The sequence below is a fragment of the Thamnophis elegans genome, chromosome 10 (assembly GCF_009769535.1).
Source record: "Thamnophis elegans isolate rThaEle1 chromosome 10, rThaEle1.pri, whole genome shotgun sequence".
NCBI classification, from domain to species: Eukaryota; Metazoa; Chordata; class Lepidosauria; order Squamata; family Colubridae; genus Thamnophis; species Thamnophis elegans.
The window spans coordinates 45,748,330-45,820,418 of NC_045550.1; the positions used below are offsets into that span (position 1 = coordinate 45,748,330).

Consider the following 72,089-nt stretch of genomic DNA (forward strand, 5'->3'; position numbering starts at 1 on the left):
CATCAAAGTTCAGGAGAACTCCTGTGCCTACATGGATACAACCCGACAGTCTTCTTTATAACAATTTTACATTATGGACTGATGAAGAAGCTCTAGCCCATAGTTGTGTCATGAGCTTAAAGAAAGATACAGAAAAATGTAAGAAAATGACCCTTATCTCTGCGATGCTGGGGCATCTATTCTAAGATTCATGACACAATCTATCAAAACATCTCAAAACCTCCAGTCTGATTTGGCCTTGTTTCTTGAGCAAGATGAAATTAAACTACGGCATTTTGGGGCCTAAAGTTATTCAAAGACTCCTTACCATACATATTCTTTAAGGATACTACCCTTGATATAAATCATGCTATTGTTTCTCAATAAATCTGGCTGAAATATTTTAAAAAAGCAGTGTTGTACCTGTTTAATACTTCAGCAAATCTACACGGGAAGTGCCAAGGATTTCAAAAGGTAACAACAACAAAAAATAATCTCAGAAGAAAACAATGGTAATCATTCCATAGTGAAGCTAAAAAGTGCATGGACTAGTCCATGTAATAACCTGGAGTTATTAAATTAAGGTAGACTTTATCTTTATCTTTTACCTTCTTATCTTTACAAGAGAGAAGGCACCTACAAGCAGATTAGCAGTACTTACTTATATTGAAAGGATGGAAGGCAGAATCAACTGTAAATCATAAACTTATACTGGTATTTTTCAAGGCACAATCTGCACTTGAAAAGAAAATGTAAGGATTTTTTAAATTCAATTAAGTCAATACATTTGTAAGGCATGGACTACTCGGTTGCAAATCACATTAGCACTTTTAAAACATGCTCTTGATGCTCAGAAGTACCCTTGGTATCATTTATTTACCATATTCACAAAAGAAGAGGGCTGAATGAGATAGGAGAGAATGTAGATCTTTGATTACTGGTATCAATGTTTCATTATGTTGTCCTTGAGGTTTTATGCTCTCCTCTGGGAAGAGGTTTAGAAGTATCTATAGCAGGGCTACTAGATTCTGTAACAGCTTTATTCCTTATGTCATCTGTTTTGTAAACTCGCAGGATTCTCTTTTTCTGCCATGTATATGCATACATTCAAACTAGACTGTGATGTTTCTCTCTGTCATATATGTGTATGTGTGTGATATATGCATAATAGTTATCTTCTGAGAGCTGAATGCAATGAAATTTCATTTTAATGCATCTGATTAGTGTACATTTAAAGTTACAATAAAATTTATTGCTAATCCATTAGTTATATTTTTCAGTGATAAAAATATCACAACTGCCAAGGTTGTCTTTTAATTTAAGAAGACAGGGCAAGATAAGCAAGCCAGTTGTTAATCTTCGCTTAGTAACATCCCATCCCACCAATACAAGTAATGAAGGTTTATCTAACATTACACATGTCCCATTTTCTTGTCATTAAATTTACAATCTGTGGAAGAATCAATGTGGTTATATTTGATTAGATGGAATGATGCAGTCTAAGACATCACAATTAAGACTTCTACTTACTTCCATTTTTATACTTGCTAACAAGAAATGAATGGTGGTATTCTTGTTTATAGGTTCCATTTAAGAACACTAACAAACCATTTAAAGTTTAACTCCAGTAGTTATTTTGTGATTTAATTCACTAACAGTAATGGGAGATCTGAATATTTCTTCCAGTTATATACTAGAGCAGACAAGAACTGAAAATCAGTTTTAGTTGGTTGAGTCCAAAAAAACCCTCAAGCATAGAAAGAACTATTTCACTCAGTAACAAGGAGTGACAGTGATACCTTGCGGGCAAGGCCCTTTTAAATTCAGAATTCTAGATAACTCCTAGCTATTTTTTTTTAAAAAAAATCTTGGTTGAAAGGGTCATTCCAGAAAAAACAGTACTTTGAAGAAAGAAATGAAGCAACCAAACAACCAAGAAATTGTTCTTCACTATCTTTATAATCCCAAAGAGCGAAAACCCTGTCCAACATCATAGATTCAAATCTATGATATCATTTTCTGTTTTTAAGCTTAGTGTGTTATAACTAACCATTGTGGCATGCAAATTATGGATTATGGCTTAGTGAGATAATGAATCATGTCATTTTGGCTGGTTTGGCTTACTGTAATCTAGCTCCAAATATTTATTCAGCCACTAAATAAGTGAATGAATGGAAGGAGAAGAAGAGAGTCAGGAAAAGACAGAATAATTCAATATATATGGAATAAGAATGAATTTCAGATGGAAAAATGAGAAAATGGAGAAATGATGAAGGGGGAGAAAAGGCTGGATGTGAAAGCATGAAAGGACAATGAGAAAATGCAAATAATGGAATAATGGTGGAAATATTTGACCACAAGACATCTTCACTAGGCTCCTGTCATGGGTCCCAGTTTGGTGTAGTGAGGAAAGCTAACCAGAAGACCATGAGTTCTACTTCTGTCTTAGGCACAAGGACAAATGCTGGATTATCTAGGGCCATTCAGTCTCTCTAAGCCCTAGGAAGAAAGCAATGGTGGAAATGTAGCCAAGAGAATTGCAAGGAATTGTCCATGCAGTCATCAGGACTCAACATTGGTTCAAAAGCACACACCAACACCCAAAATATCCTCCCACAAAACTATTAATTGTCACTAGAGCATAGTAATTCAAAGTAATACCACTCCAAAAATCTGCCTAATTCTGTTATTTCCAATCCATCAAATGTTGCCACTATGACAAGAACTTGCAGGTGATATACTTTCCCAATTATTGTTCTGTCAGAAGCAACTGACTTTGCAACTGACTGATATTGTGAGTTACAATACAATACAATAGCAGAGTTGGAAGGGACCTTGGAGTTCTTCTAATCTAACCCCCTGCCTAGGCAGGAAACCCTGTACCATTTCAGACAAATGGCTATCCAACATCTTCTTAAAGACTTCCAGTGTTGGGGCATTCACAACTTCTGGAGGCAAGCTGTTCCACTAATTAATTGTTCTAACTGTCAGGAAATTTCTCCTCAATTCTAAGTTGCTTCTCTCCTTGATTAGTTTTCATCCATTGCTTCTTGTTCTACCCTCAGGTGCCTTGGAAAATAGTTTGACTCCCTCTACTTTGTGGCAACCCCTGAGATATTGGAACACTGCTATGATGTCTCCCCTAATCCTTCTTTTCATTGAACTAGACATACCCAGTTCCTGAAACCGTTCTTCATATATTTTAGTCTCCAGTCCCCTAATCATCTTTGTTGTTCTTCTCTGCACTCTTTCTAGAGTCTCCACATCTTTTCTACATCGTGGCAACCAAAACTGAATGCAGTATTCCAAGTGTGGCCTTACCAAGGCATTATAAAGTGGCATTAACACTTCACACGATTTTGATTCTATCCCTCTGTTTATGCAGCCTAGAACTGTGTTGGCTTTTTTGGCAGCTGCTGCACAGTGCTGGCTCATATTTAAAAGGTTGTTCACTAGGACTCCAAGATCTCTTTCACAGTTACTACTGTTGAGCAAGGTACCACCTATACTGTACCTGTGCATTTAGTTTTTGTTGCCTAAATATAGAACCTTACTCTTTTCGCATTGAATTTTATTAGATAGTGCCCAATGTTCAAGTTTGTCAAGATCCTTCTGTATCTTGAGCCTATTTTCTGGAGTGTTGGCTATTCCTGCCAGCTTGGTGTCATCTGCAAATTTGATGAGTTCCCCATTTATTCCCTCATCCAAATCATTGATGAAGATGTTGAAGAGTACTGGGCCCAAAACAGAGCCTTGGGGTAGTCCACTACATACTTCCCTTCATGAAGATGCAGTTCCATTGAGGACTACATGTTGAGTGCAGTTGGTCAGCCAGTTACAAATCCATCTGGTGGTGATGCTGTCCAGTATTCTTCTACTTTATCTAGTAGTAGATGATGGTCTACCTTATCAAATGCCTTACTGAAGTCCAAGTAAATTATTGTATCTGGTCTTGATTGTGGACTATAACTACCATATCAAACATCCACTGGGAGCTTCATTCTTTATATCCTTCTGTCTTTCTTCACAGCTATTACTATAGTTTTCTGTACAAATCTCTACAAAATGTAGAGATTTTAAATCTTTCATGTAGTTCTATGTAAAAGGTAGCATTTGCCAATATTCATCAGATTTCATTGCTCTGATTGTACTGCAAACAAGTTTCCAACCTAGTTTTTCGACATTATTCATTCATTTATTAATATATGGTCCCTTTCCCCATTTAAATTGTCCGTCTAACCTGTCGACCACCACTGTTTCCATTCTCAATTCCCCAAAAGTAGTATGAAATTTATTCACTACAATCTACATAATCACTAAAGGTGAAAGACTTTAATTGTTATGGGCAAGAAAGGAAAATTTCCACCTATAAGATCTGAGGCATGCTAAGATGTATACTCTCAACAGTTTAAAAGGGATTGAACTAAAGCTTGATACACCATTCTAACAACACCAACCCTTTTACATTTATATATCTGCTTCCTAAAGATATATAAAATATGGAATTCAACTTTTTCCATAGTGCTATATGCTGGGTTGATATTTTGTTGAGTTCAGTTCTGTCAAGATTTCTTTTCTAATCTTCTACAGCCACCCCCTGCATAAGCTTTTGTTGGTAGAAGACAATCTGTCTTAGGAGAAGAAATATTCTGTGATTTTTTAAAAATATATTTCTACTGCATCAATTTCAGAACATTCTGCCCCAACCTGAACCTGTTCATACTGTGTTCTGCTACAGCTATTGCTGTCTGTTGATTGTTTTTTATTCTTCAGAGATAAATCAAAGCACTGCTGCTTCTGTTCAACAAGAACATTCCAGTTTACTGAATTATTTTTAAATGTAGTATAACATCACAAAGAGGAAATGAGCAAGCATATTTGTACTTCTTTCTTTTTCTCATTGCATCATTGGTGCATTAGCCTGTGTGCCTGTATACAAAACATGGCCACAAGATTTAGTACAGTACAAATGCTATTAAATATTATTGCACCTCTATCTTGTCTATGTATAACATCTTGAAATGATATTAATGAAACTACTATTAATTCAATTAATAGAAGAATTGCAAATTAGAAAAAGACATGACAATATAATGTGCTGTCAGAAGCTACTTGGTAGAATGTCTATACTATCATTTTTAGGAAGTGAGTGGGTCTGAGGCTAACAAACATGCTTTTTCAACATGTTGCCTTTGCTTGGAACAGCTAGTAGTCTGCCTCCCTTGTGGCAATATCCTTCCAGAAAATAATAAAGGCTGGTTTCTTCCCAAGTCTTCTGAGACGTGGTTGCTTGTCATCATTATTATGGTTTCATCTTATTATATTTGGTATTTTATTACTGTTATGGTGGTTTTGATTTTTAAGTTTTTTGGTTTGTGCTTTTATTAGGGTTATGGGTTAAATTTATTTCACAATCATTAGTTCAGTCAACCAATCAACCAATCTGAATAGAGCTGGAAGAGACCATGGAGATCTTCTAGTCCAATGCCCTGCTCAAGCAGGAGACCCTATACCATTTCAGACAAGTGGCTGTCCAGTCTCTTCTTAAAAGCCTCCAGTAATGAAGTACCCACAATTTCTGAACTCAAACTGTCCCCTGGTTAATTGTCCTCATGGTTAGGAAGTTTCTCTTTAATTCCAGGTTGCTTCTCTCCTTGATTAGGAATACCTAGATGGGTTCAGCCCATCTCCAACTTGAACAATCTTTTTTCCAATTGTCCCTTAGAATTGTCTTCTGATCTCAGCAGTTCTGAAAGCGAGCAAGGAATGGATATCATAAACAAAGATGATAATGACAAAGAGAATGAAAGGGTGAGATACTCAGGGAGGCACATCACCAAAAGCAACACTGAAAATGAACTAAATCACCTGAAATAACAACTGGAATGCAGGAACATATAAATGAAATGGCTTCATCTTGGAGCTAATGTTTTGCAGAGTAAATTTAGATATACAAAGAAATGCAGAGTAGACTCCAAGTAGATGGTAGTATCTTCATGATGATGCTTGATATGATAGTATCATTCAATGCATTTTCCCCATCTCTCTTCTTTTAATGCCATCATCAAAAATAAAGATTATAAGACCAGGGCATAGGAAATAGGAAATTCATTAGAACACAGTAATATTGTGTTCCAATGAACAGATTTTTGTCATGCTTGCAACCGTTCCAATGTTTTCTAGGAAAATCCAACATATTTGAAATATATCAAGGCTGGAAAAGCAGTACTAAATTTCACCAGAATGTAGGAAGAGATAAATATAGAACCATAAATTTGAAAGAAGTCATTTAGGCCATTAAATACAAATCTCCAGACAGTGCAGAAGGGAGAATTAGAGCATCACAATTGATAGCTGTCCAGACTCTATTTAAAGACATCCAATAAAAATCAGATATAATTATTTAAAATTACCTTGTTCACAATGTGTGTATGACAGAAATTCTAATAAACAATAGAAGCAATGGGGACTTTGGAAAAGTCGAGAAAAGACTTTGGAGGAGCTGAGGTGGCACAGTGGTTAGGGTGCAGTACTGCAGGCCACTTCAGCTGACTGTTATCTGCAGTTCAGCGGTTCAAATCTCACCGGCTCAAGGTTGACTCAGCCTTCCATCCTTCCGAGGTGGGTGAAATGAGGACCCAGACTGTGGGGGCAATTTGCTGACTCAATTTGCTAAAAAAATTTGTAAACCGCTTAGAGAGGGCTGAAAGCTCTATGAAGTGGTATATAAGTCTAATTAATAAAATAAATAAATAAATAAAGTGAGTATGTAATACTGATAGCTTTGATATTTAGGGAGTCGAAAGCTGAGTGTATTCAAACACTGATCCAGGATGCAAGAAAGCAAATGTTAATAAACTCAGAAGAAAGGTAATTAAGTTACCATTGTAGGAAAAATCAGTGGAAAATGGAGTCTAGAATTATGACAGTGACAGTGTTCAGTTTCTTCACCGCTTAGCACTACCACTTAGACTTATATACCACTTCATAATGCTTTACAGCCCTCTCTAAGTGGTTTACAGAGTCACTCTATTGACCCCAACAATCTGGGACCTCATTTTACCAACCTTAGAAGGATGGATGCTTAGTCATCCAGTGAGCAGAGTTAGCTTGCAATACTGCATTATAACCACAGCACCACCATGGCTCTTCTTACTTTGCTAAGAACTTTTCCTCAGGTGGGAAACTGTTCAAATTAACCTAAGAAGAACAATCAATGAAAGGAAGAACCATCTCATATGAAGTGATTAGAGTCTGTCATGAAGAAATTTAAGTCTACAAGATCAGACCAATAACATCCAAGAGTCCTGAAGAAACTTGCAATTCCTTTCTATGATTTTTGATAATAAATCATGGAGAAAACATAGTGCCAAAGGTTTGAGAAGGAGCAAATGTTGTTTCTCTTCTAAAAGTATGGGGGGAAGGGGAGGGAGAGAGAGGGGAAGGGAGGGAAACAGATATCATACTTGATGTTAGTGCCAAGTAAAACTCTGAAACAAAGTGTTGAAAAAAATGCATTGCATGGTAGGATCCATTATGGATTTATCAATTATAAACCATGCTAAACCAACCAAGAATATTCTATCAAAGAATAAGTCATGCCAAACCAAACTATTTCCTTATTTTGACAGAGTGACTCATTTTGGGGACCATGGGAATGCAATAGATGTAATGGACCTTGACATCATCAAGCATTTAACATAAGTAACTCTGGAATATAGTACTGTGATAAGATTCAAAATGACTTTAATTAGTAAGAGAGTAAAATTTAATAGAGATAATGCAAAATTCTTCACTTAAGAAAACTAATGTCTAGGAATCAGAGGGAGGGAACATCTGTGAAAAATATTTAGATCACAAGCCAAAAGATTAATTGGCTAAATATCTAATGCAATTTTGGGGCTTCTTTAGTTTAAATATAGGAAAGTAATATTACTGTAACTTCAAATATTCTCTTTAGTTCTGGGAATTACACATTAGAGATTCTGAGAAAGTAGAACATGAAAGTATTTTAGAAAGCAATGGGACTACTCAAGATACTAGAAGCAAAATATGTGAAGAGTGAAGAGAAAGAGGGTTGTGGATATTTAGTCTTGGGCATGTGATATGTGTATACTAAAATAGCACTTTTCAAATGCATGACAGGATATTGCATAGACATTTAAGATTCTTATATAGAAGTTTAAGATATCAACTCAGATTAAACAGAATAACCAAGCAGATAAATTCAGTGTTTGAACTTCAAAAGAGTCCTTCTCCCAAGAGTTCTTCATTACTTTATGCCTAGTATCCAACTAATGTCTGATAGTTAAGAGATGAATAATGTAAGATTGTTCTTTGTTGCTCAATGGACTGCAAATAGAGTATCCAATAGCTACGTATCCATAGATTACTCATATTTCCTGTAGGCTTGTGAAAAGGTTATGCTTGATCTTACACAGAAGAAATCATATCATTTCATTGCCAAGTACAAAAACCATAAATATTGTAGGAAAAGGACCAATATACTGCCTTCTAAAATTATGTGCATGAAATTATATTAATAAATTATACAGAATGTAAACAAGGGGAAAAATTAAGAAAAAGGGGAAAAATAATTTTGCTTTTGCCCTTCCCCATTAGTCAGATCAAACTTATTTCATAATTGTTGCTTCTGTAGAGGATTACTTTAAGGCACTACCTGAAAAAAAAGTTAGTATTCTTTAACAATCTATTATTATGGGCCATGTGAGAAAAATTACATGGGTAGAATGATTTTATGCAAATTTATCGGGATCCTCAATCTTTAAAAAAAAGTCTTCATTTATCAAAAGATTAAAACAATATACCAATCTGAATCCAGAAATGAAGAAATAAAATACTTTAGAAAAAAAAATTAAGCAAGGGCTGTCTGGGTAGGGAAATGTCTGCACACTTATTCTTCATTCTGATAAAAATGGATCTAACCCAGGGGTGAAATTTAGTAGATTCTAACAGATTCTGGAGAATTGGTAGCAGAAATTTTGAGTAGTTCAGAGAACTGGCAAATACCACTTCTGGCTGACTCCAGAAGTGGGGTGAGAAGGGAGATTTTGCAGTATCCTTCCACTGTCACACCTACCAAGCCACGCCCACAGAACCAGTAGTAAAAAAAATATGAATTTCACCACTGATCTAAATCCCTACTTCATTTGTTTTCATTTAAGTGCATGGCTATATTACTAGACAAAATGTGGGTTGTTGTTTTTCGCTCACTCAGAATTGAAACTATACCTAACAACTAAGAAGGGATAATGTTGTAGTTGGGGATAAGAGTTTGTCAAACGGAAGTTGTTAAAAATCTGTTTATATATATAGTCCTACAGATCAAATAAAGTGTACAGTCATCATGGCTCTTGCTGCTTAACTGTTTTAACTATAACAGGAAGCTCTCCTCCCAATAAAAATACCTAGAGTATATATCATAGATTATAACTAGCAAACTAATAAACACTGCCATATACTTGCTGAACACTCTTGTAGTTGTTGCACATAATACAGTCCAACAAAATGTATCCTAACAGGAGTATTCAAAGAAAAGGAAAAACCAAGTGAATTTCAAATTGCATCCTATCATTGCCTTCTGCAATTCATTTTGGAATAACATAAAAGCAGAATACCATTCCAATAGGAATTTACATGGAAAAGAGTTTGTGTATGTGTGTGTGTGTGGTGGGGGGATGCTATGTTAGATGTCCAGATTGTCAAAATGTGACAATGCAGGATCCAATCTGGGTCAATCACTGGGACCAGAGGTTTAGCCTTTCAGATTTTCGGACTCATGTTGGAGCCCATCATCAGGAAACTTCTCTCTTAGCAGAATCCAATTTAAAGTCTGCTGAGCTGGTTACTGTGTTAGAGCCATAGAATTTCTCAAATATTCTGGTGAGCTAAGAAATAAAAACAAATGCATACTGTATAGAACAGTGATGGCGAACCTTTTGTGGCTCGCGTGCCCAAAACAGGGTGAGCACAGGGGGGGGGGTCATGCGCAGGTGTGCCACACCCATAATGCTATGTGAACGACCCCAGCGTGCATGTGTGCATGACCAGTGCTCCCCCCTCCATTTTGCATGTTTTTTCACCCTCCCTAGGCTCCAAAGGCTTTATAGGAGCCTGGGGAGGGCGAAAACAGTCTTCCTCACTCCCCCAGAGGCCCTCTGGAGGCTTCAGGAGCTTCACTGAAGCCTCTGGAGTGCTAAAAACTGGCCCTTTGAGCAAACCGGAAGTATATTCTTGAACTTCCAGTTTGCCCAGAGGGCTGGTTTTTCACACTCCAGAGGCTTCAAGGAAGCTTCCAGAGGTTGAAAATGGCTTCAAAAGAAGGCCAAAGTCAGCGCACTGACAAATGGCTCCACATGCCACCTGTAGCACGTGCGCTATAGGTTTGCCATCATGGGTATAGCACTTTAATATATCATTTTAAAGGACAACACAGATATGATAATCAGCAAGGTCTAAATCTAAAATATACAGTGGTGGGATTCAATTTTTTTTAACTACTGATTCTATGGGCGTGGCTTGGTGAGTGTGGCATGGCTTGGTGGGCGTGGCAGGGGAAGGATACTGTAAAATCTCCATTCATTCCCCACTCCAGGTGAAGGTTACTGAAAAATCCTCATTCGCTCTCGATCAGCTGGGACTCTGGAGACAGAGAATAGATGGGAGCAGGGCCAGTCAGAGGTGATATTTACCAGTTCTCCAAGCTACTCAAAATTTCCACTACTGGTTCTCCAGAACTGGTCAGAACTTGCTGAATACCACCTCTGGTATTATAATATAATTGTTGCTGTCTTCTTCAGGAAAGAAAACAAACATGGCATATGTTTTGGAAGTCAAGGGAGTTCTTTTCATCATAATTTTTCTCTGATTAAAAACATATAACAGCAACCAAAGTGCTTTTCTCGGATTCTCATTCAGCGTTCACTTGTTCAGCAACCATTTGAAGAGACTGAATGAAGAAACTTAAAACCGGTCCTTGTAGTTATGGCCATAGCAACAATCCTACAGTTACATGGTTGTGATTCAGGCATTTGGCATGTTGTATGCCATAACAACATCACAGTATCCTGCGGTTGTGTGATCACCATTTACAATCTTCAATGCTAGCTTCCAACCAATGAAGTCAATGTGGAAGTTGGCAGGTTACAAATGGCAAAGGGATGATGCTACACCTAACCACCACATGGGATTTACCTAATTACAGCTGGAACTGCCAGAACTGGCACTGCAAGTTGAATTGATCGCATGCCATTGTACTTTATGACTGTATTGCTTAGTGACAGAGTTCCTAGTGACATATTACCATTATTACCATGAGGACTACTTGTATTCCATTTATCTGTCAGCAGTACTCAGGGGTGGTCAGAAGCAGCATACAGTTAGCAGTGCTTCTCCTTTCCTAGCTCTTTCTCCATCTTTTCTTCTCCAATCTGCCTCTTCCTTCTTCTCACTTCAATTCCCTGACAAACTTATTTTTGTTCTTCCTGTTGAATCTCTTATTCTGTTTTTGTTTTAATCTGAAGAAAATACCACCTCACAAATTTTTAAAAGATGGGGTTATTTTCTTTACCTTCATAACACCCAGAGGTGCTCAGGTCACCCCATGCCATCATGATGAACATAATAAGCAGCATTCTTCAAGTAATGTTAACATCAATGCATGGGATTTATAAACTTAAAAATTAGGATTGAAGACTACAGTGTAGAATAGAATAGAACAGAACAGAACAGGACAGGACAGGACAAGATGGGATAGGATATGACAGGACAGACAGGACAGGACAGGACAGAATAGAATAGAATAGTAACTTCATTGTCACTTTGAATGTACACTAATTGGCATACATTAAAATGAAATTTCATTGCATACACATTATATGACACAGATAAACAAAACAGTCTAGTTTGGATGTTTATATGTACATGGTAAGAAAAACAAATCTTGTGAGTTTACAGAACCTGGTAGTCCTGCTAGAAATACTTCAAAACCTCCTCTCAGAAGGGAGCAACCTCCTCTCAGAAGGGAGCAACACAAACAGACCTTGAAGTGTGTATGTGGGGTCTCTAACAATGCTTTGAGCTCTAAGCAAATAGCGTTTATAAGTAGTATCCTGAATAACAGGAAGCGAGCTTCCTATAATATCTGTTGGTCATACCACTCTATGGACTTTCTATTCTGCTGCCTCAGAAACAGTTTTATTCCAGGGGTTTATGATCATTACAATCAAAGGGCTTCCTGCAATGAAACACTCATTGGTTTATTTTTAGTATTCTTTGGCTTTCTCAATTATCCAGCATGCACTAGAAATAATATATCTTTGGCAGTCCTTTATCACATCCATTCTTAATGACTTCTTCAATTCATTTCACCATTCCTCTAGTTGTCTGTCAGTGAGGCTCAAAAGTTCCAAGCAATCCCCAATGTTCTCCTTGAATCTCTGTTATAAGGACTTTCAAAGTTTTCAGTATGTTTGTGGCCCACTGAGTCATGGACCAATTTCTTTCTGAAATTGAAGCATTCCATGTAAGCGTATGAATGCTTCTGAGAGTGAGACCTAAACTGAATAAGGATTAGTGAAGCAAGCTTAGTGAAGAAAGTTTATAAGTGAAAAGACTTGCAAACTGATATGCAAGAAGCAGGCTGAAAATAAAGAGGGAGTACCAAGAACATGCAATCCTCGACTTACCACAGTTCATTTAGTGATATTTCAGTGACAACGACATTGAAAAAAAGTGACTTATGATTCTTTACATACTTACAATTGTTGCAGCACCACCATGGTCACATCCAGACACTTGGCAACTGACTCATATTTATGACTGTTGCGGTTTCTCAAAGTCATGTGACCACTTAAAACCCTGTCTTACCTAGCAATAAAAATTTTGGACTCATTTGTGGCCATAAGTCAAAACTCCTAGTAAGTGCTTTACTCTATTTATACCCTAGTGCCCTTTGGGGGCCAGTAGATCTTGAGGTGCTGAAGGACAAGTATCACTAGACATCCTTGAGATACCTGAGAAGGAAAAGAAGGAGAATGAATCCACAACAGGAGGCAGCTGATCAGTGGTGGGTTCCGGATCCCAGTGCAACCGGTACGGTGCAACAGGGCTTGGTGTCCACCATATGAATGTGCATAGCATGTGTGCACAAATGTGCATCATGCGCATGGACCTGTATCTCCTGTGACGCCTCTGCGATGCTCCACCTGCTTGGCGGAGTGTCGCGCAGGCGCTGTACGCTCCGTGCACATACACGGAAGCCCCGAAGAGTTCAAATACAGGTAAGGAGGGTGAGTGGGCCCTCCATAACACCATACTGGAATGGTATCCGGTGATCCTGGCAGGCATCGGTACGCCTAGACAGGGGCATACCGCCTGCAACCCACCATTGCAGCTGATTATGATCATTTTTGTTTTAAAATAGTTTTATTTTACTTATGGGTACTTTAGGAGTATTCATTTACTTTTATGTCAGAAGTCATGTTTTGTAAACTCATTTCTGCATACTTCTTAGATGAAATGACATCTTCTTTTATATATATTTCTGTAGGTTTTGGCAGGGATGCAGTGGCTCAGTGGCTAAGAGGCTGAGCTTTTTAATCAGAAAGATCAGCAGTTTGGCGGTTCAAATCCCTAGCGCTGCGTTACAGAGTGAGCTCCCGTTACTTGTCCCAGCTTCTGCCAACCTAGCAGTTCAAAAGCCTGTAAAAATGCAAGTAGAAAAATAGCAACCACCTTTGGTGGGAAGGTAACAGCGCTACTTGTCCCTTCGGGATTTAGTCATGAAGGCCACATGACCATGGGGACGTCTTCAGACAGCGTTGGCTCTTCAGCTTTAAAACGGAGATGACCAGCGCCCCCAAGAGTTGGGAATGACAAGCACATATGTGCGAGGAGAGGCTTTACCTTTACCTTAGGCTTTGGCACCAACAGCATATAATTTCATGCCTTTATAGTTTGTCAAAACTGATTGAATTATATAGCTGAAGTAAATCACGCTGTATGATCCTTAGGATTTTTTTAAAAATCCATTTTATATGGTTAGTTAAGCCTCAACAGGACTGCAAGCTATCATCCTATCATTGATCTGATCCCGTTCCACCTTATCTCTTATTTTGGGCATGAATAAATCTCCATTCTCTTCATTGGAAATTCAGGATATCCTTTTATCAGTTTTGCTGAACAGTCTGACTTTTTTTTTCATTGAACAGTCAGGGAACTTTTGGATAAGAGGCAGGTTTATGATCTCAACACCTGTCCCAGTGAAAGGACCAAATGGAACAAAAAATTTCCCACCCTCACCCCTCTGAACTAAAATTTCTCACTGCTTAATTAGGGGCAAGTACACAGAGGACCAAAAAGTCAAGCAATGAATTTAAAAACAAGAATAAAATCCCTTTATAAGCAGTTCCATCGCTAGGGTCATTTCCTCTAGAATTTATGCTCTCCTTTTATCTAATTCATTGGGGAATTATTCATACATTTAACATCAACAAATGCCAAAAGACTGTAAAGCAAATGCCAATAAAACTGTAAAGCAAAGTAGCCTATAGAGTATTGGAATGAATTTCTTTTTTGCTTTCCCACCAGACTACTTTTCTAAAAACTTTTAACATTTGCATAACTGAACAAACATCTGGGAAATATTTGTCTCTTATCTAAACAAAGATAGCATCTCATTAGCCCTCAGAGGAGATACAAAAAGCTATAGTACCACAGTGGTGATTTGGAAGAGCAATGTTGTAACTAAGTAAGAGACAAAGTATTTCTTTTGAAGGCTGATATAAGTCGGCCTCATTAAAATCAGATGAATTTTGTTCTAATTAAATATATATGCTTGCCCATAATAAAAATGTTGCATTTTGCCCATTGCTAAACCGAGAAAATAGTGGTTAGGAGAAGGTAGGAGTAATGGTCAAGAAAATATATCTTTGCTAGTAATCAATATTAGGGATTATAAAAATTTAAGGTTGAAACTAGAATCAGTCCTGCTTCACCTTGTCTAAACCATGGATTGGTCACATGGCATTGTTTCTCATTGTCCCCATCCTATGATTTATAAAGTTTTCTATTGTCATTTTATATACTGAAGTAAATGTAATTTTTCCTCTCTCTTAAATTGGCAATATTCTGTTGTAGCTTCAAGATAGTAAGATCCATAAAATTTACTACTTATTGTCATAGTAGTAAGATCGGGTGACATTTTGAGGGTGTGAACAGAGGACTTCCATGTTGAAAACACATCATTTGGTCTAATCTAAAATTGCAATCATCTATAAATTTAAAAAAATAAGATGCAGCATGTGAAGCTTCTAAATTGGCTACTTATTTTCTACTCTAGATCAACTCTCTATAGCATTGTTAATAACTGCTGCAGAGGGAAAACATAAATGTACAATCATGAAATTAAATAACTTACAAGGGATAATAAAAGACTGCAGCTTAGATGAGGGGTGGCAAACTCGCTTTCATTGAGGGCCATATCAGAGTTGTGTTTGATCTCGGGGAGCTGGAGTGGGTGTGGCCAGGGTGGGTGTGGCCAGTATGGGTGTGGCCAGCTCAACATCACTCATGTGGGGGCACCTTTGGTGCAACCCTCTGCCAGTGAAAACGGAGCAAAAAAATAAGCAATACAAATTTTCAGTTCACTATCCATGAACACCCCAATGGCAAATCTATGGTATACGTACCAGAAGTGGAACTCAGAGCCATCTCTCCAGGAATGCAAGCTGTTCCCGTTGGTCTTCTCAGTTCCAATGTGCTGGCCAGCTGGTCTTCATGTATGCAGGAGCACCAAAAACTGGAAGAGTAGCCACCCCATGAGCATGCATGCGCTGGGAGCATGATCTTCCAGTTTTGGAGGCATGCATGCACACGTGAAGACTAGCTAGCCAGTGCACATGTACGTGTTCCAGAAACTTGAACAGCAGCAGCCCAGTGTAAATGTTTGCTCTGGAAACTGGAAGATCATCTTCCCAATGGGTGCATGTGCTCTGGGCAGCTGCTGTTCCAGTTTCCAACATGTGCACTGACCAGCTGGTCTTCATGCATGCATGCATGCCAGAAACCGGAAGACCAGGTGGCCAGCATGCATGCACATGTTTTAAACCAGAAGATCATCTTTCCAGCATGCACATGTGTACTGGGCGGCTGTTGTTCTGGTTTCCAGCATGCACGCATGTGAGTGGAAATCCCCTTCCTTTCTCACTGTCCCATAAGCACCCTTCCCAAACTTAGCGGAAGAGGACAGCCATCCTAGAAATAAGGACATCAATCTTAAATCAAGGATATTCTATTAGTACACACCCCTGTGAGAATCTATAAAGAATCTTGGTATATATTTAATTATAATTAATATAAGGCTGTTCAAATTGATAAGGTGCTGAAGTCTGGTGACAATGGACTCTTAATGGACCTCTGGGGTTTTTTGTGACATAAATGAAGAAGACAGAACTTGGATACAATTTGTTCTGCTCTTTTATTAAGCTTTTCATAAATTTTCATGTGAGTAGATGGTCTAGATTGTTTTTTTACATTAGTGACAAGTACACAGTAGTGATTGTTTGGTTTGTTTGTAGGTTATACCAAAGTTAATCAGCTGAGAGAATTGGGTATTGTTTTTCTTGTCTTATTTCACAGTGATTTTTGATAGACTTCTGTCAAAACAACTCTGCATGATGTTTCTAAATGTCTAAGGGTTTTAATATATCAGCTGTAAATAGCTTTCATAACCGAGTATGTTACCAATGATTCAGGCATATTAGCAACGAATTCTGGAAGGCACCACGTTTGAAAAGACTAGTACAAAATCTAAAAAATTTACAGACATATTGTTCCAGCTGTTCAAAAAATTATCTGTTTCAGGTTCTTCATTTCTATCCACAAATAATGCTTTCTCTACACACCCAGAAGAAAGAAATGAGATTTAAATCCAGCAGTCAATAACATTTCCAAAAGAAGGGACATAATATCCACAATATTATGATTGTTTGACATATTAGGGAGTCTGATTCCATGCATCATATCTGAGCCTGTTAGTTTTACTCATATTAGTAGAGCAAAAATATTATCTGGAAAATATACCATTCTTTTAAACCTCTTCTTATTTTGTCTTATTTACATACTAATAATACTCTGACTCCAAGCTGAGAGGTTTTAATGAAAAAATTCAGCATGTTTTCCTAGTAGGTCTATCCAACAGGTGTCAAACTCGCCATGACACATTGCCATCACATGACGTTTCACAACATTTTTTTCATTTGCAGAGCTGGGATGGGCATGACCTGTGTGTGATACATTCAGCCTGTGGGCTGCCAGTTTGACACCCCTCTTCTACCCCATTTCATTTCATTTGTATACATAGGCAAAAAACAAAGTGTTTATCATTTTCCCATGGTTTTTTAAAATAATTTCTGAATTGTTGGCTAGACCAAAGAAATCATAGATGGATTAATCGAATGGGATTAATTTTTAATCCCATTATTTTTGTATTTTCAGAAGCACCCAAAAGCAACAGATTGAAATTAATCAAAGAGAGATACAACCTACTGTTCTATTATTATTGCTCCTATATGAATTTAGCCTTATATTATATAGTCTTCCCAAAGAAGATGATTTTCCTGGTCCGTCTCCTATTCCATAAAACTGAGGTTATCTGCTCAGGAGGAAAGGAAATAATAACAACAAGAATCTGCTATGAATATTCAAGCAGGAAACCTAGGTAATATTTTTCCAATTATTTCTCTCCTTATTTAAGATAATAAAATAACTAGCTTAGCTAGCCTGACAGTTGTGCTTCATTTTAAATCCTTTATGATTGACTTGTTTTCCCTTGTTTCCTCCACATTCCCCATCTTTTCCAGTAAATATTGCATATCTAAAGGTTTTTAGGACATTTGGGTTTAGAAGGGCATATCTCCTTAAAACTTCGTCTCTATGTAAAACTGCTCATTTACACAACTATATCTTGTCTCCCAAGATTGGCAAAAGGTTGCTGAATTCTGAATTTCTGAGCTTCATGGCTCAGACTCCCTTCCCTAGTAACATCTGTCTACCTGATAAGATCTAGCAAAGCAGGATTTCCTAGTGTCTGGTTGAATAGAGATTGAATACCAGATGCCTTGAGTGCCTTTAAGAAGCCTATGATGTTATCACATTTGACGGAGACTGGTTCTGAAATCAGATGATAGAATTCTGTTACAGTTTCAAAGGTCAATCCTTTTAAAGTTGAAATTATTATGAGACTTATGAAATAAAGATTTCAGGTGTCATAAGAGAGAATGTATTAGGGATTGCCAACTTCAGGCCACCTTCAGTCTTTGCTTCTCTCTTTTGCAATATTATCAAAAAAAAAATCCACCCATCAAATGACTGGCCCCTTCGCTTCTAACCTTTAGGAAATTGCTTAAAATCTGGCAGGCTAATGTATTATGAATATTCCTCCAGATAATGGATTGTAGGGTTGTTGTTTGAATACGACTTCTGTTTATGCATTAATAATGTATAATCTTGTTTTTAATTTGTTTTGAATCTGTTTGTTTTAATCATAATTGCATACTGGAAAATGATAAGCTACTTATATTAGAATGGCTTGTAAACCTTGTAAAGTCATTGTGGTGTAATGGTTAAGGTACCAAGTAGAAAACATTAGACCATTCTAACCTTGCCTTAGGGTACAAAGTCAGCTGGATGACCTTGGGCCAGTCTGTCTTTCTCAGCCCTGGGAAGTAGGCAATGGCAAACCACTCCCCCAAAAATCTTCAAGGAAACTGCAGGAACTACTCCAGCTGATTACCAAGAGTCAACACTGAATCGAAAACACCAACAGCCCCCTCCAAAAAGACCCAAACTGAACCCAAGCTTGTAAATTAAATGCAAAAAGTTCTGCTGCATAGACTATGATGACAAACTATTTGCCCTGACCATGGAAACCTATGCTAATTACCTTTTGTTGGAGAACTCTTGGAAGGAAGAATATTGGCAGAGTTGTTTTAGATTATCTTCAACCTGCTGGTTTTTAACACCTTTACACTTAACTTGTTGGGGACCTATAAACATCTGGTTGGGCTCTCTAGAGAGATTAGATATAGATACTGAATTAAATGGTTGTCAATTCTTAAATTCTGAAACTAAGATGGTTTTTCCCTTTCATATGTTTAAACCCACTATAGATTGTAAAAATATTTTTAGTAAAAGTCTGGAAAAATAATTAACTAACAATTATTTTGACAAGACATATGTGATAGAATATAGGAACATTTGTTTTAATATTAGAACAAATTTGCAGTGCCTTAATATGTGCCTGAAGTATTTTTCCCCATTACCTCTGTGTCCATTTACCACAGTTAATACTTGCATAGGACGCCATAAGGATACCTCTGACATATAGGCTAGACAGGGAAGTAAAAAAAAAACCTAATACAATCCCCAAAGAAGGTAATAGAAATTGCTGCCAAGAATTTACCGTATATGTTCATACCTGTTTAGTCAGCAACTTGACTTCAGGAATTCTCTGTATTTATTTGAGATAAGGAATTATTTTTTAAGAAGATATATCCATTCATTTAAATTGTGCACAAAGAGTCAGAGAATAATGCACTGAAAATCTTATATAGATTGTCTTTCAGTATAAGCACTGTAAGAAAAGTATGATGTTAACTGAACACTCAGATTCAAAGATACCCTCAGCCATGGAAGTTAATATGTGAACTTTAGAGCAGTCATTTCTTTGCATCCAACTTAACATATTGGTCAGTAGAGAAAATTGGAGGAAAGAATTTATATATATGCTCCTATGAGCATCTGTACAACTAACAAAATAAAAGAAGTAATCTATTTTGTCTAGTAATCTATTTTCCAACTATGGTATGTTGGAACTACAATACTCAGAACTCCCAGAATTCTGGGAATTATTGTTCCAATGCAGATGACAAGCAACTGGTCAAAGATCATCTACTACAGGCTGGTTGTCTGAATTATCTACAGCTCTGCTATCTGTGTTTTACACAGAGCCCAGAATCAGCCTTTCATCTTTTTGCCGGGATTAAAAATGGGAGACTGGCCTCTTTTTGAAGTTCTTTAAAAAGCTTCACTTTATTGTTCCTATCATGTAGTAAGAACAAGCATAGCTTGACCTTCGTTCAATGGAATTATAGCTTTGGTGCTGAGGGTTAATGTTGACTATTATGAAATTGTTCTGAAGTCTTTTTTCAGAATCTAATCCTATAGATCCTATAATGCTGTATAAATTAGATAAATAAATAAAAGTTGTTCATTTTCATGAACTGGCGTCAATGTGCCATACCTAGAATTCCATTGTATCTGGGAAAGCCACATGCAGAAATGATGTGCTTTCAGCTTCCATTCATTGAAGTTCTCCCATATTATTAATCATAATTTGTTTAGTGGCTTAAAGGTGGAATAGTTACAGAAGGAAAAGGTGGGAGGAGGAGCTAAAGTTTATCAGATGATTGTCAATGCAGCCATATTTCTTTTGTGTCAGGTATCCTGACCTCTGAATGAACTGTTAAGTATATCTCCTTTTGGAGACTAGAGTTGAGTAGCAGAAGGTAGTAAAGAATGTGCCACTGAATAGTCTCACTATCAATCACAGCCGCCGAAGTTAAAACAAGGATAACTTTACTTGCGTTAACAAAAATAAAGTAGGATAAACATTCTCCAAAACAAGCGATAAGTAGTCTTGAATTATATACACAGTCTATGATACAACATGTTGGTTTACAGATGCTCAACTCACGATTCACCATGTAGACAGGTAACTAACATACAGAGTAGCCACCATCCAATATACAATATTTAACTCCAATAACAAGCATGGAAAACATACAGGAACAACAATATATATATACACACACATATATATATACATACATACATACACACACATTATTTCAATCATGGCGCATATATATGTATGTGTATGTGTATGTGTATGTGTATGTATATATATATACATAGATACACATACACATACACACATACACACACACACACACACACACACACACACACACACACACACACACACATATATATATATATATATATATATATATATATATATATATATATATATATATTGTATTTGTGCTGATAAATAAATAAAGGGAGACTAGTATAGATCTATTTCAAGCTATTTAGCTCTCATCAGCTAGCCATACCCTTACTGGGATTTGAACCTGGGCTATATTACATAGTAGGCAGACTTCTTAGCCATTAGGCCACAGGCTCTTATCCGTTATCAGCGAAGCCAGGGTGAAAGGTATCTATTAGATTTTTTACAACCCCCGGTATGCCCAAATATGGGAGGAAGATCACTACTTCCATTCTCTGTCCTTTGGCTCGTCACAAGAGAACATCCAGGCAGAAACCCAATATTTTTACTGTTGCCTTTTTGTTACATTTTTGTTGTATTTGTGCTGATAAATAAATAAAGGGAGACTAGTATAGATCTATTTCAAGCTATTTAGCTCTCATCAGCTAGCCATACCCTTGCTGGGAATCGGACACAGACACGGACACGGACACGGACGGACACACACACACACACACACACACACACACACACACACACACACACACACACACACACACATATATATATATATATATATATATATATATATATATATATATATATATAAAATTGGGGCTTACCAAGGGTTGTGACACTATACACATACATACCCTAATTATGGGAGGAAGCTAACTGCTTCCATCATCTGTCAATCTGCTCGTCACAAGAGTCCATCACGACAGAAACCCAATATTTTTACTGTTGCCTTGTTATATTTGTGTTATATTTGTGCTGATAAATAAATAAAGGGAGACTAGTATAGATCTATTTCAAGCTATTTAGCTCTCATCAGCTAGCCATACCCTATATATATCCATCCATCCATCCATCCATCCAACCCAAGACTAGGATTACATCCCTAACATGAACCACAATGCAGACAAGACTAAGCAGCAAACTATGGTCTCATGCCTAGATGTACCTTATATCAAAACTTCTGTCATCGATGATTCATTTTAGTTGTTCACCTGATGAGGAGGGCGGGAGCTGAAGTGAAAGCAACGAAGATCAGGGTTCCAAATACCATCCAAAATTAAATCAGAGTCCGAGGCAAAGAATTAATCAAAGTTCAAATTTATTAAAAGAGCCATGTTGGCATATCTGGGAAAACCTGAATATTAAAGCTTCCTGGTTTTTCCACCCAGTTGAAAATTCGAGATCCTGCCCAAACACCCACAAGTTCATCACATGGTCCAATCTTTCACTGCCAAGAAGACAGATTCCTCCCATCCTGATCCGGCCAGGTGCAGAGACAATGTCGACCTTGACTTTCTAAGAAGAATGTTATTATGGCTACATATTACCCAACTCCACGTAATCCCCCCCTCCTAGTTTCCCACAGTAGAAAGTGTGGCAGGCCTGAAGTCCAAAAGAAAAGATGGCTTGCAGGCATGACAGAATGGCATTCGGGTGACTAATACAATCTACACCTCAGCTGATCCAGACAGCAATTCATCTGTATCTATAAAATGGAACATGTTTAAAGTTCATCCTTTCTACAGCAGTGCACATCCAAGCCATAGATTCTACCTTGCAGATTGGTGCAGCTGTTATGTTGATTCACAAAAGCCTGAAATCCCTATTAACACCAGGATATTTAGTATTATACTTTAGTATTATGCTTTTGATGATCATCGTTGCCACTTTCTGCACGTTGGACTTGTAGGAGATAAGAGAATATTATGAAAGAGATTTGCTTGATGATGCTAACTTCCTAATACCAGTACATTCATTATAAATTGTTAGTTTTCATAGAAACTTGCTTCCCTAAGCTTTTTTTTAAGGTTATGTTGAAATAAACATGATTCTTATCTCACATACTGTTTTTGTGAGAACACACAGAAACAGTAACTGAATTACATTAAACTGATAAGCAGCTTCATAGATGATAAAGGAAACAAACCCAAAGGCCGATAAGATCGCACAGGGTGGGCCTTCTCCAGGTGCCGTCAACCAGACAATGTTGGCTGGTGGCTCCCCGGGGGAGGGCCTTCTCTGTACCTGCTCCGACCCTATGGAATGAACTACCCCCAGAGATCCGGACCCTGCCCACTCTCATGGCCTTCCGAAAGGCCATCAGAACCTGGCTATTCCAGCAGGCCTGGGCAGTTGACCTCATGACTGAGGTCCAGCCCCAACCAGATTGAGTGCATGATGTGGTTTTTAATCTGTTTTTCTCTGTCTTTTTTAATTCTTTATTTTTTTTAAATGTATTTTCTGTAAGCCACCCGGAGTCCTTAGGGATTCGGCGGCCTATAAATTTATTAAATACTAATACTAAATACTAAACAACCTATGCCTTCATATGTTATGATTCTTCCAAATATTCCTATCAACTAACTATTTATGTGTAGGCAGGTACAATTTTTTTTAAAAGAAATCTTTAGACTTTGCTCATCAAATGAAAATAGATTAATTTTTTAAAAATGTAGAGGAAATTTTTGGCACAGCACTAATTCCTTTCACTTACAAAATTCAAGGAAGGCGAGCTCACTTTTATTTTCACCAAAAAGAAGAGGTACAGTTAATCCCACTGATGAATTGACACAATTCACTTGCAGGGTTTTACTACTGAAGCTAAAAGCTAAGTCCAGAATGCTGTTGTTTTCAAAAGGAATGTTTAGCTAGTGTTAGACAGTATTATAACTTTAAAGGACATAAAAGAAAAGATATCATGTAAGTCTTCAGCATTATCTCCCTGCATTCTCAATTCTTGAGCAATTCAATCCATTTCTTTAGGACAAACTACAGATCCTGTTAAGTCATACATTTGCAAAAAAAAAAAAAGCAGCTTAGACGGCAACTTTTATTTTAAAGAAAAACACAGATGATGGAGGACTATGACTCAGAGGAAGTTTCTGGTCTGAATTGAGGAACTGAAATTCATATAGTTCTTTATTAATAAACAAAAGAACCATGAAAGAAACTTGTAGCAGTGAAAAAGAAAGGGAGGGGGAGGATCAGAATCTTAGCCCAGAACAAACAGATTCTTTTTGTGTTTAAAATAAAAGGAAACAAATCTTAAGACTTTTAGAGGTTCCAGAAGAATTATCGATGAAAATCTTTTATGTAGAGTTTTTCACTGAGATAACTATTCATCTGAGTGTGATTTCATGTACACCCAGATTTAACTAGATCACTCACCAAAATATCACAACGAATGAAATAAAATATGAAACTTGTTTCCATTTCTTTCCTCTTCCAATTTCTCATCCACTTTTATTTTTTTTTCAAATTAATTTTAATAATTATCTATTGGTAAGTATTAGAAATAATTCAGAAGTGTTTTAAATCTCAGACTAAAATATCACATCTCTGCCATTCATTAAGGCATGTCCATATATGTTTAGGCTTCTGTGCAAACTACTTTTAAGGAATCCTTAAAAGTATTTGTTTGGGATTATTTTTTGTTTGTTTATTTTTGCTTTGGCTTCAAAACAGTGTTGACTCTTGGCAACTGCCAGGACAAGTCCCTACAGGTTTTGTAGCAAGGTTCTCCAGAAAAAAAATTGCCATTGTTTCCTTCCTAGGGTTGAGAGAGAATGAATGGCCCAAGGTCATTCAACTGACTAAAGTCGGACTAAAAATGTCAGTCTCCAGGTTCCTAGCCTGATGCCTTAACCGCCATATCAACTGCTTTTTGCATCTTAAAAAAGCTTCCTCCTTTCTTCCTGAGGCTTGTGCAGAAATTTTGGAGAAAAAAACCTGAGGGCCTGCTTTAATGAATTACATGGAGGAGTTGTTACTACAAAAAGTCTAAAGCACTTCTGAATAATTTTTGAAATGTGCACCATCTGAGTAGGGAATGTGTTGTTAAGCCAAAGGGGGAGGGGAGGGAGGAATGATGCCAATGATGCCCATCAATTGTCTAGGACAAAGTTTTAATGATGCTGCAATCATCGTTAATTGAATGGGGTTTGATATATGCAAATAGTTTCCTTTTCAATGTCACAATCCAGGAACAATAGAATTTACTAAACTATAGAAAAAGCAGCCCTGTAGGCACTTTAATAGATTTATTGTGCCATAAGGTCTTGTGGAGTTTGTCGGATGTATTTGTATTTTGGGACAGAATTTTTACTGGAGTAAGATGTAAAGATGTTATCAATTGTTCATAAATAGAGAAAACAAATAAGTCTCACACATGTAAATAATTATAAGAACCCCCACAGGAACCATATCATTGGCTTTTATCTCACTGTTTTTAATCAACTAGATAAGCTTGTTAACTGGCTTACTGATAAGCAGGGGAATTAAAATAAGGTTGATGTTATTAGCTTCAGCTAGACTGCCAGCCAGCAGTCAAAGCAAGCACAAGAAGTTGCAAATTGAACTAAAAGCTGTCTCTACTCCTGAACTGTTCCTTAATTAATCAACAAAAAAGGGAACCAATTATAATTATCTCTTTGTGCAAGTATGAATTTTATCCTACATATGTAGAGAGTTTCATAAATACAATAGGAAATTCTGTTTCTGACAATTATGTATGCAATCCTGTCACTTCCGGATAGGCTGGGATTACAGCATCCATAATTCTCAGCCAGAAAAAAAATGTTCTATATAAAAGATTTGTCGGTGCATTGTAATCCTGTTTATAATCTAGATCCATAACTTGTGTAAAGCAATACAGCAATATTTCTGTAAGAGTTATAACACTGTCTAGCTTCAGAAGAGATGTACTAAATTCCATCCCAAAGATGGATCAGTTCCAAGAGTCTTGATCCCCACAGAGACCAAGTACATATCACTGGAAACATCATGATGCTGCAGAATGACAGTCACAGCGTGGGGCTTAGCAAAGGAAACAGAATGAAAATACAGTATAAGACTCTGGGAGATAAGAATGGCGAATTACATTGATGTGTTTTGATTTCTCATGAAAAAATTGAGGTGACCAAAATAATTACATTTGCAGCCAATTTAGCATTACAATAACTTAACCTGATTTGTCTGGGGGATGATTTATCCATGTTACTTATAAATAAACAACAAATATTACCTAAGAAGAGAGAAAAAGAGACCATTTTTTACTAGATAACCCTCAATAGCTGGGTTACCTGCCTGGTTCTCCACAAACCATCCCAAAGAGATGGTGGTATTCAACTGGTTCTGACCAGTTCTGGCAATAGTAGAAATTGTGAGAAGTTCAGAGAACTACCACCTCTGGACTGCCCCGCTCCCATCTATTTGCTGCCTCCTGAGTCCACCTGATTGGCTGTGTCTTCCTTTGTTGCCCTGCACAGGAGAATGGAGCTGGAAAGCAGGTTAGTGGAGTGGGGAGAGAATGGGGATTTTGCAGTATCCTTCCCCTGCCAAGCCCATCAAGCCATGCCCATCAAGCCATGCCCATCAAGCCATGCCCACAAAGCCAGGCCCATAGAACCTGTAGTAAAAAAAAAAATGAATTCCACCAATGATCCCAACCAATACTAAAATTTAATTCTGGGTTCCAATTTTTGAGGTCACATTGTAGATTTGAAATTTAGAAAGCATTTTAGGGATGCTTTTATAAAATGGCTATTCTAATGGCCAATCACAAATCACCCATTCATCAGAAAGTAAAAAATGCACTATGCCACTTCTAAGGTCTTTGTAGCTCCTCAGAGCCTAATTACCTAGGAAGGTTTATTATATATCACAACAAGCTTACAACCAAGTACGTGTATTGAGAAAGAGTACTACTGAGCTCAATGGAGCTTACTTAAGAATGAATAATAATGTTTATGCTTTTCCAAAACTCCCCCCTCTTTTTAAATTAACCCTCTCTGAGTCAGTATCTAATACATGCAAAGTAGCATGGAATCCAGAATGCACCTTCTTTTTTTATGCCTTTGAATTAATTTTGACTTCTGCAGCTTTCTTTGCAAGGTCTTTTTTAGAGCAGTTTGCCATTACCTACCTCCTAGGTTTGAGAGAAAGGGACTGGCCTAAGGACACTCAGATGGCTGGGTGCCTAAGGCAGAATTAAAGCTCACAGATTCCTGGTTTCTAGCCTGGTGCCTTAACTATCACACTAAACTGGCTGTCTCTCTGTACCAACAGAATTGGGAACAAGTTCTTTTCTAAGAATATACCATCTTTGTTGAACTTTTGGCAATATTACTTCTATTGTCAGTCCTGGATGAGACGAAAGACATTCTTTGTTAAGCCTGCATGCTCATTTACACTCATTTACACTTTGATTGTGTTCTGACCATTTGGTCATCCTTGTTAAATGCTGGGAGACAAACACAGCTTGCTTTTGATAATCAATTTACAATTCGCTTTCCCCTCCCCTTCAAATACTGTCTTTCCTTGGTTTTTAGCTCAAGGGCATAGATGGCAAGAGGGTTACAATGCAGATCACAAAGCCCCAAAAGTTCTGAGTCAGTTTGGTCAACTAAAAAAACAAGAAAATAAAAGCATGATGCTCCTGAATGAAAAACCATTAGGATCTATTTATTCAGAAAGAAAGAAAACATTCCTCTAAAGCCACACACAATATATATATATATATATATATATATATATATATATATATATATATATATATATATATATATATATATATATATATATATATATATATATATATATATATTTATTTATTTATTTATTTTCCACATTCATTATTTTTATAAATAACACAATGTGGCAAACAAACTAATATGCTTTCTCCTCCTATTTCCCTCAAACAGCAGTACTGTGAGTTGGCTTGATCTGAGACAGAGTGACTGCCCCTGTGTCACCCAGCTAACTTTCCTGCTTCCTAGAGTAGGACTAGAACCAGTGGTGGGTTTCAATTTTTTTAGAACCTCTTCTGTAGGTGTGGCCTGCTTTGTGGGAGTGGCTTGCCAGCCATGTGACTGGGTGGGCACGGAAAACTTGTAAAATGTGGTGAAACTCACTTAACAACGCTCTTGCTTACCAACCAAAATGTTGGCTCAGAAACTCTGGCATTTGAAGCACGCAAGTCTTAAAGCTGTCAAGTTACAAGACCCATGCACCCCTAAACCTTTAGAAAAAAAAAACCCAGAGGTGTTCAAACTTGACAGTTTTAAGACTTGTGGACTTCAACTCCCAGAATTCCTCCTCTTGCTCTTCATCTTGATGATGTGTGGATGGAGGGGGGGGAGGCAGCTGGAACCGGTTCTAAATGGCACTGTAGATTTGTGGAACCTCTTCTATTAGAACTGGCAGGAACCCACCCCTGACTAGAACTCACAGTTTTCTCCTAAATATGCATGATGTAATGTATATTTGGAGATGTGGAAACTCTGGTCTCCACATGCAATTATGAATGTGGATTACAAGTGGTCATTTTTGCATAAGCACATCAAAGGGACACAGAAGTCCGCCTTTTGATCTACAATAACTCAAAATGAACATGAGAAGATAAATGAAAGGTAAATGAGAAGATAAATGAAAGGAAAATGCTTAACACCTGATATTTCTGAGCTTTTATGTTGCAGGAGTTGGTTCATAATACAGTGGAAATCAAGAAAACAAACAAACAAATAGATCACGGAATAAATCAACCCAGAGATTTTACTAAAGGTACAATGACCAAACTCAAGTACTGTAATTCTTCTTTGGACACATTATGTGAAGACTCAGCCCTCTGGAGAAGGCTCTAATGCTGGGAAACTGTGAGCTCCTTTCTTCCTTTAGTGGGCAGTTTCAGTCAATGGTTATAGATGAGGACAAGTTGTCTGCGCATATGTGGATGCCACAAAACTAAGTCCTGTTTCCTGTGTACAAAGCCAATAGGCTTTATCATCTATCAGTCTGGGTTCTGTATCATCAGTATATTGTTGATAGTAATTTTATATTGTTACTTTGGAAGAAAGGAATGATGCTATGGAATGTAAATCCTGATGTCTGAAAGCTGTTAGGATATAGATGAGAAAAAGCAGCCCAAAGCTGATCAACCCCCCCACCCCCAAAGGAGCTGCTGTTTGACTGTCAGGATTCTTAGTTGATTCCAGTGTTGTTTGTCAGGAGGGAAGTTCTAAATTAGTCTGCTTTTGGAGGTTATCAAGAAGATAAATCAATTCAAAATATGGCAGACTGATTGCTGGCAGGAGTGTATTACATCTGTTGCTGAAGCCATGCATTAGTTACTGAAAAGATTCCAAGTTTAATTTAAAGTGTTGTTTATGACTGTTATGGTATACACTAAAATATCTGCAGACTCAACCAGAAGAGATCAGTTTAGTGTCTTCCTCAGGGGAGAAGCACCTCCTAATCAAAGATTACCTCACATAAAATTAAAAGGGCTGAAGCTAGAAGACAACGTTTTTCTGTTAGAGCATTGACATTATAAAATAGCCTCTCTTTGCATATTATAATAGCACCCACTGTGATGGCTTTCCAAGAGCACTACAGTAAAGACCAAGCCAATGTGGAGAGTTTTAATTGAATGCCACTGTGCCATATGCTAGAGGAACAGAACAGAACACAACAAAACAGAATTCTTTATTGACCAAGAGTGATCAGACACACAAGGAATTTGTCTCCGTTTCATATGCTCACAGTATACATGTACACAGCAATTAATAAGTCATAGGTCATAATCATAGTTACAATAATTAATCATAAATTACAAACAACAATTGATAAATCATAATAAACCAATAGGAGAAGATAGTAAGAAAGATGAAAAGATGAAAAAAGATGAGAAATGAGACAGTGTTGTGGGAATTAATTGTTCAGCAGAATGATTGACACATGGGAAATCTCCAATTTTCATAAAGATAAATTAATTGTCTTTAATTTAGGCATTGTACTGATAGTGCTATGGGATTGTTATATTTAGGGATACTATAAATTTAACCATGGTAGCAGAGTGCTAGGGCATTTTTTCTATTTAGCTAACTTGGTCTATTGTTGAAAGCACCATGCCAGAAACCAAGAGCCCATGAGTTCGTGTCTCACCTCAAGACATGAAAGCCAGCTGGTGTCTTCGTGCCTGGCACCCTCTCTCAGCCCAACTCACCCTGCAGGGTTGTTGTTGTGGGGAAAATGGGAGGAGAAAGGCATATTAATATGTTCGCTACTTTGAGTCCTTTATAAAAATAATAAAGACAGGCTAAAAATAAATACCTCATTTCTTATGGATTATTTTATTATTTATTGTTGACATTAATGTCAACCAGTGGCTGTTGCTACAGACCATAGAGAGAAATTAATATCTGCAAATAATACTGTGATGGATCTGGGAATGTGTCATCCAGCCTGGATAATTATGCTGGACAATCCAGATGTTTAAAAGTCCACCTTCCCCATACCCTTTGGCTGCCTTACTTTTTGTCCATTTTAGTTACTTTATCCTTTTTTTTAGTTAGACACTATCTTCAAGGGCCAGCCTATAAGAAAATATAAGGGGGAGGGGAAATAGAAATGCTTTCTATTGTACTATGGCTGTTTTACTGCCTTGTATTGATATTGTTATGCCTATTCTTGACATTTTTATATTTTAAGGTGTGCTAATGGTACCAGCCTAAAATCTGATGAATAATGCAATGCATATTAATTGACTAATTCAATATCCTTGTGACCTAACATATGTGGCCATGATAAATCGGGCTCTGACACTGTACTAGAACGCTGTTGCAACACGTGATCAAAGGCGGAGAATGGAAACTTTGGTAAAACATTACAAATAGTGTGAACACAAGGCAAAGGGTGAAGTCCGGCAGAACAAATAGGTTCTACAAGGCAAGTAGACTTAAAAGCAAAAAACTGTAGCAAACGGAAAATTGGATTGTGCATTCAAGTTCCTGAAGCACTAAGAGACCACATGGGTTATATGCTCGTCATTAATATGTTTTTTGTGTTTAGAATATTCCATTTTTTTTTTAAAAAAGATTGGGAATTCATACTTTAGCTCTTTTCCATTTTCTAATGAATGTAATTGCATTTTCGAAATTCTTATCCTCTGCTTAGGAAGCTTAAATAATTAGGTCAAATAAAAAAGTTTTTTAAAAAGTCCCATGCTGCTTCATTCAGAGACAGAACACCTTCTGTTCACATTTACATTTGAGTGATATTTTATATAATTTTATATGAGAGAATGAGGGAGGAAGGGAGGGAGAGAGAGAGAATGAGAATGTGTGGTAATGACAATACTGACATAATGCAAATTATATTGTTGTTACTGTGGTAAAAACTTCATATTTTAAGAGATTATAATATGGTACTTAATATGATTATAATTCTACTTGATAAAAACATCTGAAAGGAACATGTTAAGTAGAAAAATCTCATACAACAGCTATTCATTTTTTTTCTATAAACCTGATAGCTCAAAAGCTTAAGTAAGTATCCACAGACCTTTAAAAGTCATTATAAAACTAATTGTTCCTGTTGCCAAAGAGGCAAATAACTAAACTTATCACCAAAGAGAAGTAATATAAAATATACATTATTTGAATTAAATAATTCAAAAAATGAAATCAAACTTAGGTGTGGGCCTGACTTCATCTCATGTTTTAACATGTATGGCTTTTGACTGGCCCAGAAACACACATTCCTACAATAAAAAGTAACAGCACAACTAGCTACATTTTGAAGGTGCTAATACCATCTAAGCAGTGTAGATATATTTTAAATCCCCTTCCCTCTTTTATTTTCTCATAGGCTGGCCCTTAAGATAGTGTGTAACTACAAAAAAAGGATAAAGCAACTAAAATGGACAAAAAGTGAGGCTACCATAAGGTGTGGGGAGGGCTAATGTTTAAACATCTGGGTGGCCCATCCATATTTTTGGACCAGCCACCAGGTTAGACGATGTTGTCTCTCTATGGTCTGTAGCAACAGCCACTTGTGACATTTGCAGTTGTGTAGACCTACGTTTCTCTGGTACCTGCCTGCTTGCCTGCCCTCGTGAATTCAAACCAGGAAGTCAGGAACTCAATGGCTCTAGAGACTTGAGCTGCACCAAGGGAAGGCCTGAAATTTTCTAGGACTCAGTGCCAAAGGAATTTTTGTACTAAACAACCCCCCACAAAAGTATGAGTAATTGCAAAAGGGAAAGGTCAAAAGTCAAGGCAGGGATAGGAGGAAGGAGGAAACGCTGGACTAAACAGCAACAAGGCAAGTCATGAAAACCTGCATCCTCTGGAAGTTAACTCTTTTAAAAATCCTTATGTCACCCAAATGCAATGTGAGAGTAAACTAATGTATAATGAGAACACCTCTGAAAGTAGAGAATGTTTGTTTATCAAGGTGTTAACTGTCACATAGCAGGGAAGCAGGAAATGGATGACTCAGCATTAATCAGTTTTAGTCATACAGTAGTTAACTTCCTTGGTCAAAGGAGAAACTGAATTTTACTACAAGCATATCTAATTACAAGTAGGTATCATAAATGATAGTGAGAATAATTTACAATTTACCAAAGCATATAGAAATACCATGTTTCTAATTAACACTTCTAATACATAAAACACAAATATATTTGCATTTAATTCAAGTCTCTTGGTGATTAATTTCATTTATCTATACAAACACATCTAATGTTTTCTGCTACTTATAGTTCAACCTTTATCTTTTCCAATGTAAGTCCAAAGTATAGTAGTAATGTTATCAAGATATGCTGAAGTATGACAGAATCATGAGCATTTGAGTTTTATAGGGCTTGGTTATCATGTAGAACAATACATTGAGAGGAAGGAATGCAAAGAAAACACTTCTTTCCTATAAATCACAAGTGTCAAACTCGTGGTGTCATGTTGCTGTCATGTGACTTTTCACGACATTTCCACTTTACGGAACTGGGGTGGCTGCATGTTACACATCTGCCCCGTGGGCTGCCAGTTTGACACCCCTGCTGTAGATTGTTCCAAGAAACTGCTGAAAATTGCAAACCTTTGATCACAGATGTCATCACATTTTATGCTGCCAGTGTTCTGTTCTGGTTGCCTTGTCTTTGGCAGCTATAGAGGTTCCAGAAAAAAATTATATCAGTGGACAATATGTATCCATAACTATATCTGTAACCTGGCAATGGCATCTTTAGCAAATCATACCAAAATGACTTGATGCACAAGGTAACATCTTAATGCAAATGTCACTATTGCATAGTTGCACCCTGGTGCAATTAGGTAAGTTGTTGTATTTGTGTGGTGTCACATTTGTTTTGTCATTTGTTCCCCATCTCCAAGGAACTTTTTAATGTCTGCTGTTTGCATAGTTATTAAAAGATTATAAACGCTATTATGAAGAAAACTATCCAGCTAGACGGCACTACGTAGCTGAACTTGGCTGAACTTAGAATCCTAAGCAAGACTGGCGTTGGCCAATACTTAGATGGGAATAAGCTGAAAAGTTCAAAGTTGTAGACTAAAACAGGATTTTTTTGTGTCGGGGAGGGGAATATCCTAGAGGGGAGAAAAAAAGGAATGCCAAACTACATTGGTCTCATGTCAAGGAAACTGCATGTGATGTAAGCATGTAGGATTTTATGTGAATTAAAATCTAATGTTGGCAATATACAATGCATCACAGCCATGGAAATAATTAAATTATGTATATAGAATTATAATCCTATGTGTAGTTTTTACAAGTAATCATGTTGAATTCAATCTAATTTTTTAAAAGTAAACATGGATCACTGGGCTTTACAGCTGTCATCCCAGGCATAGCCAGAACAGAACACAGTTAACAAATAAATAAGCCAATTACACTTACGTATAAATGCAGACCATTTCATTTGAAGAATTAATAGTAGCAGTTATTGATAGTAGCAGTTTCATTATGACTTCATCGGCAAGTAGAGATAATTACTTTATAAAACACTAGAACATTGGATTATCTAGATAAATAGGTAACTAGTTGGTACTATACAAATAGAAAAAAACGTATACCATGTACTACAATAGCTTGTATTTTGCAACATAAAGTAGAAGTAGTAATAGCTGTATCAAATTGCAGTTTAAAAATACTGGATAAATTCAGGAAGAATAAAACCATTAGTTAGCCATTATCCAAGGTATCAAATACTCAAGGATTCATCAGCATGTCTTGTTTGTCCAGCTTGAGGACAGTCCATTAAATATTTTTAAAGAACACAAATACATTGTGTCATCCTAAATCATTCCCAGCTCACTTCACCAGTTTCTTATTCTGGGTTAAAAGTAGGGCTTTCTAACTTTGGCTAGAACAAGGGGTACAGCGCAGTCATAGTATGCAAATTCCTATCGTCCACTTGGTTACTGTGAGATGAGGTAGGAACCAGTGGTGGGATTTAAATTTGTTTTACTACCAGTTGTGTGGGCATGGCTTGGTGGGCATGGCATGGCTTGCTGGGTGTCGGGGTGGGTTTCATTTTTTTTTACTACAGGTTCCGTGGGCATGGCTAGGTGTGGAACATGTAACTGAGTGGCCATGGCCAGCTTGACATCACACCCACTCAGTCACATGTCCCCCCCACCTAGCCATGCCCACAGACCCACAAAAATATACGTTTTGCCAATTGGGAGGCTGGCAAAGAAACCTTGCTTTCCCCGCTACCGCAGCTCTCGAAACAAGGAACTAGGGATTTGGCCAGGCGTTCGCTTTCCATACAGCTCACCGCCACTCGCCTACTCGTCCACTCGCAACTTTTCCAGCCAGCAGCCCAGCTAAGCAGGTGGGGGCTGGGCTCCAGCCAGTGAGGAGGGGGCAGTAAGGGAAGCAAGCTCTGGGCTAGCATCTCTGCCTTCTTCTTCTGAGAGCCAGCTGGGGGGACAGCCAGGCTTCCCCACCACTGCATCCTTCTCTCACCTTCCACACTAACCCTCTGCCGGTGGGGCACTCACCTCATTTTCCCTGCTGCCACGACTTTCGTGGCAAGAGAAGGATACTGCAAAATCTTCATTTCCTCCCCACTCCAGGGGAAGGATACTGTAAAATCTCCATTCTTTTCCCACTCTAGGGGCGTGACCCATCAAATGCGCACCCGACAAAAGCACGCCGACAAAACCGCAGTGAGAAACCCGCGACATTGAAAGCGCTCCCACAAAAGAGCACCGACAAAACCGCGCCCACAAAAGCGCGATTAGGGTTAAGGTAAGGGTTAGGGTTAGGGTTAGGGTTAGGGTTAGGGTTAGGGTTAGGGTAAGGGTTATTATGTTGTTTTTGTTGTTTTTTGATGGTGCGCTTTCATCGGCGCACATTTGTCGGCGCGCTTCTGTGGGCGCAATTTCTACCTTGTGATTTTCTCGGCCCGGTTTTGTCAGCACGCTTTTGTCGAGCGCGCATTTGTCGGTGAACCCTCCAGGGGAAGGTTACTGCCAAATCCCTATATCCTCCCGATCAGTTGGGACTTGGGAGGCAGAGAATAGATGGGGGCAGGGCCAGTCAGAGATGGTATTTACCAGTTCTCCGAACTACTCAAAATTTCCACTGCCGGTTCTCCAAAACTGATCAGAACCTGCTGAATACCACCTCTGGTAAGAACGTCCCCTTCCTTTCATCTTGCTACTTTTTGAAATAACTTTCATTGAAGAGGAGATGAAATCTTAGACCTTTTTTATACATTTATCAGTAGTTTGAGGGAAAGACACTCTCTGTGTGCATTTGCATGCACATTCACACACACACAAACACACACACACACCTTCGATCTTTCTCCCTCCCTCCCCTCTTTCTTTTTAACCAGGTAAGATTGACAGGAATTCAGTCATTAGGATAAATGACATGAGGTTTTCTTGTGGTGATTTTTTTGTTTTGTTTTTTTCTTGACTTTCCAAACTGATCCATTGATGGGTACAGCAAAAGGAGAGTTTCAAACCCAAGAGGGAGTCAATGTAAAGGGATCCTTCGAAAGGTTCAGCAATAGAAACCCCATTCCCACTGGAAGGATGTTTTCCCAACAAGGGTGGGCAAATTTAAAAAGACACCAAAACTACCAAGAAGTCCTGATAACCCCCATCTGGAGAAAGCAACTTTGTTCTTAGCAAAGCTGCTCTTCAGTTTTGGCAGTGTGGTGCCAACGTTGAAAAATAGATTGAAAGCTAAATATCATTTTCTTAATTTGGTTTAATTTCTAGATGACTTTACCACCAGAAGCATGCAGTTGTATAGAAGAGTCCTGGGTGTCTAAGAATGGAGATAAGTAGTGGCACATTTTATTCCATGTACAATATTTGTATCACAAATGAAGGCAAATATATGGATCCCAGGATAATGTTGCATGATCCAATCAGGATTGGTTACTGGTACCAGAGGTTTTTATCTTCCAAGACTCATACTGGAACCCATCTTCAATGAACTTCTCTCTACAGCAATAATATTTCTAGTTTTTTCATTTCATTATCAACTATAATACCATAGGTAGTAGAACATTTAAGGCTGGGACTGCACAGAGCACAGGTTCGTTTATTTTTGATTTTGGTGGAGGTGTTTTTGCTTCTGATATAGATTTCTGAAACATGCATCTTTAAACTTGGATAGAATATAAAGCTGCTTGCTTTAAGCAATTTTTATTGACTGAAGTTGTAGAAAATTCAGAGCCTTACAATAATTCCATAGAAGTAAAAAATAAAATTTCAAGAAAAAGAAATGTGATTCTTGTTCAAAATGAGGATAATGTCTGCTGCCAATTTTTCTATAATGGATTTGACCAAAGCCAGTTCCTCAAATCTCTGTAGCTTTTCAATTATTTTAATCTAAGTCTGTATTGGCTTGGAGCCACTTAGGTGAGATGAACAGTACAGCAGTGTGATAAATAAATACATATAGTATATATGATTTTGGGAACACTATTCTGCCTTTTAAAAATAAACCTTATGCATTAAAATATTTTTTTCTACTTTTATATTCCAGGACTCTTTTTTTTCTGAGTGCATGTAGATTTCTTTTGTGATGAATTCATTAAGTACTATTATTGAACTAAAACAGTTTTTGGAAAAGGGATAATGGGAAAATAGATGTAAACTTTGTCTTTGTTGTTAAGAGAATTCTCTAATACATGGTTTATTAAATGGGAAGTCCTAGGACTGCAAGCATTTGTCCAAAGCCTCCTGTTGAATGTTTTTGTAGAATAGAAGATGGGAATCCTTAAGCAACTGGAAGCTAACTTATTTACACTTAAATTAAATTAAATTAAATTACAGTTCTGGATGCTTCTTTCTGTTTGGAATATGGTCCTGAGTTTCCAACTATTTATTTATATTTCATACTTCCTAACCTCCCATCTCCCTCAGAGAGGGGCTTTGGGTGGTGTACATTTTAATAAAATTAAACATTAAAATAAGAATAATTTAGGATTAAAAAAAATTAAATTATAAAACAATACTATAAACATTTTAAAAGATGAAGAATTCTAAGATGGAAGTTGTTAATATAGGTGGGTTGGGGAGTTCCTGAGGGGGCCTAGTACGTCGTAACATATTTTCGTAATATGCGTGCAGATCCAAGCAGTGCAGCTTTTTACATTTGACTGATGGTGATTTTGTCAATTTTTAACTGTTTTAAATGTAATTCCAGTGCTTTTGGAATAGCACCCAGTGTGCCAATTACCACTGGAATTACCACTGCTGGTTTGTGCCATAGTCGTTGAATTTCGATTTTTAAGTCCTGGTATTTTGCGATTTTTTCATGTTCCTTCTCGGCGACCCTGCTATCACCTGGTATTGCAATATCTATGATTGTAACCTTGTTTTTCTCAACCAATGTGATGTCTGGTGTATTATGCGCCAGTATTTTGTCCGTTTGTATACGGAAATCCCACAAGATCTTGACTATCTGATTTTCGGTGACTTTTTCAGGCTGATGTTCCCACCAGTTTGTTGCTGTTTTAATATTAAAATTTTTGCACAAATTCCAATGGATCATTTGCGCTACTGAATTGTGCCGCAATTTATAATCAGTCTGTGTGATTTTTTTACAGCAGCTGAGTATGTGATCAACAGTTTCATCAGCTTCTTTGCAAAGTCTGCATTTGGCATCATCAGAGGATTTTTCGATTTTGGCCTTAATGGCATTTCTGCGGATAGCTTGTTCTGGCGCAGCCAGGATTAGTGACTCTGTTTCTTTCTTTAATGTACCTGTTGTTAACCATAACCAAGTTTGTTCACTGTCCACTTTATCTTTTATTTTTTCCAGAAATTGGCCATGCAGTGCTTTGTTCTGCCAACTCTCCATTCTTGATTTTATCACATCTTTTCTGTATTCTTGTTTCGTCTGTTGGGCCTTCAGTAGATTTTTGTTCTTTACTTCGATTAATAGATGTTCTTGACTTTCTTTTAAATAATCAGCCAGTGCATGTTTTTCTTCTTCAACTGTTTGCTTCACTTGTAATAATCCTCTGCCACCTGATTTTCGGGGCAGGTACAGTCTATCAGTATCACCACGTGGATGTAAACTGTAGTGCATTGTCATTAGTTTCCTGGTTTTTCGGTCCAAAATGTCCAAATCAGCTTGTGTCCAGTTAACTATACCAGCTGTGTATCTTGACACTGGTATTGCCCAGGTATTTATGGCCTTGATTGTATTTCCACCATTCAATTTAGATTTCAAAATTTTCCTAACTCTGTTGGTGTACTCTCGCCTGACAATAGTTTTTACTTCTCCATGCTTGATGTTATCCAACTGCAGAATGCCTAAGTATTTGTAGGATTCATTTTTGTTGCATTTAATTAGTTGGCCATTGGGCATTTCAATTCCCTCACATGCAGTGATTTTGCCCCTTTTTATGGATACAGTGGCACATTTTTCCATGCAAAACTGCATTGAAATATCGGTGCTGAATACTTGGACTGTGTTTGTCAATGATTGAATTTCTATTTCTGACTTTCCATAGAGTTTCAAATTATCCATATATAGTAAATGCGAATTTTTTTCAGCTTCTTTGGCTGTTTGGTAGCCTAATTTCATTATTTTTAAGATTACTGATAGTGGGATCATTGCGATGATGAAGAGAAGAGGTGAAAGTGAATCACCCTGGAAAATTCCTCGCTTGATATTAACCATTCCGTAGATCTCATTCCCTACTGCCAACTCAGTTCTCCATTGTATTTTTGCTAATGCCAGTTGTTTCTAAGCATTTTATGATTCAACTATGTGGCAGTGAGTCAAATGCCCTTTTGTAATTAATCCAGACCATATTCAAGTTCGTTTTTCTGTTCTTACAATTTTCTAATATCATTTTATCAATTAGGAGCTGATCTTTTGTGCCCCTGCTCCTTCTTTTGTTGCCTTTTTGCTCTACTGGCAAGATGTTGTTTGTTTCCAAATAATCCATCATGTTATCTGCAATAATGTCTGTGAGTAATTTGAAGGTTGTTGGCAAGCATATTATTGGTCTGTAGTTTTCAGGTGTTGTTCCTTTAGTTGCATCTTTCTGAATCAAGTATGTTTTTCCAGTTGTCAACCATTCATCAATTTGGCCCTTTTGTAAAATTTCATTCAGTTGCCTGGCCAATATTACATGTAAACTGGTCAGATATTTGAGCCAGAAACCATGTAATTGGTCCTTTCCAGGTGATGTCCAATTCTTTACCTTTTTTACTCGATTTTTGACCATCTCAGTTGTTATTTCTGATACTTGCATTTGTTTGTTGCCAATGCTTTTCTCAAAGTCATGTATCCACTTTGCTTCCTTATTGTAGTCCTTTGCATTTTCCCACAATTCTTTCCAGAATTCAACTGTGGCCTGCTTTTCTGGTTTTTCACTTTTGGTGTCACCATTCACATTAAGACTTTGATCGAAATTGCTGATTTTGTTTATATTGGATGATTCGTGCCTCATATCTTTCACTTTTTCTAGCTGTTGCTGTTATCTGCTGTTTTACAATCACTACAGCTTCATTGATGTTTCTTGTATCCAATCTATATCTCCTGATTAGCTGATCTATGATTTTGTTGGTTTTAAGCCGTTGCTCATGTATGTTCTTTAAGTTACTAGCATCTGCCCTTAACTTTTTGACTTTTTGTTCTAATCGGATTTTCCACTTTGGCTTTGATGCTTTTTCTGTTGTGTGACTAGGTACTTTGATTTTAATGCCTAGTTCATTAGTGACTATTACAGCTGTGCTGTACATTAACTGGTTCATTTCCAAAATGGATTCTGATTCAATTGTTGAAAACACTGCATTAACCATTTTCATGATAGGGGCCAAAATTTTCTTGGGCACAGTTTTTAGTGATGGTAAATGTTGCCTTTCCTCATTAAGCAGAAAATGCTCCATGATCTTATCCTCTAATTCTTTTTTTCTGAGTTAGTTCATCAGTTGGTTCAGTGATAACTGGTTCTAGTGGTGGTGGTGTTATTTCCTCCCCGAGAACTTCTTCTGGGAGTTCTACTATAATGTCTTTAGTTATTTCCGCTTGTGATATTGTTTTTTTGGTTTTGCAATTTGCTTGAATTTCCTCAAGTTCAACTTCACTAAACACTTTATTCCGTATAATAAATCGCCTTTAATCTGCTAGTCGTTGTTCACTAACATTTGAATCTGGATATTGTTGTTTCCATAATTCATACATTCACTTTAAATAACCTCTTTTTTCTGGCTCTGAGATGTATTAACAGGCCATTATGGCACAGTTTTCATCTGCACTATATTTTTGTCGTTTTGTTGGCTGATCCACTTGTAGCCCACTTGTCGACAGATGTCCAGGGACCCCAACATCCGCCTTGGCCCTTGTTAACCCGCGCGACAACCGATGCGGTATAAAAATTTTATTTGTTTCTTTCACCATATTGTATGGGTTGGGGTTTTTTTTTATGGGGCCAGGTTGCCAACCTGACCCCAACCTTCCTCCTTTTTCATCCGGGCTTGGGACCAGCAACGGCGGAGTTGTTGTTTTTGTTGTTGTTGTTGTTGTTGTTGTTATTCTAAAGTATTACTATTACACTAAATTGCTCTCAGTCTATTAGAGGTACCTTGAGCCATCTGTCACATGCTATTTCACTAGAAATCTGCTTGTCAATAAATAGTTTATCTCATATTACATACTTATGTATCTTATGTAATTCATTTATACTTATGTTATCCAGCAAAGTAATCTTGCCCAGTGATGGCTCAGTAACAAACTGATAATCACCAAAGATGCTAAATATCTGAATTGGTAATATTTGGACAGAAATGCCTCATGGAGATGAAAAAGGACTTGACTTCTGTTTTTTTTTGGGGGGGGGGAGGCAGAGCGTTGATGAGGGTTTTTTCAGGGTGGATTCGTAACTTACACTTTTGTGTTTACTCTGAAGAGATAATCTTGTATTTCAGTGGTCAAAAGGCATAGCAGTTCTTAAATGCCTGTCTCGACTTTTCTCAAAGACTTCAAGGGAGTAGCATCTCTTGACTAATTCTGCCCACAATAAAAATGCTGCAAGATTAAGGTGACCATACGTCCCAATTTTGGCAGGACAATCACGATTTCTAACAATTTGTCCCGTGCCCCGCAGCGTTTTTAAAAAGTCCCAATTTTCTGGCTTCATGTTGAAAGTCCAGTGGACTTGCTTAAGAAATCCTAACTGGGGCAAGACAAAAGACACTGTGTCTAACCTCTCTCTATGTCTCAGTACTTTCATTGAAGATATTAAAACGTTAAAGCAAGAAAACGGAACCCACCCACCCACCCACCCCTTTAACCTACTTTTATAAGAAAAGATGACCCAGTACCATAGAGCTCCAGGAAATACTTTGGCTAGAGAAATAGTGACTGTTCCTTCCTGGATTTCCCGGAGGGGAGGGGCACGGAGGTTGGAGGTCAGCTCGTGTGGCAAGGTTTCTTTGAAAAATATTTCCCTGGGACTAATTTCACCATTTTAATTTGCTCAGTTCTTTGTATTAACATCTACATCATTCTGGATTGATTTGGAGTGCCTGCCTGCTGGTAAGTGAGCTGGGTTTTTTTCTTTTTAAAAAAATGTATTTTAAAGTAATATTTTATTTATTGTGCATAGGATTTTTTAAAATAGTTTTATTCTGTGTGGATTCTTTTTTTAAATTGTCTTAGACTATTTAAAAAAAGATTCTATCCAAAATACAAAATACCAGCTGCAGTTATTCACTTAAGAACTGTGGCAAGAAAGATGGTATAGTGACCAAAGTTACAATGGCATTGAAAAAAGTGACTGATGACCATTTTTCACACTTAGCGACCATTTTCACACTTAGTGAACGTTGCAGCATCCTCGGTCACGAGATCAAAATTTTGATGTTTGGCAACAGATTCGTATTTATGATGGTTTCAGTGTCCTGGGGTCATGTAATCGCCTTTTGTGACCTTTTGACAAAGTCAGATGGGGAAACCAGATTCACTTATGTTAGTAACTTATCAGCTGCAGTTATTCACTTAAGAACTGTGGCAAGAAAGGTTGTATAGTGACCAAAGTTACAATGGCATTGAAAAAAGTGACTGATAACCATTTTTCACACTTAGCGACCATTTTCACACTTAGCGACCATTGCAGCATCTTCATGGTCACGTGATCAAAATTTTGATGTTTGGCAACAGTTACAATTTATATTTGTAAATTGTAGTTATGTTGAAATAAAAAAAAATATTACAATGCTATTTTTGCGTTGTATGAAAATTTTTGTTGCTCTGTATAAAATTTTTAATCAGCCCGCCCCTGGGTCAAATAGCAATATAGCAATAGCAGTTAGACTTATATACCGCTTCATAGGGCTTTCAGCCCTCTCTAAGCAGCTTACAGAGTCAGCATATTGCCCCCAACAACAATCCGTGTCCTCATTTTACCCACCTCGGAAGGATGGAAGGCTGAGTCAACCCTGAGCCGGTGAGATTTGAACAGCTGAACTGCAGAACTGCAGTCAGCTGAAGTAGCCTGCAGTGCTGCATTTTAACCACTGCGCCACCTCGGCTCAAAGGTGTCCCTCTTTACCAATCTGAAAATCTGGTCACCTTATGCAAGATACATAACCCGAAGGTTACCTACTGATCTGCCATAGCTCAGGTGGGCTTGAACTTGGCTTTTCTTGACTATAATTCAATATCTTAAGACCAAAAATTAAAAAAAATAATTGCATTTATGCTTAATAAAATACTATAATATGCTATTATTCATTAGTGGTGTATTGAATTATTTTCTTCTTTTGTCATACTAAAAAATGTGGTAATAATTTTTATCTCAGCAGAGTTCTTGGATAGAAGACAAGAAAATACCAAGGCCTCAAGGACTGAGAAAATGGGAGGATGAGGAAGACCTAGAAGAAAAAAGTTGCAAACTGTTTCCACATTGCCTCAAAGAAATCTACAAGGATTCACCAGGAAGAAACTAAGCTTGACTTGAAGATAACTTTTTAATGGTTTTTGAAGGCATCTGGAACCACATTCAAGATTTCCAGGAACTTCCCCTCTCATTGTATACAAGAGCACATTAACTAAAGCCATCAGCTAGTGCTCTGTGGTGCATTTTCAGCTGTTAAGGCAGAGAAGGAGTGTTTGTAATCAGCAGGCTTGCCTTTCTATGAAAGCCTATACAATGTTGTCAGAATAGTGGTTTTCAAACATAATGCATTATTCTTCCTTCATTAGCAGCCAGGCACTGATCACTATACTGATGTGAATGGTACAAGAAGAGAATCCATCACAGGGAAGGAGGTGCAGCTTGTGATAATTGTTTTTCTAGCCAACACTGTTTATTCAGTGGAAGTTTTACATTTGCATAAAGTGTTTTGTGAATCGAAAGAATTGAAACATTTGTAATAGTAGACTATTGTACCGAAAGAGCAAAGGTTGGAAATTGCAACTTTTTTTTCCTCTTAAAGCAATGCTCGAGTGACAAAACAAGCAACAATAAAATGGCTTGACTATGACTATGGCAAACAGCCAGGGTTCCTTATAATTCAAATCACAGCCAGTCTGGTTATCATTAACAAAGACAAAATTGAAAATAATATCATGTGGCAGTTGTCCCATGTTGGACTAAAATGATTCACCAGTTAGAATGCAGTTGAATGGAAAAGAGCTTTTCTTAAATTGATTTAAGGCTATAGAGTCTGTAGATCATTAACCTCTGTACTAAATTAATACATTTTCAGGAACTGAAAGTTATTTTGGTGGGGTAAAAAATGAACTCTGATTTTCAGATAAAAGGTAAAAATGCAGAATATTTTTGTTCAGCATTTTGGAGAAGATGTTTATCACATGTCATTAAGTTTAGATTATTATGACAAGCAGTGCAGTACAAAGAAAAAGCACAGAAGAAAGAGTGAACATTTGGATAGAGTAGTGATTAATTGTATGGTCATGTCATTTTATTTTATGATAGAAAAAATACATTTTTGGCAATATCAATTTAATTCAAATCTCAAAATACAACAACAATTTGTAATCCAACATTCCTTTCAAGTTACACATTTTGGTTGGGCTAATTGCAGTAACTCTTGGCTTGCTAAAGAAGCCACCACTAAATTGATATGTGAGGTATGAAGCACATTTTTTAAAGTACAATGGCCAGCGTTACACAACAAGCTAAGACAAAATCAAATGGACCACAAACAGCTTATCAAAATATGGCAATCTCAGCAGGGTTCGTGGCTGAGTCAATAATGTGAATCAGTTAAATTGTTTATTTCTCAAAACTGCCCTTTAAGCTATAACTTTCCCCTTAACTTGGAGAAATAGCCCTTAGTTTGGGTGACTGCTCGCTTCCCTATCTTTTCAGATAATCTTCAGCATAGAAATATAAAAGTCAATTGCTTCTTAACCATTAAGTTAACTTAAGTATAGGAATTACAGTTACTGTAATAATCAGAACAAAAATGGCAAGAACTGCTTGTAATTGATGCTTCATAGATTGATTGCTGTAACAAAATGGCATTGCTGCTTTTCAATATTGATTACTGTAACAAAATGGCACTGCAACACAGAAATGATAGCTCTTGCACCATTGTGTCTCTGTTGAAGCATCAAAGTAGACCAGGGGTGTGAAACCCGTGGCGTCACGTTGTCGTCACGTTGTCAGCGTTCCAAATATCATCCAAAATTAAATCAGAGTCCAAGGCAAAATATTTCTCTAAGTTCCAATTTATTAAGAGAGACATGTTGGCACATCTGTGGAAAACCCGAATCTGAAAGCTTCCTGGGTTTTCCACCCAGTTGAAAGTTCATGATCTTGCCCCCTTACCCACAAGTCCATCACATGGTCCAATCTTCCATTGCCACGCTGGCATCTCCACCCATCCACTTCCGGCCAGGTGCAGAGGTGCAGAGACAAAGAATGACCTGAGGTTTCTAGAAAGGAATGTGTCTTTTTTTACAACAATACATTCTACTCCTTACTATTCCCTCCTCCCAATTACCCCACTAATGAAACAGCATAGTAAAATAATAGAGAATGTGGCAGGCCAAAGATCCTAAAAGGAGTATGACTGCAGGCCTGACACACGTGACTTATCACAACTTTTTTCCCTTGGTTAAAATGGGGCCAGCACATGATGCATCCGGGCTGTGGGCTATGAGTTTGACACCCTGAGGTTAGACCATTTCATTATGCTTCAACAAAAATGTTTCCTGCCCTCGACTTGCCATTCATTTGGTGACCATTTGAAATGACAAGGGCACTGAAAAAAGTGACTTACACCCATTTCTCACACTTACGACCATCACAGCATCCCCACTTTCATTTGGGTGCTTGGCAACTGGCATGTTTTCATGATGGTAGCAGAAGCCTGGTGGTCACGTGATCGCCATTTGTAATCTTCTCAGCCGGCTTCTGAAAAGCAAAAGCAATAGGGGAAGCTTAAAGATTTGGCTTGGATTTGCTTAAAGACCATTGAATTCACCACTTGCATAGCAAAAAAGATAATAAAATCAGGCATGATTCATTTAACAACTGCATTTAGCAATGAAAATTCTTTTCCCAATTGTAGTTGAAAGTCGAGGATACCTGAACCCATACATCTTTAAGCCTAATGAAGTGGCTAATTTGACACTTGAGTTTTGATGCATTTAGAAGCAGGGCCTTGTTGCATAAAGACGGATTATAAAGTTGGACCGAAGGAGTTTTACAATCCTAATTAACTCCAGCCTGATCTGGAGATGTGCATCATAGCAGATGCAATGCATTTAGTAATCCATGTAAAATGCCAATAGCCACTCATCTGAATGCCTGTGAAGGAGGCATTGCTCTTTTTGAATCATCTCCCTACTTTCAGTATTCAAAACGACCAAGATGTTTTTTTCTACTCTTGACTTTGTTCATGGAATTCCTAGCAAAATTCCTGCCTCGTGGTTGGGATTGTTTTTCTTTTTCTTTTCTTTTCTCCTCACCCTACTTAATGTGGCTATTTTAAACTGAAAGTTTCAGAAAGAAATTCCATCTGGGGATTTTCAGATTAGTTTAAAGGATCTCTGTTTGCTATATCGACCAATGTATTAGGTATTTACAGATTAACTGGAAATCATAATTTCAAAACTCGCAGTGTGTTTTCAAGTTTGCTTCACAAACATGGAAAAAATTAACTTAGAGTATAATTTAATTTGCAAGCCCGTTTAATAGAAACACATCATTTAGTTGCTCAACTACACCGTTAAATAAATTGTGCTACAAGAACACAATAAAATATGTTATTCTGCCAGAATTCTCAAGTAGTGTGTTCTGTTTAATTATATAGTGCCTTTCTTTCTATCACATTGATGCCTAAATCTTAACAGACCCTGGGATCATCCTATTGTATGTAGCCACCTTTATGCTTATCCTGTTTTGGTCATGCAGATTGTAAATATATGCATCAACCTTCCTCAATTAGTGTCTTTCACATGTCAAATTATGACACAGTGAGCTGGGATTGATTGAAAACCAACATATTTGTTGAATGCAAAAGCCTCCAAATGCAGCATGTTCTAAAAACCAGATGCTGTGAAGAAACCGTTGTAGGAAGAACAATCCATTCTGGTTCCAAAAAAAACCGCTGGAAATAAAATAGAGGCTGGCTACAAGGAAAAGTCTCTGTTTATTTGGTTTTATAGAAACTTCAGTGACAGTAGCAGCATCTTCCTGAGATGGTTGACTCATTGACTGGATGAGTAGATGGATTTTTAGAGGATTCTGGGCTTTTGTGATTGAGATGCTCCACGGTGTTGTGCGATGTAGTGAGCCTTGTGTCATTTACTGTTTGTTTGTTTGTTTATTGGATTTATATGCCGCCCTTCTCCCAAAGGACTCAGGGCGGAGTACAACATAAAAAACAACAACACATATTACAAAAGTTTTACTGTTTGAATGGTGGTGGGTTAATCCTATTATGTCCTAAAGATCATATCCTGTCCTTAGAATTTGGGTGGGGGGGATGTAAAGTCTTAATCCCATCAGCTCCAGACTGGGGGAGCTGTGGCTGAAGGTGTTTTGTTTGTCAATAGACTGGCCTGGATTTTTGTAAATGGATACTGAATGGAATGCTCCAGTTTTCACAATAGATACAAAAGTATCTCATTCATAAAATTTAACTGTTGGAGGGACTGCCTGAAGTGTTTTTCTGGTAGCAGAGAGAAGTGAATAATGTCATCCTAGGAAAACCTTTGTGTGTGTGTGCGCGCGTGCATGTGTGTGTGTGTGTGTATGCACGCACAGATTTCCTACACCGGGGAACAGCACTATACTTTCATGTCCTCCAGAGGAGTTTCTTAGGTACATCTGAGCATGTATGACACACAGCGCTGAACTAGACTGGCCTGAAGCAGGTGCTTTCTTATGACGTGAGTAGATTGGGTAGAGATTTATTCAGCTTTTCTAAATTCAAGTGAAGAACCAGTTTGGTGTAGTCCTTAAGGCACCAGACTAGAAACTGGGAGACCAAGTTCTAGTGCTATCTTAGGCACAAAGCCAGCTGGATGACTTTGGGCCAGTCACTTTCTCTCAGCCCTACGAGGCAGGCAAAGGCAAACCACTTCTGTAACCTTGCCAAGAAAATTGCATGGACTAACCCAGGCAACAGTGCATTAAAGGCACAAACCAAATCAGGTTTCACTTGCTCATCATCATTTCAACTCTACGGCTGTTTGAACAACCGAAAGACGGTTTACTGTGCTAACTCGCTTCCTGCGTTATCATCACGCCGAGTCAGACTTTAGACTGGCGCTTTGTGAGTAGGCAGTAAGTTTCACCCTTGGCTCTTTACGAGGGTTCTTTCAAGCTCGTCTTCCGGAACTGGTTTTCCGAGGATAAATTTTAGGAAGAACGAGCTGCGCTGTTCCACTCCTTTTTCTAAACCGTCCGCCAAAACTTCTCGCCTTTACAAGAACAGAGGGGGAGGGGGAGAAACGGCACAAGCAGCCAGAAAGAAAGAAAGAAACAGCTGCTCGCTCGACAGTCCATTTCCCTCCCAGCCAATCCACGAGGAAGCTCCCTCTCTCGGCCAATGAGCCGCGGCCGGTTGACGAGCACGGAACGGCAGCCAATGCCAGCCAGAAGGGCGGCAGGCAAGAGGGGTGAGGTGGGGCGTGGAGTGTTCTTTCCTCCTCCTCCTCCTCCTCCTCTCCGCCTCCCTTTCAGGTGGGGAAAGGGGTGCGTCCTCGTGCCTAATGGGGTCGGCGGAGGAAGGGGGAAAAAGCGGGTGGTTTAGCAAGACCCCTGAACCCGGCTGGGCGCAAGTGAGAAAGGAATGGCAGGCGGCGCCGCAAGCGGGGCTGGGGCGGCGCGCGCCTGGCTGAGGCGCTCAGCTCGCTGCCGGGACGCGATCGGAACTAGCGCGCGCCGCCTCCACGCCACCCTGAGCAGCAACAGCAGCAGCAGCCGCCGCCGTCACCGCTTCCCTTCCTCCCCCTCCTGCTCCTCCTCCTCCTCCTTCTCCTCCTCCTCGAGCTGTTGAGGCGCAGGTTTTGCCGGGCGAAAACGTCTCCCAAGCTCCCGTCGCGACTCGTTTCATTCCGCCTGGGCGCTAGGGCGCAGGGAGAGGCGAGAAGAGACTTCTCTTGCCCCGATACTAGCCGCCTCTCCTGTTTTTGCTCGTCGCCTCAGCTCCTGCCGTCGCTGTGCCGCTTCCCGAGTGCTTTTCTCCGCCTCAGCTACAGCAAAGAAAGGAAGCCTCCTTTCCGTCGGGGGACGGCTTCTTCTTCGCTCCCTCCCTCCCCTCCTTCCTCTCGCCTTGTCTCTCTCTCTCTCTTTTTTTTCTCCCCTTCCTTTCTGAGGGTGGGAGGGGAGAAGAATAGGAGCCCGGCGAAGGAAGCCAGCCGCGCTCAGCCCGCCCGCCCTGGGTGTGCGTGAAAGAGCCATGCGAGAATACAAAGTGGTCGTGCTTGGCTCTGGCGGGGTGGGCAAATCCGCTCTCACCGTCCAGTTTGTGACGGGCTCCTTCATCGAGAAGTACGACCCTACCATCGAGGACTTTTATCGCAAGGAGATCGAGGTGGATTCCTCGCCGTCGGTACTGGAGATCCTGGACACGGCCGGCACGGAGCAGTTCGCCTCCATGCGGGACTTGTATATCAAGAACGGGCAGGGTTTCATCCTGGTGTACAGCCTGGTCAACCAGCAGAGCTTTCAGGACATCAAGCCCATGAGGGATCAGATCATTCGGGTCAAGAGGTACGAGAAGGTGCCCATGATCCTGGTGGGCAACAAGGTGGACCTGGAAGGCGAGCGGGAGGTCTCGTTCGGGGAAGGCAAAGCGCTGGCCGAGGAGTGGAACTGCCCCTTTATGGAAACTTCAGCCAAAAACAAAGCCTCGGTGGACGAGCTCTTTGCCGAGATCGTCCGGCAAATGAACTACGCTTCCCAACCCAACGGGGACGATCAGTGCTGCTCTTCCTGTGTTATCCTCTGAAAAGAAGAAGGAGGGGGAAAAACCGAGGGTGGGGGAAGAGCACAGCGGCGCGCTGCTTTATGTGGTGTTTTTTTTAATTATTATTATTTCCTTTTCTTTACATTTTGAAATTTAAAAAAAAAAGGTTTACAGCCAACGAGCACCACAAGAAAAAAGGTGGCGGCAGCTGGAGCAGCAGTGTTGTCATTCTGTGAAAATCCCAAGCCTTTGAAACAAATTTTGCATTAACAACCGGATCCCTTCCAGGTTATAGTTTATACTCATGCTGCTGCGGGTGGTTTGCCGGTGTCATGAGTACGCATTGTGTCTCGTTAACATCTGATCCCTCCCAAGGAAAAGAAAAACTCCAGAAAAAAAAAAAATTATCTCTCCTTGGAAATGTGGCGCTTTCCGCATGTAAATGCCAGCGGTTTGATTGTTGCTTATTTCTTGTACTTGCCTCAGTTGGGAGGATTGTATTGGCCATTGATAAACCAGTAGGAAAAGTTCCTGTGTTGTTTGCAGCAGGGACAGAGGGAGGGAATTAAGAATTGCTTTATAACTGGAAGATTAAACACACAGAGACACACCTATAAGAACCTAAAGGAAGCATCAAAGGAAGGAAGTACATGTGGAGGAAGTTCAAATCTTTCACACTTGTCAGCCTGAAATTAGCTAGTGACTAGGCAATTTTTGATTTTGAGGATTTCTATGCAAAGTTGGAATATTTGTTACCATGCTTATCTCGTCCGAAGAAGTGTTGCACAAGTACTGCCTGGGACTTTTAATAATACTGATGCCAATACAGCGCATGAGGTGCCACAGAAATGTCTGCTGATTACTTGTGAAATCTATTTTGTTTACTTGTTGTATTGAAAGGGAAGGAATGAAGAGCATTTATTTGTGTTGGGTTTTTTTTTAAAGAAAAAAAGAAAAGAAAAAAATCAGCTATGAAAACACTAACAGACTTGCACAGTTTTTAAGTTGTGTGTACTTTGTGGAATGGTTGGGGACAGACAGGGCAGGCAAAGTAATAACATGCCTTATTCAATTTGAGGAGGGGTGTTCTTAAAGATCCCTAAAGTACAAAGAGTTACTAAAATGTGGCACAGGGTGAACAGCGCCCCTGTGTGCGTAGAGTGCCTTCAAAGCAGCTGTTGCAGCCCGTGCCAACCTGTGGAAGTTCCAAAATCCCATTTATTTACTCCCTCCTTCCCCAAACACCTCCCCCCAGTTAACAGTTTCCTTTCAGTAATTATTTCGGTGAACAAGAGAGAACAAAAGGGCCTATTATTAATGGAATTATTTTCCTCTTTTTTAAAACCCATTTGAGACTTTTCACTTTAGTTGCCATGGATTTCAGGGTTTTTTTTTTATTATTCAGGTTCACAGGTATTAGTGTGCTTTTGTATGAGAGAGTATTTGTATGTGCACCACCACCACCCCGTTTTCCTCCAAAATGATGTATTTTCAACCAGCAATGAAACAAATTGTTGATGTATCTAAAAAACAAAATCTCTAATTGTAAATTTAAATCCCAGACAGACGTTTATTCATTTCAATATCTTTTAATACAGTTGCCAATTTTTTTAAAAAATAACAGTTTCATGGGTTTTTCATGGGTTATATATTGTGGAAAATTTGTGTTATCATAATAGGCTATTGTGGACAAATAATTGTCTAAAGCAATAACAATTGAGGCAAAGTATTTTTATTATGAAGGTCTGGTATCTGATCTTAGAACTGCATGCTGGATTCTCTTAAATCATGCCATACATACATACATACATACATACATACATACATACATACATACACACACACACACACACACACACACATACATACATATACATATACATACATATATACACAGAGAGAGAGAGAAAGAGAAAGAGAGAGAGAGAGAGAAATATTCATGTTTCAAATGCTTTATAGGTTTCAATGCTTAATTTAGTCATAGAATTATAAAATTATAAAGATTCATTAAGGTCTACAGGCTGTTGGATGCTGGAACCCAAATGAAATCAATCGAAATGATTGGTTTTCATCCTCTACTTGAAAATATCTGATGGATGGGCTCTCTATAAATCAGTTTCTTAATTGAACTGTTTACAATTGGGAATTTTTCTTAATATTCAGATGAAAACTGCTTTTCTTAAAACTGTTGTCCCATGTCCTACACTCTGAAATGATGGGGAATGAGTCTTGACTGGTGAGATGCCCTTTAGGTCTTAAAAATGTTATTATACTTCCCTTCTTCTTTGATCAAGATTAAACATATTCAGTCTCTCCTAAGGAGAAACTTTCCAGGCATCAGGCCATCCTAATACTCTTCCTGGCACTTCTTCCAATTTCCCATAATATTTCTTACAATATTAAATAACATAATAATCAAGGTGGCAATCTAATGCAGATTGCGGTGGCGCCATTGCTTATTATTCCTGCTAATATAATCTCATTTTGGGGTAACAGTTTCAAGAATTACTAGATATAATAAGCACTAGTGATGTCTGTAGTACTATATAGAACTGTTGCCTTAAGATAGATGTTATAAGTGCCATGAAAAATAAAAAAAATACCTTGAGCATAAAAAAACACCCAAAATTGTTGGGAGACAGTATTAACATTAACTAAGCCTTTTTCTTCTTATCTTTTTTTTTTAATATCTCACTGGATCAAATCAATTGTGGAGATCTTAAAAGCTCATACACATTTGAGATTTTTGAGTTAGTCTAGTAGGGATCCACTGAACTGAATGATACTTATTTTATTGCTCATTTTAGATCACATATTTTCTGATGTTTCCATTTTAATACTTTTTAAGTTTAAGTATAGGATACTTGTTTTTTTCACCAAGGAACGCAGAATTTTCTGGTTGGTTAACTCAGTTTTGAAATATTAGTAATATAGTTCATTAAAAGAGACTGAAAGTTGTTTTCCTACATATCTCATCCTCTAATTTTCAGTACAGATGTTTGATAGTAGCGATTCCTTTCAGAGCACTTGAAACCCTATTGTGGCTTACTACTTTCGGAAACTTATATCAAACAAAAGAAATTGATAGCTATTCTCCCAAGTAGTCTATGAAAGAGAACTGTCTATGAACAAGTATTATGTTTTATTAATATGATAGACCTCAATGGATTTATATCTGGTTTAAAAAATCAATGATTTGAAAGCTGGTTTCAATTAGTTTAAGAAATAAGAATTCTCATCATCCTACTGAGTAAACTTATTAGAATATTTGGTTCTGATCAGAAGAATTTCAGAATCACAAATAAAAATCCAGAGATTGCATAAGATAAAACCAGAGTCACATCAAAAGACTCAGGGCCTATAATAAGCACATTGTATATTTAAAGGGTTTTAGACATTGAGCAAAGTTTTATCATTGATCCTTTTCAGCATCTTTGCAGTATGCAAAAAATAGCAAAGTAGCATTACATTTTGTACATGGTTAGAAAGGTTTGCAGAAACAATTCCCTAATCCACAGACTTATTCATTGTATGCTTTTCCAAAACTTATGGAGGAGAACAGAACCCAATCCTCAATTTGCTCCTTTCCCACCAAATTTGTAATATTTTCTTACAAAGTGTTATAAAGCATTCTGCATATGTACTTTCTTCTTTTAGAGCTAATTAAGGCTTTTCTATTGATATAATTATAGGGTCTTTGAGTAAAAATTGAAGAAAAATGTATCTACTACTAGTGGTCATAGTAATCTAGATAGTTTAATATAGGGAGATGAGAGTTTACTGCTACATCTGCTCATGAGAAATTGGCAAAAAAGATGTCCCTTGTGGGCATTGCAACCTTCTGCTTTAACTACACTACACTGTCAGAAGCATTTCCCCCTGTATATTAAAAAGAAAAGTAAGTATTGCCAAAAATGTAGGATTTTAGATATGAGTTGTATACTATTGCCAGAACTACTTGTCTCTTCACTGTGTTCTGGCAAATATAGATTCTGTGTCCTATTTCCTATTTAAGTAACCATTCATTTCTTGCTGATATCATTGTTGAATGTGAAGCCAGAGCTCTTCATGGAAGAGCTCACTAAAGTAATATCTTTTGTACTGAACCTTGTTTGAGATGATATTCCAGAGACAGTGATGTGATTATTTTAGAATGCTTAGAATAAGGTATGGAAGAAGAGAAGTTTGGTTGCATAGAAAGAATGCAAAATAGAATAGGACAGGGCAGGCCTTGGATGGGATCTTTCTGTATGAAAAGGTGCAGATGCATTTGGCTATACTTGCTGAAATGCTCTTCTTACAATTGGTCATATATTTCAAGCTGGTAATACAAAATTGTTTTTTTTTTAGAAAACTAGCAAGAAAAATGTTCACCATCTTCAAGTGCCTACTGCTATTTACTTGTTTCTGCAACCTGCAATTTCTACACCAAATTGCACTTAAGTCAATGAACACAGTAAAAGAGAATGCCTAAATCAATAAAAGTTTTCAAAGTTCTCCAAAACAAAGCCAGTTTTAAAATCCTAAAAGCCAACTGCAGAGTATGGAATGTGTCCAAATTGCACAATTTAAACTGAAATGAGCAGTTAGTGCTTTCAGGACAAGTGAGTTGGAAGATATCTAGCAAACTTACAAAGGTTTTAGTTTTTGAAGAAAAGTTAACTGTATGTAGTGTGTTCTAGTATGATGTCCAAAAGGAAAGTTCAGTGATACTCGGCTTTATTAAGTGTGTCAACTGCAAGGAATTCAGTGTTAGAATTCCTACTTGAATGAAAAAGTTGTATTTCATATAATTAGGCATTCCACACAATAGCCAAACCTGTGTAAAATTTTAAAAACTATCTCACCTCACAGACCTGATCATTTAAAAATATATGTAAAGGTCTGTGGTCACTTTTTCCAGTGCCTTAGTGGAAATAATTATTTTGGAAGAGGATATTTGTAGCTCAGGGTTGAACTGTAGTGCACGGTGCTTCTGAGCTTGGTTGTCTATGGAGATTCTTATTATCCAGGTCATGGTTGTCCCAAAGAAAAGTTTCACTTCTCATCCAAGAAGCTTCTTCAGCTCTGACTAGTTCCCCACCATCCAGTCAGAGCTGAAGAAGCTTCTTAGATGTCAAGCGAAACCTCTTCAAAGAAAAACCAGAAAGTCCAGTTATCTCTTGTCTGAGCTTGGTTGTTTTCTTGCAGAAGTTTCGATTACCAAACTAGGCAACATCAACAGTGGTAGAAGCGAGTGGGGTTCGCAGATGATGGAAATCCTTAGAACTATGAGTATCCTTATCTTCATATTTTCTTTCCAAATTGTGTTTTGACATGGGGAAGAAAGTAAAAAAGCACTAGATATGATCAGGAACCTCATACCAATGATTAATTTCAAGAATTTTTTTTCTGCCAAAGGATAGTTTACACATGCAGGTTATTCTTAGAGTTTATTCAATGGAGATTAAAATACAGGATAATCAATGGAATGGGAAAAAATATTCTATCTACAATCAAATTAATTTATTTGCATTGTATAGAGGCTTTGCGGGTGTTTAAACAAAAACAAATCCACTATAGTATTTAATACACATTGAAACATATTATGCTTTGTGAGCTTTAATATACAAGCCTGCTAAGGCCACGTTCTAATATTTAAGCAACAGAACAACGAATAATGTTGAATTTTGCATGAAATATAAAAACAGGATAGTTTTTCTCATCCATTCACTGGAAACAACAGTGCAACCATAGCAGTATGTGTTGATAAATATTTAACCACTGGCTCTGCTAACTCCTTTGCCACTGCCACACCATGCCACTAGTTGATGAACAGTTGATTGGCACATCAGATGTTTTGGTTCGAATCATTTTTATGAAATCCAGAAAATATAACAATTGGCTTCTCAGCTGGAACATGCAGACTCCAGCACACTGCTGAATGTTAAGCATATCCGTTTCAATAATTGTAGAAAACATCTCTTAATTGATGGTATTGTAGTCGCAATACATCTGGAGTTGAACAAGGGAAGTATATAAAATTGGACTTTAGCTTAAATTGGCAATATTTGTTTCTGTTTGTTTATTAATTTTGAGCATACAGTATAAACTTCACATACAATCAATCTAATAGCAATGTCAGCCCAAATCTTGGTCAAATAATTATAAAATATTACTTTCTAAAATGACCAAACATGCATACACATACCAAAAAAATCATGTTAATTCATATCACACATGCACACCACAGACACAAAGTTTTTAGAAACATGTACTTTTATTAGAATTGTCAAAAATCCCACAACTGTCTATGCAGAACTAATGACTTCATCTTGTGAAACCATTGAAAAAGCATATGGGAAAGAAATGCAAATTTATTCAGGTATTGTAGCCATGTGGTCTGATTTTAGAGTCTGCCTTGAGGTGCAAACTTTTGCATTAGTTATTAATTGGTCTAGATCACAGCTGCAGCATTGCAACTGTGATTGAAATAGCCTATAAATTTGATTACATAAATTCCACCAATCCCAGAGTCTGAAAACAAAAAGATCAATTGTACATCAAAATTTATTTCATACTATGGGTGAAACCATTAGGTTTCTGTCTAGCCGAGAACAGAAGTAAGAAGAAAGGACAAGAACACTACTATCTCTTGACAGCTTAAAATTACTAACTTAATTATATTAGGATGCAATAGATTAGTAACTTAGTCTACTTTTAGTTATTTCTTAGTAAAGTTCTATTTATTATCCAAAATATATTTCTTAACATATCTTTAGTTTATAGCAATATAATCACAATATTCTAATCAGTGGGGGAATATTCAGTGAGCTATATTCAGATAGCAGCTGTTTAGATATGTGATTGAAATTTATTTTATTTTTTTGCAGGTGCAAGGCTGTATCTTTAACATTGTATAAGAAAGAGGTTGGTGTTCTGTTTATTTTTCCAGCCCATGTTTGGGGCTCTAATCAGCAGCGCACACATTGAGTGTGAAATTGTTGATAAAACTAAACATTCAAGCACTTAAATTTAGCAGATTTTTATATTGTGATAAACAAAATAAAATATATTTGGGTTTGGCAGTATTAAATCTTGGCATTTAAAGGAGTTGGAAAGGGCAAAGAGAGTTAAGGAAAGCAGAATTTCAGATCTTGGATTTACCGTGAAGTAGATGAAGCAAGACAAGCTTCCCCTGCTTTATTTCACTTACAAATCTATATTTGTAGTCTATTTGATAATAATACTATTTAAATATTATTTGTTGCTTTAGGCCAGTGTTGGTGAATATTTTCAACATTGAGTGCCGAAACAAGAATGCACACATGTGTGTGTGTGCTGAAACTGGAAGAGCAGTTGGTGCATGCATGCTGGCTAGCTGGTCTTCCAGTTTCTGGTGCTCCTGCCCTTGCGAAGACCAGCTAGCTGGCGCACATATATGCACCGGAACCTGTAAGAGCATTTGGCGATGGCATGAATGCCTAGAGAGAAGACTCTGTGTGCCACCTCTGGCATGTGTGCCATAGTTCGCCATCACTGCTTTAGGCATAAACCTGCAGCTACAGTGTGTTTATTTGATGAAATGCTAGTTGTGTTCAGGTTGCAGAGACTGGACAATCATCTTTTTAGGATGCTTTAATTAGGATACAATTAGTAAAGTTTAGAGTTGCTGTCCTAAATCACCATTAGTATTTAAGAAGTGCCTTGAACATTTAAAAAGCGTAATAATTACGTATACCATCATCATTACTATCACTATTAAAACCGCTATACTTTTCAGAGGCCTTCAGTTGTCTGTAGCTCGTGTACTTTTTACTCCTACTCTCTTTCATTTTTAATTAGGGAAGGCACTCTTGAAGAAAGCCATTTAGTTCTATTGCTTTTAGATATAATTAGCCCGTGGTGTCTCTGAATTCCGCCACCTGGACCAATAATGGCATATCAATTATGGGAGGTGTTTTTGAAATGAGAAAGAAGTTGTAACTGGCTGTAACCTGCTATTCAATTGTTTCATAGTCAGAAATGTATAACTTGAATCCCTACAGAACCAATTAGCAAAGTTTGCAGAAATTGCAGAACCATTTATGAAGGGGTCAGTAGCAGGTATAAGATTAACACTTTCTTAATTCTGTGTGTAAAATTGGAAATCACAGTTGGACCAATTCTAGAATGTCAGCTCTCTTAACCTGACTTTAAAAAATCCTTTTTCTATTTCAATTTCACTTTTTTTTAAGTACCAAGCATTTTTGGTTGTTAGTATTTAATACATTGGTTACATGAAATTTCTATCCTCATTCAGAATATTATAGTGCTCTCTGAATTGTTGAGGGACTAGGAGTATCTTTGGTGTCAGGCCTGGGCTACAGTGGGATAACATCTGGTTTTAATGTTCTACAGCAGTGGTAGTCAACCTGGTCCCTACTGCACACTAGTGGGTGTTTCAGCTTTCATGGTGGGCAGTAGGGGTTTTGTCCGATACTAAAGCACTTTTTTAAAAATTTAATTGACTTTTTAAAAAAATTTCATAGCATTATTTAAAAATTTTCATTAGGTTTTCATAAAATCACCATTAATGTGGGCGGTTAGAAAATTTTACTACTAACAGAGATACAAAAGTGGGCGGTAGGTATAAAAAGGTTGACTACCCCTGTTCTACAGAGTCATTGTTAACATGAGATCATTTCTAGCTCCATATGTTAGGTGGTATTATGAGTGAAGCCATTTTCCTAAGTGATCTTGCAGATTACTGAATTAGCACTATTGCCTACTGAATGTCTTCTTCCTCTTTTCCTCTCAGATTGCAATCTAAGAAGGTATTGTATGTGAATGAAGGGTATTTTTATAGATTACAACACTCTTTGGCCCATCGTTATGAACATCATATATTCTATTTTGTGGTTTCAAGAGCTTTTCAAGATTAAGTGAAGGGTTTTTTTTGCTTTTTTAATATAAATTTATTTAAATTATTTATATAGCTGCCCATATCACAACAGTTTTAAAAAGTCTACTAAACAAGCATGAGCCACCAAACAAATACTAATGATTAGAAAAAAGTAAGGGGGAGATATCAATTGTTGAAATGAAACATAAAAAAAATCAGGGTGACCAGAATGCAAATATAGTACTTGCTCTTAACTTACTCAGAATGTTAAACGTGCTGTAGCATTGAGGAACAGTAGGACACAGATATCTTCAGTGTTTGGTCAAAGCTGACACTAGACCCAGCTTGCACAAGTTAACTGCTGTTCCCTAAAAATGAATTAATATCATTGGAAATTTTAGTTATGTATCTACCTGAAATATAGCTGACAGCTGAGCCATAATTGGTATATACTTCCTTTTCCTCTAGGTTACTTGTTCTAGACTGAAAACATATAATAAAGGATGATAAATACTTTGAACTTGGTCCTGCAAGCTAGTTAGGTGTGGAAATTATTGCCAGCATATTTTTATTTTCAGTTCCTATTCTCCAAAGTAGCAAACTGGCACAGAGTTCTGCAAGTTAAAAAGAGTACTTGTTTTCCTTTGTGGTTTTGTGTTGTATTATGACTCTGGAATTTATCTGAGCTGCTTGCATTTATCTCATGGCCTCTGAAGGATTATATTGCAACAGTGGAAATCTGTCCATAGGAAGAGCAATATCTGTTTCCATTCTAGCCTGTCGAAAGTTTTTATAACTTATGTAGTTAAACCTATGAACACAAATGCTCTCTGACATCTGTTGTAGCTGGAAAAAGCTGCTCCTGAATTCTGATTTCATATTGTTTCTTTTTTTAAAGACCTTCCATTATAAACCTTTAACGGAAAAGTGTTAATCCATTGGACCCAAAGCAACATAGTTTTTCTTCCTTTCTTTTTCTAGTTTATTTATTTATTAATACTATAATACACAAAAATACTAAAAGTACTAGGAAAGATAGAGGAAGGAAAAGGGAAGGGAAAAGTGTAAGAAAAAGAAGGGAGGGGAGGAAGAAAAGGCATTGACTTCCAACTCCCTTTGGTATAGTAGAATAAGATAACATCAAACCTCAACTTTTTACTTTTACATAATAGTATAAACTACCCATTTCTATAACAAACCTATCTAATTAGTAAAACCCAAAATCAAAATTTCATTTTTCCCACCTCGAGTACAAAGTCCGGAAGCGTATCCAAGTACAAACGAAGTAGTTGTGTTATTGTCTTTAATCAAAGCAGACCATTTATCCATGTGTGCTAACTCCCATCAACTTCTGCAGCCATTCATCCATTGTGGGAATCAAAGTGTCCTTCCATTTTTTGTGCATAAAGTAATCTTGCTGCCATCAATATATATAAAATCAAAGTTCAAAGAAAAATTCCCAAGTCTTCTTCCATTAAACCCCAAAGAAAAGTTTCTGGTTTTATCTTTATATTCACTTTGAGAATCTTCTGTATTAAGATGTGAATCCTACTCCAATATTTCTTTGCTATGTCACATAGCACCATAAGTGCACCATAAGTGCTAAAAGGTCCCTTCTTTACTTCTACATTTCCAACATTCATTTGAAATACCCTTATATGTTCTTGACAACTCTTCTGGTGTTAAATATCAATGATACATCATCTTATAAATATTTTTTAAAATTATAATTTAATGTAAATGTTAAACTTTTCGTCCACATATTATCCCATTGTTCAAGCATGACATTATATCCAAAGTTCCTTGCCCACTGAATTATGGGGTGCTTTATGTATTCATTCTCCAAATTCAAATTCAGTAACAATTTAAACTTTGGCAATAATATGTTCCTCACTACCACATGGTAGGATTTCCAATTCATTTTTCACAAAATCAAACCCATAACTCTTTTTGCCTGATTTAAATGTTTCTTTAATTGTAAATATGTAAACCAATGGCAGATATGTCCTTCTGATTTTAACTCCTCCTAGCATCACTAAAGATAAAATATGTTATTTGACCATGCATCCCCCAGTCTGGCTTCACCACCATTTCTTTTCTTTAAAAAGCTTCCCGGGGCAACCCCCAGAGAGGCATCTTTACAGAAAGCCTTATTTTATATTTATTAAAATCAACATTTACTTTATACCATATAGATAAGTGTGGCATCCAAATCTTAATTCATGACCCTCTAAATCAAGTAGCCTCTTATTTTGGAGGTTCATTGACTTTTTTAGCTAGCCCAAATAGCAAGCATCAGAATACAATTTCAAGTCTGGTACACTCAAACCTCCTTTTGTGTCATTTCAAAACTGATGCATTTATTGCAGCACATGTTTCAGAAGATTACTTTGAAATTACCCTTTGAAGAACCTATTTTTGAAGGCTGTACCAAGAAACATATCACTCTGACCTTAAAAGAAATGATATCAACAAATTAATAATGGCAGAGTCTTTCTCAAATTTTCTATAGCCTTAGACCTATAACAATAATTTAGTATTAAGGGATATCATTGTTGTCTGGCCCAAGTTGTCAGGATGTCCTTGAAAAGGAAAATAAAATGAGAAAATTGTACAAGTAGAAGAATTAATTATTCTTCACATTTATTTGACAAACATTGTCTTGGCAAAGAGATAAACATTTTTAGATGCTGCACCAATCTTCACCCTAAAATTTACTACAGGGACTTTAATGGTAGACTTCCTTCAATTGCCTTCCCATTTTTCTACAACCCATTCAATCTTGAGACATTATTAATCTTTGGCATTCAAGATTTTATGTGTACAGATACTGAAGGAAATAAGAATGCATATCTTTAATCTCAGCTTGCCAATATATGTAGAACTTTTATGAAGGATAATTTTATGGACCTTTCCATTGATTACTAGACTGTTGACATGAGCTGCAGTTTTAGAGCTTTGAACAACTGGCAAAATGTAGATATTAAACATGTTACCGCTATTCTAGTAATTCATTTTCCATTTATCCTATTATGAAGCATTCTGTGAATGAAGATGTTTAACTATGAATGGAATAGTGCCTTTTACGTGGAATAGATAATATCTTTATGACATCCTATTTTCTTTCCCCATTCACACTCATATTTCTGACCTGAGATATTTTTAAACTAAGAGTCTTAATGTTCGATGAAAGCAAGATGCCATTATCATTTGGAATCTTTTGTGTGATATGATACTTTGCACCAGTTTTTCATCTCAGGTAAATGTTACTCAACTGGTTTTCAGAGACTTAAAAAAAGTCTGCATGGTAAAAATATTAAAACCACAGGCTGGGAATACTTCTTTTTCTCTTTAACAGAGAGAAAATTACTTTTTGTGAAATATTAGATGGGACTAGGGATTATGTATCCAAAAATAAAATAAATAGGGAAAATCACATTTAAATGTCCATGTATATGTGTGTGTGTGTGTGTGTATGTGTGTGTGTGTGTGTGTATATATATATGTATATGTATATATATGTATGTATGTATGTGTATGTGTGTGTGTATATATATATATATATATATATATATATATATATATATATATATATATATATATATATATATATATATATATATATATATATATGTTTGAACATTTAATATATATACTAGGGATTATGTATCCCAAAATAAAATAAATAGGGAAAATCACATTTAAATGTCCAAATATATATATATATTTGGACATTTGTTGTCCAAATATATATATATAACATATATATATATATAGTGTTATATATATATAACACATACACACACACACATATATATACATACATATACATACATATACATACATCTACACATACACACACACACACACACATATATATATATAAGGCTGAAAGCCAAATAAACAAACTGATAAGGACTTTGGCAGCAAGTCCGAGAAACCTTGGCAGCAATGCAAACAAACTCAAAACTCAAAACAAACTCTGGCAGCAATCCAGCCTGCCAAGTTTGTTTCTCTTTAGTCCCAAACGTTGACTTCTGCAGGAAGGGCGTGTCACAAGCAGTCTCTTTTATAGTCTGCAGAGGAGCTTAATGACCATCAGCTGAACGTAATTACCTCCTTTAATTATGTAGTTGTTCTTGACACTGAGTAGCCCTTTGATGGCGTGCATCCAGGAACAACTCACAGTTGGTTTCTGGATCACTCTCTCTTTTCTCCTCCCCACTGATCCAAGGCTGAGGCGCCACCTGGTGACCAAGCAGTCTCTCTGCGCCCTGCTCGGAGTCGGAACTCTGTCCAGGGTCGTCCACATCCTCCAGGGCAGACTCATAGGGCCCCTCGCTGTCGGAGTCTGTGGCTCCTGCCAGGCCACAACATATATGTATATGTAAATACAATAAATTTTTATAAGCAATGGTTTTATTGAAAAAATCCTGCTATAATTTTGATACCTGAATACCTGGCATTTAAAACAAATCCATCTTTACTCCCAATACTGAAGAATCTGTCTACAAGTAGAACCTCAAGCCATTTATGCTTCCAAGTACAGCAGATATTGCTATCACAAAGACTACAAAAATGAAACTGGACATCCAAATATTCACTGTCAAACAATTTATTTGCACTGCTTACAAATCATTCAGTCAGTTCGATTAGAGTTTGTATTATTCGGCTTCCAAAGTGTGTGAAAGTGACAAATGGTGGGAGCCTTCATCCAGTCCTTCCATAGATTCAAAAGGAGATATCTTGATTTTCCTGTTCTCCTTTATGAAAATGCAAGATCAGTTGAGTTGGGGTTTTTTTTTTTTTGCAGGTATATGTACTAAGCTATTCTGTGTGTTTATGTTCCCAAGAAACTCTGACTTATTTCTTTCTTCTGTTGATACACATTGACTCATGCCGTAGCTAGCTTCACATACAGCAACAAATGCAGAATGGCTGTTATAGTTTGGCATTTCTCAAGTACTGTCTTTCCTGTTTCTTTGGCCTTGATATTATAAAATTAACTTTGAGCCTCTCAATGGCCTCCGGGCAGGCTTTTGTAATCTGTTTTATAATCTATTATAATCTGTCACTTGCCATGTGGATCACAAAATAACATGATGTGTTGTTAGATGTGACCTTTTTGTGTTTCTAATGTTTATAAATCTTCCCTGTTACAGATGAAGTAACATATTCCAAATGAAGCAACATAAAAAGTGATTTTTTCCTCACATAGAAAATCAAAAAGCCAAACCAAAGAGAGAGAGAGAGAGAGAGAGAGAGAAGTATGCACCCATTTAAATTAGTGAATTCATGCACAATAATTACATTTATAATTATCATGATTTGTAAACTAAGGTACAATATAATTTGGTTAATATATTCTTGATTTTAAGAAAAAAATATTTCAAATATTGACTTTGAAATCACTCAAAAATTTAAATAAGCAACTGAAAAGGAATTAGGAGGAATAGAGAAGAATTAGCTTTCTTTGCCTCTCTCTCACACACAAAATGACAACTAAAGGATAAGGAGAAGTTGCCAAATGTGGAACTTGTATTTTGGAAAATTAAAGAGTTACAGCAACTAACATCCTGAGCATATATAAAGATGATTTACAATCACTCTTGGTTTGTGTTTTGAATGTATTGAAGTTCACTGATTTGAAGGCAAAGCTTGTTGAATCCAGTACTGTAATGAATCAACTAGATTCAACTTCCCAACCAACTAATCTTAAAGGCAACATCCGTTAACATTCCAATAAATTACTGCTTTTTTAGGGGATGGGTAATCCTTCAGTATTATTATTTTCTGTTTTTTCTTTTCTGATTGCTGCTTCTTCCTTTTTAATTAAATCTCAGCAAATCCAAAAGTAGAGCTCATTCTAACAAAGAAATAATAGACTTTACTGAGAATACTCTCTGATTCAGTTTCCAATGATAAGTGCATTACATATAGTACAATAGTATCCTGTTCTGTAAAATATCTTGACATGAGAACCCTTCGTGTTGAAAGTGTACAATACCCATTTTCTCTCCGCTTTACTCTTCTGGCATGTTTTCTGCACTTGAATGTTTTCTGCATATCAAATCATTTTCCTGTTTGATTAGGGAGTGGAAACAAAATGTGTGAGAGCTGAATGAAATTGTGAGCAGGTCTTGATAACAATATTTTAACAGAATCAATATGACAGAATAGACAATGATAAAATGTGGAAGAGATTCAGGAATAGATTTCTTAAGTATTGCCAGACTTGTGCAAAGCAGATACATACAGAATTAATATAAAGAACATTAATGTGAATATTTCATGCTGTGGATGAAAAAGATTACAGATTCAATTTCCATCAGTTGGAAGTACCCCATTTGTAACCTGCATTCTTGAATCTGGCAGTTTCTGAATATAATAAATAAAATCTAATCAATTCAATAATATAACGCCAAAGGCTACATTCCAATAACTACCTGGGTCTGAAACAAAAAATTAAAATAGATTTGATCTCATTCAAATTGATTAAATGTAATTAGCATGTGACATTTCATATATTCAATTATTTCCCTACCCTTCAGATTTAGAAGCTACCACTGGGGATATTCTGATATCTCCAAATTTCCAGAGAGCACATATACCCCTGGGAGTACAACTAGTGCATCCATGAACAAAATTGATAACAGAATTGATCAAAATTGCCTACCTTGATACAAGGTAATTTTTCTTGTTGTTGAGCTGTGCTGGTAATATGGAAATAAACAGCTAATCTTCCAGCATGTAAATTATACAATAAAGCTGACAAGTCGTATCTTTAAATCCCATAATGTAGCAGGAGCTTAAATCTTTCCCTCCTGACATCTGCTTCCCCCACATTTTTTATATAAATAGATTTCTACCCGGATGCATAAGGTAAATGTATAACAGGACAGTAAGATGGAGAACAAGCCAAATCATTTTGTTTCATTTTGACTGTGATGGACAATATGCAACTCTCCAAATTATATATGCTAGTGTACTAGTTGTAAGATGTTTATTAGCATCTAAAGACCTCTTTCTATCTATATCCTTCCAACAAGAGAATTTAAAGGGGCATTAAAGTTCTTAAAGTTACACTTCATTAGGCCCAAGTGCTGAAACTAACTCCTGATGTTATAGCATTTAGCAATTGTTTCTTCTACCTGAGTAATTACTCAGAACTCTCCATGGTTTTTGGATGGAGTCCAGCATGAAATGGTTAATGAAGCCACCAGGCGTAATTCTCACAGTACATAATAGATGCTATGCAGTGTGATATAGGAATTATACATGGTAGCTATTCAGCACCCAGAGAAAGAATATTGGGGTGGAACAAGATTTAACTTGACATCTGAACCAATATCAATATTCGGACTGTCAAACTCATTTAGGTGCGTTGAATCCCACTGACCTAATTGCAGGGATTGTTCAATCTATGGATAACATCAATCAATCACACTGGGATATGTTGAGACACAATATTGATGTAGGGAAGGAAGACTAGACCAATACTGGAAGAAATTTGTTGAGGGCGGATGAACCTCCCACTGTTCTTTCATAACTCTAGTTGGGCATCTGTTTAGCTCAAAGTAGTAGCTAATCTACTTTTTAGCTAAAGTAGATTAGAGCCATCTAATATCCTATAATTTATGAGATGACACCCTACAGACTCTAGGGTTTCTTTGAATTCCTGTTACAAGATTGGAGCAAGTGCTCCAATCCACATTTTTTCTTAGCTTAACCAACCGTAACACAAGTCTATTATAAAGGCCTAAATGGAAAGGAAAAGCACTAGTATGTGTTATGTATTGGTGCTCTTTCCTTCCATTTAATCTCTCTCTCTCTCTCTCTCTCTCTCTCTCTCTCTCTCTCTCTCTCTCACACACACACACACACACACACACACACACACACACACACACACACACACACAGCCTTGAGCTCCTGAATGAAAGGTGGGATACACTGGAAATCTAATAAATAAATTCTAACAAACAATCAAAAATAGTCAGCTGAAGGTTGGGCAAAAGATATGCTGAGCGCAACATTAAATCCATTGTTTATATGGTCTATAATACTTTATCATGCTGCCCTCCCCATGAGAGGAAATTTAGATAAAATAAGAGTAACCAAAATTTGTTTCTTTTTCATTTCTTCTCAGGAACAAAGGAATTAATTTCTTCCTTAAAAAATTACTGACATGAATATGTATTGTCTAAATGTCTACTTTATTTGTTTTTGTTGACAGGATATTAGTTTGTCAGAGCATTCTGAATTACGAGTAAGATTTGAAAGGAACTTCTAAATGTAAATATACCCTATGGTACTTAGTTATTGCTTCAGCAAACTAATAAACAGCAGTTACCCCTCTGGATAATGCTTAGGATCATTCATCCCAGATGGAACCCTACATGAAAGAGGAGATGCCAGATGTTCATGCTGTTTGAAAAAAAATGAAAGAACAAGAGACATTATTGCTTCTGTGCAATGGATAATTCAGAAAGCCAAAAATTCTTCCTAAAAGTCCACATGTACTTAATTATTTATACCAATGCATTCAATTGTGTTGACCATGTCAAGTTATGAATTGTCCTTTGCAAAATGGGAAGCCCATTGTTCTCTTGGCAAATCCATAGACAGCTTAGGAAAGTGCAGTCCACATTGAACACAACCAAACAGATTGGTTCCCAATTAGTAGGAGAATGAGATGAGACTATCTCTTCTTATTTATTTAATCTCTTCATTGAATATACATTGAGGGAATATGGATCGAAATATTATGAACATGATTTTGTAATTGAAGGAAAAATATAATGTGCTATGCTAATGATACAAAATGATAGTTGAAATAATATGTAAGCTCTAGTAACGAAGTAATATTAAATATAAAGAAGCTCAAACTAATGACAACAGGTATAGCAACCAATGTCAGAACTGACACTGGAAGTGGTAGATCACTTCTAGATCATACTTTTAGAAACAACTAACATGTAAAGAAACCAGAAGTCAAACATATTGCACAGACTAGCAGTTGGTAGGGTAGCAATCAAGGTGTTATAAAAATATTCAGGTGCTGTAATATGTTGATACTTACAAAAATCAGAATCTTATATGCAATTATTTATTCTCTGAAACTTTTGAATTTTGGCATTGGAGAAGTTTCCGAAAGTAACATGGAGAGAGAGAGGGGGGGAGGGAGGGAGGGAGGGAGGGAGGGAGGGAGAGAGAGAGAGACAGAGAGAGACAGAGAGAGACAGAGAGAGAGAATAGATTATAGAATAAATAAAACCAGAGTTTTCAGTTGAGATACAAATAACCATTCTCAAATTACCACATTTTGTACAGATTATACAGAAATGAAGCTCTTTTGAAAAGTCTATAATACTGATGGAAGAAAATATTTGCAGCTCAGGATTGAACTATGAGGTTATTGATGCTCTCTGAGCTTGATTGTTTTCTTACAGATGTTTCATTAGTAATCATGGATGAATCATTACCAAACCATCAGTGCTAATGACATTACCTAGTTTGGTAATGAAATGTCTTCAAGAAAACAACCAAGCTCAGAGAACACAAAAGACTCCACTAAGGTGGAAAGAAATAGTAGGCAACCAATCATGAAGTGGATGGATTTGATTATTATTTGATTTTGATTATTTAGGAAATCTAAAAGGCCAGGTTAGACACATTTCATCCTGGAGGTCTATTAATGTAATCACTAAGAGTTGTCACTAACTTGATGAAACATAATCATTCAATCATTCCTCTGGAAGCAGTTGTTTGCGGAACAAACTTACAGCAGAAAGAATGGTTGCTTCCTGACATTTACACATTCAAATATATCATTTAATGAACGCCTGTGTGAGTATTGTGAATCCATTCACTACTTAATATGTAACTCGTATGGATATCTTGCTGCTTAGAAACAAATACAAGAGACCAGGATGCAAAATTAAATACCAGACTATTTTACAATTAACAGATAAAATGATTTCCCAATAAAAAGAAAATACTATCTTACTGTGAATTTTGGCATATATATATATATACATATATATATACATATATATATATACATATATATATACATATATATATACATATATATATACATATATACATATATATATACATATATATACACATATATATACATATATATACATATATATACATATATATGCATATATATACATATATATATACATACATATACATACATATATATATATATATATATATATATATATATATGTATATATATATATATATATATACATATATATATATATATATATATATATATATATATATATATATATATATACACACACACACACACACACACACACACACACACACACACACAAATAAGCTTTTCTTTATGTAACTGGAAAATATAATTTACAAATTATTATACCACAAAGTATTAATTTCTAAATACATTTCTGTGTAAAAAAAAAAATTTAAGCAAAGAGGCCATCCCCAAATTGGTAAAATAAAATTCCCACAGGAAAGCAGCATTCCAGTTTCATATCAGATAGGGAGGCGCAGATTCTAAGTAGGGTTACATACATTGTTACAGGAACATACATATATTTGTATTGTTTATTCAGATTCTACTTTTGTATGGATAGAAGTTGAGGGGAAAGACCAACACAACTTTTTATAATCATTCCTTTCCATGCTTTCATTTGTGCCTTACTAACTTAAGGCAATAGAATAGAATAGAATAGAATAGAACAGAACAGAACAGAACAGAACAGAATAGAATAGAACCAGAGTTGGAAGGGACCTTGGTGGTCTTTTAGTCCAACTTCCTGCTCAGGCAGGAAACCCTATTCAGGCAAAAGGTTGTCCAATCTCTTCTTAAAAACTTTCAGTGTTGGAGCATTCACAACTTCTGTAGACAAGTTGTTCCACTGATTGTTCTAATTATTAGTAAATTTCCCCTTAGTTCTAGGTTGCTTCTTTCCGTAGTTGGTTTAAAATCTTCCACCTGGCGAGACGAAAAATAAAATTTTCATTTAGTATATTCATGAGCTGCGGTAGCGCAGGGGTTAGAGTATAGTACTGCAGGCTACTTCTACTGATCACCGGCTACCAGCAGTTTGGCAGATCAAATCTCACCAGGCTCAAGGTTGATTCAGCATTCCATCCTTCCGAGGTGGGCAAAATGAGGAACCAGATTGTTGGGAGCAATAGGCCGACTCTGTAAACTGTTTAGAGGGGGCTGTAAAGCACTGTGAAGTGGTATATAAGTCTAAGTGCTATTGCTAATGCTTCATTTAGGTTCTCACCTAGTGCATTTCCCCCAAGGAAATATTAGTGTTGAACCAGCACCCACACTACAGATGCCAAAGGCTATTTCTATTGCTAAAATGTATCTGGCAGAAAACTTCTGTTTTACATTTTGCAGTGGTTTCCTGTAAAGGTAATCATCCTTCCTGAGGTCATCTTACACAGAAAGATGAAATCATAGCTTTATTTGTACAGGCAGGTCTATATCTGCTTCTTCATGATTTAAAATCTCTCTTTCTCTCTCTCTCTCTCTGTGTGTGTGTGTGTGTGTGTGTGTGTATGTATGTATTTAAAGTCACAACCCCTGATATGCCCCAATTATGGGAGGAAGCTAACTGCTTCCATTCCACATATATATGTATTTGTATCAGTATTTGTGCTGATAAATAAATAAAGGGAGACTAGTATAGATCTATTTCAGGCTATTTAGCTCTCATCAGCTAGCCATACCCTTATTGGGATTCGAACCTGGGTGTGTGTGTCTATACATACATACATACATACATACATACATACATACATACATACATATATTCTAGGAGCTATAGGAGCTATAGCTTCTAGGAGCTATAGGATACATGTGGTCATAGGCAACTTCTCTCCTTCACAACAACAACCTAATAAGTAGATCAGTTTGTGGAATGCTTGCAGAATTGAACCATAAACTCATTAAATTAATTCTCACATCATGCAAAATTATAAACATTTGTACCAAGCTTTGTAAATTCTGCAAATATTTCTGCTAGATATTTCACTGGACTGGACTGAGTATATCTTGTTGACTCACTGTGAACCTCATGTTAGAATCAGAATTTGAACTTCTTTGTCCTCTGCACTGCAGTATACCAGTTCTTCAATCGACATGTCTACACCAAACAGGAGAAAAAGCAAGAATCGCTGTGGGTAGTGATTAATGTGCTAGACTAAGACTACAAAGCCCAGATTCAAGTCTACCTTTAGGAAGATAAAAAAAATCTGGACAATGATAGATATAATGAATAAAGAGAAAGTCTTACTTTGGTACAAAGAGTGTTTGCTTATGGATATTGTTCTGAAGAGAGTCACATAGGAAGCCCTAATTAACATTTTGGTGGTGGGCACCTTAGGAAATACGTAGCTATTGTGTTTGTGAGCTAAATAAAAGTCCATCTAGGATTCTGTAAGTCCTAGCTTTTCTTCATGGTTATTGAATGGATGGCTTTCATCAGATCATTGGAATTTTCTAACTGATTCCATTATGAAACGGTCTGAAAACATTCCAAAGAAATGGAATGCTTAAGTGGAACTTCTGTTCAGTATAGTTTATCTACAGCAGAGTTCCTCAACATGTTTGGCTTTGTGATCTAGTGGTGGTGGTGGTGGAAATGGTATGAATATGATTCCACGCACATGTGTCCAACAAGCATGTGTGCATGCACAGCTCTATTTGCACTAGTGGCATGCATGCTTCTCATCCACATGGGGATGTGTGCACATATGCATTCATCCACCATTTTCATAGCCCAGTTGCAAACAGCTCATGTCCCAGTAGTGGGCTGTGGCCCAGGGGTTGGGGACCCCTGATCTACAAGATGTAGGAGATGACCAGGCTGAGTCTAAGGGAGGAATCAAACATATTCAAGAGATCTAAGTCCATCCCACTTGAATGCCTCTCTTATCTTCTGACAATTTCCCTTAACCGCTAGTTGATCAGATTCTTGTACATAGCTTAAGCTTGCAATATATCTTTATACTCATTTGAACTGCCTAAATCTCCTGATTTCCTTGGCGCTTGACACAGGAAGCTCTATAATAGAAGTATCTTTAATGCTTTTATAAAAGATAGTATCTGGGGTAAGTGAACCATAAACACTGCATAACTAGTACAAAAACTTAGCATGCATTCAGATAGTCTTCATATTGTAAACAAGCAATAATCATTTTCTCTCTGTTCTATTCAATACTGATGTGTACGCACAAGAATAGAATTTCTAGGACCAGTCTAGATAGCTCTTAGGCTCAGCAACCTTGGATAAATATACCATTCAATTGCATTTTCTTTCTGCCAGATTTATTTAACTAGATCCTAGCTAAATAAAATGCCAAAACCTTAATACAGGGGGAAAATGTCAATATATGCTGCTCAATATGCGTGGAAAAAAACAGAGAGGGTATTTTAAACAAAAGTTGTAAGCTGAATTAACTA

At 37.1% G+C, this 72,089-nt stretch overlaps 1 protein-coding gene across 1 annotated transcript; it reads left to right on the forward strand.

Annotated features, from left to right (window-relative positions):
- Positions 1-47,897: 47,897 nt before the first annotated feature.
- Positions 47,898-50,804, forward strand: RAP2B (RAP2B, member of RAS oncogene family). Its single transcript, XM_032225551.1, has one exon. The coding sequence runs from the start codon at positions 49,243-49,245 to the stop codon at positions 49,792-49,794; it is 552 nt and encodes a 183-aa protein (XP_032081442.1). The 5' UTR covers positions 47,898-49,242; the 3' UTR covers positions 49,795-50,804.
- Positions 50,805-72,089: the final 21,285 nt, after the last annotated feature.

Bases quoted from the DNA above. Each gene is read 5' to 3' on its own strand.
- RAP2B (XM_032225551.1), top strand. From the start codon at position 49,243: ATGCGAGAATACAAAGTGGTCGTGCTTGGCTCTGGCGGGGTGGGCAAA.